This window comes from Bufo bufo, chromosome 4 (assembly GCF_905171765.1).
Source record: "Bufo bufo chromosome 4, aBufBuf1.1, whole genome shotgun sequence".
NCBI classification, from domain to species: Eukaryota; Metazoa; Chordata; class Amphibia; order Anura; family Bufonidae; genus Bufo; species Bufo bufo.
This window is the reverse complement of record NC_053392.1, coordinates 20152901-20222245: the sequence shown is the minus strand read 5'-3', so window position 1 is coordinate 20222245 and position 69345 is coordinate 20152901. Positions and strand designations below refer to the sequence as shown.

Genomic DNA, 69345 nt, shown 5'->3' with positions numbered 1-69345 from the left:
TGTTCACAAGGAACACCACGAGTTGACCATACCCAACCCCCCTAATCTCCTCGTACGGTATGTCACCTCTCTCTTGACTAGGTTCAGCCTATTCCCCCATAACAGTTGGAAGAACAGACTGTAAACCCGAGTCCAGAGAGGTTCTGGCAAGACACATACACTGGCCAAATAGATAAGCAAAGGGAGAAGGTAAGTCTTGATCAGGGTCACCCTTTCCCTGAGGGTCAAAGACCAACCCTTCCACTGGTCAACCTTCTGAGCGGCGATCGTGAGCCTGCTGTCCCAATTTTGGGTGGGATAATTTCCATGGCCGAATTGAACGCCTAGGACTTTGGCTGACGACTGGGGCTCTGGGCGGGTGTCCGGGAGACTGAAAGATGGATCACCCCCTCCCAGCCAGAGACTCTCACACTTATCCCGGTTAATCACGGACCCGGAGACTTCCGAGTAGCGTTCTACCTCCGACATCACGTATTCCGCCTCCCCTCCCGAGGACACAAAAACAGTGATGTCATCGGCATACGCCACCACCCTCAGAGTGGCTTCTGGCTCCTCCAGACTCATCCTTACTTCCGTTAACGGTCCTCGATCAATCCGCTTAATAAAAGGATCAATCGAAAACACGTATAAGAGCGGGCTCAATGGACAACCCTGGCGGACTCCAGAGCCAACCTCAAAAGGGCTGCCAGACCAACCATTCACCAGCGGGAAACTCTCTGCCCCCGCATACAAGATCTTTAACCAATCGACAAACCCTCCAGGCAGGCCATATTTCAGAAGGACTGCCCAGAGGTACTCGTGGTTAACCCGATCAAAAGCCTTTGCCTGATCTAAGGCCAGCATGTACCCTTTACAGTTACCCTACTCCGTTCCACTGCCTCTCGGACACCGAGCACAGCACTAAACGTGCTTCGGCCTGGAACTGAGCAATGTTGGGTCTCCGAAAGGAGCCGGGGCGCAAACTGCACCAACCGATTAAACAGTATCTTGGCCAGGATCTTTCTGTCCGTAATGAGAAGCGCTATGGGACGCCAATTCTCAATACGGCTCGGATCTTTACCCTTTGATATAAGGATCAGAGCTGACCTCCTCATTGACTTCGGCAGAGCACCCGAGGAAAGGCACTCATTGAATACCTTAGTCAAGAGGGGAATCAAGGAGTCCTTAAAGGTCTTATAAAACTCAGATGTTAAGCCATCCGGGCCTGGCGACTTCTTTAGGGCAAGCCCTTCGATCGCCAGGCTGACTTCCTCTTCTCTGATTTCTTCTATCAAAACGTCAAGAGAGCGGTCTACTCTTGACTCAGGGATGGTTTCAGCCAGGAAAGCCGAAATCCTGTCCCGATTCAGATCCTTCTTCCTCAAGAGGCACGAGTAGAAGGACTTGACGATTTCCAAGATCCCTGATCTGGACCTATCCAGAGATCCCGTACCATCGACCAGTCCCATCACCAACTTACTTTTCACTGACATCTTACAGTTTCTGTAAGGGTCGGGCGAGCGGTACTTCCCGAAATCCCTCTCAAAAACCAAAGATGTGTGCCTATCGTACTGTGTCTATCGTACTGGCACCTCTTAAGCAAAGATTTCACCCTGGAGATATCCTCTCGGCTACCTCCAGTCGAGACCAGTTGTTCGAGTTTCCTCCTCAGACCCTGATACAAGCGGTACCTGTCCAGGGACCTGAGGCTCGAGAGCTGGCGGAAGAATTTTGCCACCCGATCTTTGAATATCTCCCACCACTCCGTCTTAGTGTCACAAAGATCCAGCAACTCTACCTGACTCTGAAGGAAGTCCTCAAAGGATTGTCTCACCTCTGCTTCCTCCAGGAGGGCCGAATTTAGCTTCCAATAGCCTCTTCCCATTTAGGGGGATTCTGCAACATTCAAAGACAACATAATCATACAGTGATCGGAGAGTTCCACCTCTACCACCTCTAAAGGTGAAAAAGTAGTCTCCTCCTTTAAATAAAACCTGTCTATTCTAGACCTAATCTGACTACCTCTATAATAAGTGAAACCACAGTGGCCTAGGGTGTGCCTAATGTGGACATCCACCAGGCGAGTCTCGCTAGCTATGCTATTCAGGGATACACTATCATAAGCCAGCCGGTCTTGGGACCTTGTGACTGTATTAAAGTCCCCGCCAAAGACCACCTGCCGACAAAAAGGAAAGGTTTGATCCTCATAAAGAGACGCTTCCGATCCTACCTGGTTTGGGGACCATAGATGTTTATCAGGCGAAGCTCTTGACCCTTCATGAGGACATCTAAAATCAAACACCTCCCCATTTCTAACTCAATCACTCGTCGGCTTTCTACTGGTGCGGTAAAAATAACCGCCACTCCGCTATACGGCTCAGCCGCAAGAGACCAATATGATGGACCACACCTCCACTCCTTTTTTACTTATACAGCTGCCAAATCTGGCAGCCTGGTCTCTTGCAAAAATAAAATGTCAGCTTCAACCTGGCTGAGAAAATCAAAGGCTGCAAACCTAGCCGCATCCGATTTAATACTGGCGACATTAATGGTCGCCAGCGTCAACGGAGTGAGTGCCGCCATATAGAGTGATTAAGTTAGACGGCCTTCTTCCTTCCCTTCCCCTTCTTCTTCTTACCCCTCTTGGGGCTACCTCCTAAGGTGGCACGATTTCTTTTGAGAGAGACAGTGGTGTCCATCTCATTAGTCACCACCGCCTCCCCATTTGCACCACCCTTGTCATTCCCATTCCCAGTGTCTGGACCCGCCCCACCTCCCGAGAACCTTGCATCCTCACCGGAGGTAGGCGAGGGCCCTTCCAGAGGCTCCTTCTCTTGCCCGGTTCCCCACCTTCAACCTCCTCCCTGGAAGAAGAGGAGGCGGAGATCTCATCCAAGGTGAGGTACCGGTTGGAAAGATCCAGGGGAAGAGAGTCAGGATTAGAGAGGTCCAGGGGGGTGCTGGCTTTGCCTTCCACAGGCACTCTAGTCGGGCTAGATCTTTTTTTGGTCAGATGTTTCCTTCTTATTCTTTTAGACTCTGTCTCACTCCCCTCTGTTGCACTCTCGTAGCAAGAGGACAGAGTCACCTTGGAACGGTCTAGTCTCCTGAGTTCCTCATTCACCTCGATATCCCCCAGGGTCTCAGCTCTAGTAGAGGCATTCTCTTGGGAGGGCACAGGCATCACCCCAGGACAGGATTCCACCTGCCCCCTCTCCATTTGACGCCTCTCCCTCCGTCTCTGCTGGGACGTGCCGTCTTTTCTCTTCATCGACCCCACTGCACTCGCCTCGGCGGTGGGGGCCTCCCGGCTCGCCTCCGCGATTGCACGAGCCACGTTGGCGACAGCGCAAGGGCAACGACTGAACGGGTGCCCTAGATCACCACACAGGTTGCATCTAATCTGCCCACAAGATGCAGCTAGATGGCCTTCACCCCCGCACAACGCACACCTCTGCACTTGGCAGCTGGCGCTGAAGTGCGAAGGGCTGCCGCACTTGTAACACAGCTTAGGCTGCCCCCTGTAGAACACCATGATCCTATCCCGACCAAGGAAAGCAGATGATGGTATGTGGGAAACCGAACCCCCTGAATGTTTCAACTTAATCTGATGCTAAACTCATCCAGGTTCTTGCTAGGAAGACCCTGGACGTCCCCGTACCTACTCAACCAGGTCAAGATATCAACACAAGAAAGTGACTCGTTACGGGTCAGAACGGTCACTTTCTTGACCTCATTCTGGCGTGTTATCACTTGCACAAAAAACCCCTGCCAGTCCGGCTGGTCTTTTGCCAGTTCATACCCAGACCAGAAAAATTCAAGACCCTCTGGCCGAGCAAAACTGACATCAAACTCCCGGGTGCCATACGGATGTATCAGGGCAAAGATGTCACATGACCTGATGCCCATCCGAAAGAGAAGCTCTGCCACCCTCTTCCTGGTAGGGCACGCTTCATTGCCTCTCCATTTCAGACAAACAACATTCCGCCTGGTTGACCCGAGGCCGGTTGTGGGTGAGGACCAGGTGGTCTCGCCCCCGCCTTGCTCTCGGAAGGCACGCAGGCCATGCCTGTCTATCCAGAAGGATAGATCCACCTGCTGCCCCCTTACTGTAATGGAATTCTCCTCTCTCCTAAGAGCCTCTAGAAGTTGCCGCTGCAAGTTACTGTCACCAGACATTGGTAATGGGGAGGACAATGGGGACCGCCCCTCCCCCCCTGCACCGGCGACAACACCAGCATAACTTCTGCCAGGCGTAACCGATGCAGGAGGGGCAGCCGGACCGGGCCCACCCCCACCCCCCCAGACCTATCTACAGCAGTTGCCACTCCAGACCCCTCTGAAGGGGCTACATGAGGCGCACCGGCCACTTGTACAGTGGGCGGCCGACCTCCAACATTCACCCCTCCATCAGGGCCCGGGGCAACACCACTAACAAAAACTGTATTTACACTACTAGAAGTGACCACTTCTTCAGTGGCCACTACCACACTCTCCCCTCCCCCCACACACACTGCTGGGCCAGAGGGGACAGAGGTCACATTATTCGTTTTGTCCAGCATCTCCTTGCTGGACACATTTTTAACAGTCTTTCCTGATTTTTCGGGCCGGCGGGCTGTAGAACCACTGGTCCCAGCCACGCCGGCCTTATTTACTTGATGAACAGTGCAGGAGGGAGTGGCGGTACGCATCACACTCTCATCAGGACCGCCCCCTCCCTCTCTGCCTACAGACACACTGCTTTGAGCTCCCATCTGAATATCCGAAGCCCCACCCCCTCCACCCTCGACCACTCCCACTGCGCCTCCACTCCCTGCCGCCACAACAATACCAGCGGAAGGGACTGAAGCGGAGCAGACCAGGGCAGAGGAGACTGGAACCCCGGCAAGGACTTGGGCATACAAATTGGGAGGGACGGAGGCAGCCACCTCGCACCCTCCCCCTGCAAATCCGGATCGGGACAACGCTGTACCCGCAGCCCCACCCCCTCCACCCACAATCAACACCCACCCCCCCTGCCCCCCCTTCCCCCGCTGCCATGCCAAAACCGGCAGGGGGGACTGCAGGGTGCACGCGAGCAGCGAAGCAGACCGGGGCAGAGGAAGCAGACCCCAGGACAGGGATCCCGACAACGACCTCTGCAAGGGGGGCAGTGGCAGCCACACCGTCCCGCCGCATCTCCACCTGGCACTTGTCCAGTGCCCCAGCAGAGGAGGGCGGAGCCATCCGACCACCAACCATGTCCCCCTCGCCGCCCGCCCCGGGAGCCTTCCTGTCTGGCCCTTTCTGCTTCTCCTCACCGCCCCTGTTACCGCAAACAGGGACGGCGTCCTGCGCCATCTTAGCCATGTCTTTCTCCTCACTCCTACGTACCGGTTCCCAAGGCAGAGACCGGGCCAGGGAGGATGGTGAGGTTTGTGCCCTGAGCTGGCATTGCAGCTTGCCCAGGGCACGCAGGGTGGGTCACATAGTCATACCTCACCTCTGGCTTTAATGTCTTTGTCTTTCTTCTCTTTCCTATCGGCTCATCTTCAGGTAATTCATCACCAAAGCAAATGTCCTCACGAATTTTGGGGGACTCCAGGTGGCGTATTTCGACCATAAGCTGCCCCCCAACTCCACTGCTCTCACTGTATTCTATTTCCTGGTCAGAACTAGTGGGGGGCAGGCATACCTGCTCTGCGGTGATACCTGTGGCGATACCAGTTTCCGCAGGTTGCCCCCCCATGTCCGACTCTTCCTCCTCACTAGAGTAGTCATCTTCTTCCAGCTATTTCATTGAACCTTTTGTCGTTCTTTAGCTTTTCTTTAAAGCGACCACTGTTTTCCAGAATGGCCGCCCTTCTTTCTTGCAGCTCTTTAATAATTTCTTTTAAGCCTTTTATTTTATTTGCTATTTCTGGCCTTTTTTTTCTTGCCGCTTTGTCCACCTTCACCCTCTCAAGCTTTAAGTTCTCCCTAAGCTTCTTGAGGGTCCTATTCGCTTCCTCATACTCCCGGAGGTAGGCTGTGATCCGGGAGCTGTAAACGGCGGTTTGTTCCTGGGACTTCATACTGCCCCAGTCAGCCTCAACCGAGCCCGGCCCACCCCCAGGAGCACTCTGCGTACCTCTTGGAGGGCTACTGTCTGCCCTCCTGGAACTGCCGGCGATGGACACGGCTTCACCTCCAGGGGCTGCAGGGGCCGCTGCACCACGACTCCTGCTGGATCTTCTGACCCCCGAGGCGGAATATGGAACTGAGGCCGGTAGCTCACCTCCCCTACCTCCCGCCGGCCTACCCCGGGAAGTAGGATCCTGGGTCTTCAGTCGCTTCATGGCCCAGGACCCCACCACCTCCCTGGGGAGAGGCAGGGCCTGGGCTGGGAAAGGTGAAAAAATCCCTGGAAGTCTGCTTGCAATCAGCAGGAGCTCCTCCACACACAACCACACCCGTCGACTGGCTCCTGCACACTGAGGATTACACCCAGTATACAGAACAAGAGAAGTGGTGGGAGGAGCTGCTGTTCCTTCCTGTTCCTGTTTCCTGGTGTGTGTGTGTGTTTGCTCTGCTTTGCTGTGCTTCTGCAGGAGAACCAGGAGGTGAACAAGGATTGCTGTGGAGAGTGCTGCCCTTTCCCCAGGGGGTGGTGCTTTTTCCCAGCATGGACACCCGGGCGCTCTATGCCGGGCGGCCATGACGGAGCTGCGGCGATGGAGAGGAACGCTGGAGACTCGGCGCAGGAAGTGCCTGTGCTGCGGGAGGTGGAGAGGGAAGGAGAAGCCACAGAAAGACCGGGGGCGCAGAGCCTGAATGTGTGAAGAGACTGGGAACAGTGTCGCAGCCGGGAGGTAGCGGCATGATGCCCAAGTTATGCAGTCAAGTGCTCCATAGAGGGGCGGTATGGAGAAGAGTGGCTCTGAAACCCGGCTTTCAGGGAAAGTCCGGGGCAGCATGAGAAAGGGGAGCAGCCTTGACTCCTCTTTGGACCAGGCTGGCTCTCATGTGGCTAAGCCCTGTTGTATGAAGATGTCTGCCGCTGAGCAGGTGGTGGGCGCAGCTAAAAGAGGGATTGCCGCTGAACAAGTGGTGAAGAGAACAGTGGTTGGCAAAGTAGCAGGTAAACAAGCAGAGAAGGCGCCAGCAAAGTCCTCTAAGAATGTGGGATCCGAGGCAGAGATGGCCAGGGCTGGGGTGAAGGTACGTGAGTCTGGCATGTCTGTATCTCGCCCTGGTGGGTCTGGTCTGTCTCGCCCTGGTAAGTCTGGTCTGTCTCGCCCTGGAGGGTCTGGTATGTCTCGCCCTGAGGGGTGTCAGCAAAAAAATAAAGAACTAAAGGCTATCCATAACTGGGGGATACAGGGCCCCACTGAAATCCCGGCTATTCTGGCTTCCAGAGTGGTTTATTATCTAAGGGTGTATGAAGAGGTTAAAAAAGAATTGAGGAGAGTCAAATTAGAACACAAAAATATGAAAATACAGGAGAGCTTATTGCCCAAACGTAAGAAAGCCACTCTCCCCTCTAAGCTGGACAAGCTAGAAGAGGTGATAGTGACTTTGGAGGAGCAAAAGTTGGCAATAGAAAAAAATGGCGGCCCGTTTATGGAGAAGTTCCAGAATGAAAGTCGTTTTGAAAGCATGTCAGGGTCTGGGTCTAATACCCCTGGTCCGTTAGGGCCGCGGATCAGGAGCCAGAGTAAGACGCTGGTAGGTGATGATTCTGGGGATGACACCCTGCCAGCAGGGCAGGGGGAACCTTCCTGGAGCCAGGAAACAGCGTCTGGGGAGGAAGGAGGGTCTGCTGGAGGACTGATAATTGGAAAAATCAAACAACTAGAATCTCCAGTAGGAAAACTGTACTTTGGAAATGATGACATTCCTGAAGATGAAATGGTAAAAACAAGGAAGAGTAAAGACAAAAGTAAAATCACGGAGAAGGAGGTCATGGTATACAGACTCCTAGAACCCGCTGCTGGGCCCGGCCCAGCTTCTGAAGTGGAGCTGGGTCATACAGGGCGGGAGAGTTCTTTGGTGGCGGACAAGGCAAAGGGAACCCCTTCTGCGGAGAAAGGGGTGATGAGGGCTACAAAAGCGTCATTAAAATCCGGGGAGGTGATGGCGACAATAGAAAATGACAAAATTGCTGTTGGGAAAAATGACAAGGCACAGCAGGACATGGTGGAGGACATGGTGTTGGTTGAGCGTGAGGGGGGTGAGACATCCCCTGCTACTGCTGTAGGGGATGAATCTAACCTCAAATCCGATGATACTGAACATAGTGTCGCCACGTCCATTGGAAAATCAAAGAAAACCAATGTAACTGCTGTAGCCCCAAATGGGGGGGGAGCCCGACCAGTCTGGGGGGAGTAAGTAGTGGTGTCCCAGAAAAAGGGGGTAAGAGTGGTATGAATAGTGGTGTGAGTGGTATGCATGGTGGTGTGAAAAGAGGCCAGAATGGAGGTGGGAGTGCGGGAACTAATACAAATGCGGGTGCGAATGTGAGTGCGAATGGCAAGGCAAGGGGAAATGTAGTGCATGATAGTAATGTAGACATGGAAGAATATGATGACAGGGTTTTGTCTTTAGAGGAGTTGGAGTTGCTCCAAAAGGAGGAAGCAGAGGAGGAGAGAGTAAGGGAGGAAAATAAGAGGAAAAAGATACTGGCGGAAGCAAAAAAAACTTTTGCAGATGCCGTGAAAGGGGGAGCAAGGGATTCTTTGCCCGCAGGATCTGGCAAAGGTAACTTGCAACGGCGCCTTGTGGGGGCCTTGAAGGAGGGCACTGGGACCTCCATACAGGTAGAGGGTGAACCGGTCAACCTGTCTTTCTGGACGGAGAGACATGGGCTGAGAGCCTTCCGAGAGAAAAGAGGGGATGAGGCCATTTGGACTGACACCACAGCCGGGGGGGACCATAGGAATGTGGCCCGTCTGGTTTGGGAAGGTGAGGAAGCAGCACCTTCCAGAAAGGTTGTTGTGGAGCTTCTCCTGCGGATGGGCTTTGAGGCAAAAGAGATCTTTGCCCTCATCCATCCCTACGGGACCAAGTTCTTTGACGTCAGCTTTGTCCGGCCAGAGGGGCTTGAGCTATTCTGGTCCAGATATGAGCTGACAAAGAACACCCTAGAGTTGCGAGGTTTTGCCGTCCAGGCCATCACCCGCCAGACCATGGTGAAGAGAGTGACCGTGCTAACTTGTAATGAGTCTCTCTCTTGTGTTGATATAGAAACTTGGTTAGGTCGTTATGGTGAGGTGGGCTATCCAGCCAAGGTCTTGGACGAGCACAGTATTTGGTCAGGGGCCTGGACCTTTAACATGATGTTGAGGGCCCAGGGAAATTCTGTTACCCATATCCCCTCCTCGGCCTTTATAGGGAGGGATCAGATAATGGTCTTCTACCAGGGGCAGCTAAAGGTCTGCCACAGGTGCGGCGACCCCACGCATTTTAGTGCACAGTGTAAGACCCAGAAGTGCGTGAAATGCGGGGGGAATGACCATCTTGCCGCAACCTGTCGGCGGATTAGGTGTAATCTGTGTGGTGACCTGGGTCATCTGTTTAGCTGCTGCCTGCTTGCCTTTGCCAACCCGGCTCAGGGACAGACTCAGAACCAGGCAGGTATTAGCCGCGAGGCTGAGCCTGTAGTTGGGGAAGAATCTGCTGCCAGGACTGGGCAGGCTGGTGAGGGGACAAGTGCTAGGGCTTCTGGCACTGGAGGAAGCAAAAAGGATCTGGTTAGTAAGAATAAGCGAGTTACAGCAGCTAAGGCCAGGCGGCGGGAACAACGCCGTAAGATGAGGGAGCAGGAGGCAGCTGATCCCTTAACTGGTCCCCTGGCTGAGGATCTGGTCAATAGTGACTCGAGTGACAGCGGTGATGATGGGGACCCTGGAGTTCAATCTGAAGAGGCTGACCTCTCCGCTGTTTTTGCCTCCTCAGGTGGGGAGAATGTGGACGAGGAGCGTGGTGAATGGTTGGAGAGGAGGAGGAACAAGCGAGGTAATAATAAAAACAAGAAGGGAGAGGGTAGGAAGGCCTCTCTTGAGTGGGATCAGTCCATCCCACTCTCCCTAGACCAGATACCGAGGGAGGTTTTGGCCGGGGCTTCTCTTGTGGAGGTCTCCAACCGGTACTGTGTCCTGAGTGACACCTCTACGGCTAACTTGGCTGAGGAGGGTGCGAGGGGTGCAGTGCCGGGGGGCGATAGGGTTTCTTCGCTGGCTGCCGGGTCCGACCATTCAGGGGATATTCCATCTTCTGGAGGGGGGGCTAAGTCAGATCCTGCGGGCAAAGATAAGTGTGAAATGGATGTTTCACATTGCTTAACAACTTCAGCCCCCCTAGCTTAAACACCCTTAATGACCAGACCACTTTTTACACTTCTGCACTACACTACTTTCACCATTTATTGCTCGGTCATGCAACTTACCACCCAAATGAATTGTACCTCCTTTTCTTCTCACTAATAGAGATTTCATTTGGTGGTATTTCATTACTGCTGCCATTTTTACTTTTTTTGTTATTAATCGAAATTTAACGATTTTTTTTGCAAAAAAATTACATTTTTCACTTTCACTTGTAAAATTTTGCAAAAAAAAACGACATCCATATATAATTTTTTCTCTAAATTTATTGTTCTACATGTCTTTGATAAAAAAAAATGTTTGGGTAAAAAAAAAAATGGTTTGGGTAAAAGTTATAGCGTTTACAAACTATGGTACTAAAATGTGAATTTCCGCTTTTTGAAGCAGTTCTGACTTTCTGAGCACCTATCATGTTTCCTGAGGTTCTACAATGCCCAGACAGTAGAAAAACCCCACAAATGACCCCATTTCGGAAAGTAGACACCCTAAGGTATTCGCTGATGGGAATAGTGAGTTCATAGAACTTTTTATTTTTTGTCACAAGTTAGCGGAAAATGATGATTTTTTTTTCTTACAAAGTCTCATATTCCACTAACTTGTGCCAAAAAATTAAAACTTCCATGAACTCACTATGCCCATCACGAAATACCTTGGGGTGTCTTCTTTCCAAAATTGGGTCACTTGTGGGGTAGTTATACTGCCCTGGCATTTTAGGGGCCCAAATGCGTGCAAAGTAGTTTGAAATAAAAATCTGCAAAAAATGGCCGGTGAAATCCGAAAGGTGCTCTTTGGAATGTGGGCCCCTTTGCCCACCTAGGCTGCAAAAAAGTGTCACACATCTGGTATTGCCGTACTCAGGAGAAGTTGGGCAATGTGTTTTGGGGTGTCATTTTACATATACCCATGCTGGGTGAGAGAAATATCTTGGCAAAAGACAACTTTTCCCATTTTTTTATGCAAAGTTGGCATTTGACCCACATTCCAAAGAGCACCTTTAGGATTTCACAGGTCATTTTTTACACATTTTGATTTCAAACTACTTACCACACATTAGGTCCCCTGGAATGCCAGGGCAGTATAACTACCCCACAAGTGACCCCATTTTGGAAAGAAGACACCCCAATGTATTCCGTGAGGGGCATGGCGAGTTCCTAGAATTTTTTATTTTTTGTCACAAGTTAGCGGAAAATGATGATTTTTTATTTTTGGAGGGGCCTGGTTGCCAGCCTCTTGCCCCACGATTATGGGCCCTCTCATCAGCCCATGCAAAACTTAAACCCCATGGCGATTTGACTGTGTTTGTGGCATCTGAGCGCTCAGATCCAAGCCATATGGGGACATGTGGGGTTTTGAGGTGTGTGACAGAACCATCTGTCTGTGTAATTGTATTGTATGTTGTGTGATGGTACCCAGATAGCTAATTTTATTGTATTTGTGTATTCTGAGTGCTATTCACCTAATGATATGCACCCAGACTTGAGCTATCTGGGAATATGTTAAATGTCTGTGTTTGCTGTGAGGGTGTGACATTGTGTGTTTGGGTGGTGATTCCTGTCCTGTTGTTCCCACATGTGTATTGGTGATTTCCCTTTGTCCTGAGAGATAATTCAATTGCTCCTCGGGTGTCTCCAGGGCAGAGAGGAGGAAACCATGATGCATTGTGGGGATGTGTTGTGTCTGTGTATCCTGAGTGCTACGTATCTGTCCTGTGTCACAGTCTTCCTTCTGGTCCCCTAGGGGCGTGTACACCAGATGGGGACCTGCATAAATACGGGCGGGTAGCCCTCAATAAAGTGTTCCTGTTTTTACACTCAACATAGAACCTCGTCTCATGTGTGTGGGGATTGCTATACTTGTATACTCCCCTGGCTATTACTCCTAGCTCTTGTAAGAGCTGTTCCTTTTCCTGGTTCCTGTGGTGGTATTGGTGTCGAGCGGAGTGCTTGGAGTCCTCGGGAGGCACTGGGAGCATTTATCAACGGAGGTACCCGGTTGGGGTGCTAGGAGATCCGTTAAATTGGTGGCAAGCGGCGGGATAGTTCCCACAGCCAGAAGGACAGCTACAGGAGACACTATTCCCTGGAATAACAATTTGAGGGCAACGCATGTCCCAGTACAGCGACCCTGACAGCAGCAGGATGGAACCAGCAGTGGCATACGATGAGGAAGACCTGGATGGCCGGGATGCATTAAGGAAAGGCATCTGGTACCATGCCCTGGACAATGTACAATACCAGCGAAGCGAGAGTCTCCCCAGTGAAGAGCAGCGATTGCAGAAGCAAGTGGCCCTGCGGATGCCCTTCCTGGGAGACCAGCCCCTGGAGGAATGGGTGAAGGAACTAGAGCACCGGGTATGGCAGGAGCTATGGCTGGAGGATGCCTACCAGGTGCTCTGGTGGTATATGGCACAGTATATACCCTGGACAGCTGAGCATGACAAGCCGGAGGGAGAGGAGTTTGATGGTCCTGGCTTGTTATGGGAGTCCTTTGCAGAGCCTGACTTCGGGAGCCCTGCACAGTCCAGACTTCAGGACATTTTCTACGAGAGGGAGGCTAGGCAGGATTGGGATGACCCCCATGAGGTAGAGAAAGACCTGGCTCATCTAGCAACCCTGGAGTGGGAACTGGAGCAGGGCTACAAAGATCTCTTCCACTCCATTGGGAAGGCTCAGCAGGACAGCAAGAAGTCATACTCAGGTCCAGAGCCCTTCAGCTGGGAGGTTATTGTGGATGTTTACTGGGAAGAACCCCAGGTGGCCAGTGGAGATGGGACCGAGGTCTCTCCACTGCTCCTGCAGGGAATTGGGAGCACAGTCTCCATTCCCCAGCGGCAGGCTGAGTTACAGGGGGCAGAGACAGTCAGTCCTGTCCCCCAGCGGCAGAGTGTCCTACAGGGAACAGAGAGCCCAGTCTCCTTTCCCCAGCAACAGGACACTGTATTGGGAGCGGAAACAGTCGGTCTCCCTCCCCAGAGGCTGGAAGTATGTATGGGAGAGGAGCTTGTTACCCCCTCTCCCTATTGGCAGTGTGAATTGCAGGGAATTGGGAGCCCAGTCTCCATTCCCCAACGGCTGGGTGATTTACAGGGAATTGGGAGCCCAGTCTCCATTCCCCAGCGGCCGTGTGATTTATTGGGAATTGGGAGCCCAGTCTCCATTCCCCAGCGGCCATGTGATTTATTGGGAATTGGGAGCCCAGTCTCCATTCCCCAGCGGCCGTATGATTTATTGGGAATTGGGAGCCCAGTCTCCATTCCCCAGGGGCAGGCGGAGTTACAGGGGGCAGAGACAGTCGGTCCTTTCCCCCAGCGGCAGAGTGTCCAGCAGGGAATAGAGAGCCCAGTCTCCTTTCCCCAGCAGCAGGACACTGTATTGGGAGCGGAGACGGTCGGTCGCCCTCCCCAGCGGCTGGAAGTATGTATGGGAGAGGAGCTCATTACCCCCTCTCCCCAGCGGCAGCTTAACGCACCAGGGGGAGACAGTAAGCCCCACAACAGTGCAGATGGGACCGTGGTCTCTGTACTTACAGCACAGGGGGTAGGGACAGTCGGTCTCCCCCTCCAGCAGCAGAGCTGGGTATCCAAAGGGGAGACAGTCGGTCTCCCCCTCCAACAACCAGGCTCCAACCAGGCTCCAACCAGGCTTCTTCCGTGGTAGCGCTGGCACCAGGGCAGAGTACCGCTGATCCCTGCCCACAAAGCAACCTCCACTCCAAGCCAGGGAGCAACACAGGCTACCAAATTCAACAGGTCCAGTATTTGGTTGTGGGTGGGCTGCCAGACTAACTCAGGTACCGACCGGCGTGAGGTCAGGTATCTGGTTAGTCTTCCCTGGGAGGGGAAGATGTGTGGCGAAACCAACCTCGCCACTGGGTTTTGGAGGGGCCTGGTTGCCAGCCTCTTGCCCCAGGATTATGGGCCCTCTCATCAGCCCATGCAAAACTTAAACCCCATGGCGATTTGACTGTGTTTGTGGCATCTGAGCGCTCAGATCCAAGCCATATGGGGACATGTGGGGTTTTGAAGTGTGTGACAGAACCATCTGTCTGTGTAATTGTATTGTATGTTATGTGATGGTACCCAGATAGCTAATTTTATTGTATTTGTGTATTCTGAGTGCTATTCACCTAATGATATGCACTCAGACTTGAGCTATCTGGGAATATGTTAAATGTCTGTGTTTGCTGTGAGGGTGTGACATTGTGTGTTTGGGTGGTGACTCCTGTCCTGTTGTTCCCACATGTGTATTGGTGATTTCCCTTTGTTCTGAGAGATAATTGAATTGCTCCTCGGGTGTCTCCAGGGCAGAGAGGAGGAAACCATGATGCATTGTGGGGATGTGTTGTGTCTGTGTATCCTGAGTGCTAAGTATCTGTCCTGTGTCACAGTCTTCATTCTGGTCCCCTAGGGGCGTGTACACCAGATGGGGACCTGCTTAAATACGGGCGGGTAGCCCTCAATAAAGTGATCCTGTTTTTACACTCAACATAGAATCTCGTCTCATGTGTGTGGGGATTGCTATACTTGTATACTCCCCTGGCTATTACTCCTAGCTCTTGTAAGAGCTGTTCCTTTTCCTGGTTCCTGTGGTGGTATCGGTGTCGAGCGGAGTGCTTGGAGTCCTCGGGAGGCACTGGGAGCATTTATCGACGGAGGTACCCGGTCGGGGTGCTAGGAGATCCGTTACAGTCTTCTTTCCAAAATGAGGTCACTTGTTGGGTAGTTATACTGCCCTGGCATTCTAGGGGCCCTAATGTGTGGTAAGTAGTTTGAAATCAAAATGTGTAAAAAATGACCTGTGAAATCCTAAAGGTTTGGAATGTGGGCCCCTTTGCCCACCTAGGCTGCAAAAAAGTGTCACACATGTGGTATTGCCATACTCAGGAGAAGTTGGGCAATGTGTTTTGGGGTGTCATTTTACATATACCCATGCTGGGTGAGATAAATATCTTGGTCAATTGCCAACTTTGTATAAAAAAATTGGAAAAGTTGTCTTTTGCCAAGATATTTCTCTCACCCAGCATGGGTATATGTAAAATGACACCCCAAAACACATTCCCCAACTTCTCCTGAGTACGGCAATACCAGATGTGTGACACTTTTTTGCAGCCTAGTTGGGCAAAGGGGCCCACATTCCTTTTAAGGGGGCATTTTTAGACAATTGGATCCCAGACTTCTTCTCACGCTTTAGGGCCCCTAAAATGCCAGGGCAGTATAAATACCCCACATGTGACCCCATTTTGGAAAGAAGACACCCCAAGGTATTCAATGAGGGGCATGGCGAGTTCATCGAATTTATTTTTTTTGCCACAAGTTAGCGGAAATTGATTTTTTTTTGTCTCCCTTTCCGCTAACTTGGGACAAAAATTTAAATCTTTCATGGACTCAAAATGCCTCTCAGCGAATACCTTGGGGTGTCTACTTTCCGAAATGGGGTCACATGTGGGGTATTTATACTGCCCTGGCATTTTAGGGGCCCTAAAGCGTGAGAAGAATTCTGGAATATAAATGTCTAAAAAATTTTACACATATGGATTCCGTGAGGGGTATGGGGAGTTCATGTGAGATTTTATTTTTTGACACAAGTTAGTGGAATATGAGACTTTGGAAGAAAAAAAAAATAACTTGGGCCAAAAAAATGTCTGAATGGAGCCTTAAAGGGGGTTGATCAATGACAGAGGGGTGATCAGGGAGTGTATATGGGGTTATCACCCCCCCTGTCATTGATCACCCCCCTGTAAGGCTCCATTCAGACGTCCGTATGTGTTTTGCGGATCCGATCCATGTATCCGTGGATCTGTAAAAAACATACGGATGTCAGAATGGAGCCTTACAGGGGGGTGATCAATGACAGGGCAGTGATCACCCCATATAGACTCCCTGATCACCCCCCTGTCATTGATCACCCCCCTGTCATTGATCACCCCCTGTAATGCTCCATTCAGATGTCCGTATGTGTTTTGCGGATCCGATCCATGTATCCGTGGATCCGTAAAAAACATACAGACGTCTGAATAGAGCCTTACCAGGGGGGTGATCAATGACAGGGGGGTGATCAATGACAGGGGGGTGATCACCCTATATAGACTCCCTGATCACCCCCCTGTCATTGATCACCCCCTTGTCATTGATCACCCCCTATAAGGCTCCATTCAGATGTCCGTATGTGTTTTGCGGATCCGATCCATGTACCCGTGGATCCGTAAAAAACATACGGACATCTGAATGGAGCCTTACAGGGGGGTGATCAATGACAGGGGGGTGATCAATGACAGGGGGGTGATCAGGGAGTCTATATGGGGTGATCACCCCCATCATTGATCACCCCCTTGTAAGGCTCCATTCAGACATCTGTATGTGTTTTGCGGATCCGATCCATGTATCCGTGGATCCGTAAAAAACATACAGACGTCTGAATGGAGCCTTACCAAGGGGGTGATCAATGACAGGGGGGTGATCAATGACAGGGGGGTGATCAGGGAGTCTATATGGGGTGATCACCCCCGTCATTGATCTCCCCCCTGTAAGGCTCCATTCAGACGTCCGTATGTGTTTTGCGGATCCGATCCATGTATCAGTGGATCCGTAAAAAAAATACGGACATCTGAATGGAGCCTTACAAGGGGGTGATCAATGACAGGGGGGTGATCAATGACAGGGGGGTGATCAGGGAGTCTATATGGGGTAATCAGGGGTAATAAGGGGTTAAATAGGTGACAGGGGGGGGTGTAGTGTAGTGGTGTTTGGTGCTACTTATTACTGAGCTGCCTGTGTCCTCTGGTGGTCGATCCAAGCAAAAGGGACCACCAGAGGACCAGGTAGCAGGTATATTAGACGCTGTTATCAAAACAGCGTCTAATATACCTGTTAGGGGTTAAAAAAATCGCATCTCTAGCCTGCCAGCGAACGATCGCCGCTGGCAGGCTGGAGATCCACTCGCTTACCTTCCGATCCTGTGAACGCGTGCGCCTGTGTGCGCGCGTTCACAGGAAATCTCGCCTCTCGCGAGAGGACGCGTATATGCGTCCACCCAGAATAGCAGGGCCGCCGCCAGGACGCAATCCTGCGTATGGCGGTCCTGAGGCGGTTAAAAAGACAAAAGGAAAGCGAGGGGTCTGATGATGGTGATTGTGAGGGTGGTGGGAGGGGTAAGAAGAAAGCTATCTAGTTCAATCACTTATGATGGCGGAACTCACCCCATTGGCGCTAGCAAGCATTAACGTTGCTAGCATTAAGTCCGACATGGCTCGTTATGTGGCCTTTGATTTTTTTCAGCCCTCTTGATGCTGATGTTTTATTTTTGCAAGAGACCTGGTTGACTTCCACAGAGTTAATAGAGAAAGCGAGGAATGAGTAGCGCCATGGTCCATCCTTTTGGTCTCTTGCGGCCGAGCCACGTAGCGGGGTAGCGGTACTTTTTAAAACCGCTGGGAGAGTGGAATGCAGGAAAGTAATCAAACTAGAAATGGGAAGGTGCCTGATCCTGGATGTGCTCATGAGAGAACAAGAGCTAAGGCTCATTAACATCTATGGTCCACAAACCATGTGGGACCGCAAATGTCTTCTCATGAGGATTAAACCATACCTTTTTTCCAGCCGTCAGGTGATCTTCTTCAACAATGTGACAAGAGTCTGTGACAGGGGAGGCTCCAAAGTCAGGCTGGATTCTGATGGCGTAAAATAGTTGAGGAAGCTAGTCTTGTGGATGCTCATTTGAGGCATAAGCCAGACCACGTGGACTTCAGCTTTCATCAAGGTAGTAGAAGGTCTAGGATAGATAGGTTTTATTTGAAGGGGGAAGCTGTTTTTTTCGGTCTTAAAAACTGAGGAAGTGGTTTTCTCCGATCACTGTTTAATTCGTTTTTCTTTGAATGTTGCAGAGACCCCCTGTATGGGTAAGGGTTTATGGAAGCTGAATTCATCTCTCCTAGAAGATGCGGCAATAAGACAATCCTTTGAGGAGTTTTTTCAGGGCCAGGAACCATTGGTGGACCTCTGTAACAGTAAGTCAGAGTGGTGGGAGATGTTCAAAACAAGGACGGCGAGATTTTTCCGAGAGCTCTCATACTTCAGGAGCCAGGACAAAAATCATCTGTACCAGGAACTGAGGAAGAAACTTGAAAGTCTCGTCTCGACGGTAGGTAGCCGCAAGGATATCTCCAGTGTGAAGTCCTTGCTTAAGAGGTGTCAGTATGATAGGTACGCATCTTTGGTTGCTGAGAGGGATTTCGGGAAGTACCGCTCGCCCGACCCTTATGGCAACTGCAGGATGTCAGTAAGAAGTAAGTTGGTGACAGGCCTAAATGATAGTAAAGGATCCATGAACAGGTCCAAATCAGGGATCCTGGAGGTGTTCAGGTCTTTCTACTCTCACCTCTTGGGTAGGAAAGAACTAGATCGGGACAAGTTTTCAGCTTTCATGGCTGAGGCGGTTCCCAGGGCAGGAATGGACCCCTCTCTTGCCGCTTTGTCTGAACCAATCAGGGAAGAGGAAGTGAGACTGGCCATTGAAGGGCTTAGGCCAAAGAAATCGCCAGGTCCAGATGGCTTAACATCTGAGTGGTACAGGACTTTCAAGGAACAGTTAGTTCCTCTGTTGACTGAGGTCTTTAATGAGTGTCTTTCCTCGGGCACTTTACCAAAGTCAATGGGTAAGTCAGCTCTGATTATTCTGTCAAAGGGTAAAGACCCATCCCGTATTGAGAATTGGAGGCCCATATCACTTCTCAATACGGACAGAAAGATCCTGGCGAAAATACTTTTCAACAGATTGGTGAAGTTTGCACCGAAGCTTCTTTCGGGGGCTCAGCACTGCACAGTTCCTGGTCGGAGCGCCTTTAGCGCCGTTTTCAGTGTCCGAGAGGCTGTGCAACGGGGCAGGGCGGGCCTTTGGAAGGGGTTTCTTTTGTCTTTAGATCAGGCTAAAGCCTTTGACCGGGTGAATCACGAGTACCTGTGGTCCGTCCTCTTGTGGTATGGTCTGCCGGGGAGTTTTGTAAATTGGCTGAAAGTTTTGTACAAGGGGACTGAGAGTTTCCCGTTGGTCAATGGCTGGTTGGGGCAGCCTTTTGAGGTGGCTTCCGGCGTCCGTCAGGGATGTCCCTTAAGCCCCTTGCTATACGTGTTTGCGATCGATCCCTTCATTAGAAGGGTAGATCGCGGACCGTTGGCAGGGTGGGGATGGAACTGGCGGGGGCAAGGGGGCCGCCTCTGAGGGTGATATCGTACGCGGATGATGTCACTATTTTCGCCTCTTCTAGTGAGCAGGTGCGGTGGGTGATGTCGGAAGTGGACCGCTATTCAGAGGTTTCTGGGTCTCGGATCAACCGTGATAAATGTGAGACTCTATGGCTGGGAGAAGGAGATCCTGATTTTGATATCCAGGACACTCTCCCAGAGCCTCAGAAAACGGTAAAGGTTCTCGGCATCAATTTTGGCCAGAATGTGGACTATCATCAAAAAAATTGGGAAGGCAGACTGAAAGATGTCGGTCAAAAGGTGGACCGCTGGAAGGGTTGGTCTTTGACCCTCGGGGAAAGGGTTCACCTGTGTAAAACTTATCTGATCCCGGTACTATTGTACTTGGGCACTGTTTGTGTCCTGCCAGGGCCTCTCTGGGGAACGGTCTACAGCCTCTTTTTCCAGATGTTATGGGGAAACAGGCTGAACCTAGACAAGAGAGAGGTCACTTACAGACCAAGGAGACTAGGTGGGTTGGATAAGGTCAACCCAGTAGTATTCTTAACGAATACTTTTTTGAAAGTCAACATTGCAAACCTCTGGATGGAGAGGGCTCCTTGGTGGGTAAATTCCTGTAGGGAATGGTTTAGGCCCTTCTTCCAGGAATGGGAGACACGAGGGCGTGTGAAAGACCTACGCTTGTCAAGGCAGGGATATCTCCCGGCTTATGTTGCCCCGGTTCTGAGAATTATAAGGCGATGGGGGCTTGGGAGAGGGGAGATAGAGACCAGGTCGAGGTTCACCCTTGATTTTAAGGTTCTGTCTACTTTCTTTCAACCTCCGTTGGCCTTGAGGGATTGCCCAAGTCAGGATCTAGAGGGTGGGTTGACCTTATTAAATTTGGCAAGGATCCCCTTGAAAGTTTGGGATGTGGCTTGGCGTTGCTTCCATGGTAAGCTATATGTAAGGGATAATGTGAAGTGTAGAAACTCTGAGGAAAGGGGTTGTCCCCGGGAGGAGTGCAGTGCTGTGCTGGAAAGCATGGACCATTTCTTACTTCACTGTCCTTTCAATATAGAGGTCTACAAAAGGGTGGGAGCTTCCATCGGCTGGCCTAGGCTGGCTGCCCTGCCCTATGCAGAGTGGGCCTATGGTGCGTTTAAAGACTTAGGTAGTCGGGACCGTTGCACTTTATTCCTAGTCAGCGCAGTGGTCAGGTATCACACTTGGTGCGCAAGGTGTTTAGTATCGACGGGTCATAAAGTCCTCCCAGTGGAGACGGTGTATAGGAGCATCAGGGGTGACCTGGATAAGGTACTCTCTCTTGAGAATGAAAGGTTGGGTCCCCCCAAGGCCTCTCGACTGTGGAGGGGCTTTTGTTTCGGGGTACCCTGACTCAGTAGTCCTCAATCCCGGTGGTGGGCTAGTTTGACACTTTCTTAGCCTTTTGTTTTGTTTTGAGATGAAACATGATGGTTTGGTTTACAGGCACTGAACCATAGCTGTAAAGTTGATTTTGGCTTTAGGTATTGCCTATGTTTTGGCAATGAATTATAAGATAATGGTATGACATGTGTATTATATGTATATATTTATAAAAATAAAAAATATATATATATATTATAATAATAATAATAAAAAATATATATATATTATAGTATTTATATAGTATTATAAATTGTGTATAGATAGTTTGTTTTACGGTCTAGTGGTTTTGGGGGCTAGTTAGGTTGCGTGGAGGGTAAAAGGGGGGAGGAGAAAAAAAATAATAAAAAAATAAATAGAAAATTCATAAAAAAATAAATAAAAATATTTGGTATGTCTATCTATCAAGTCGATTAACCACGTCCTACTGGGGAATTGAACTTTGGGACTGAAGAAGCTCGAGGTTTCCTCTTTTGAACTTCTGTTGGGAGATCAGCTTTTTGTGCTATATGTGGGTGGGTGAAGGGTATGTAAATATGTTTATGTTTATATTTATGTTTGTTTGTTTTGCGCTTTTGTAAATATGTAAATAGTGTATGGATGAGTATGAGTGGATATTATGAGTGGAGGGGAGGGTGACTGGTCGGGCTAAATTATTTTATTGGAAATGTTTTTGTATGATTTCTGTAAGATCTCTGTTAAGTTTTCTAATAAAAAGTCCATAAATACAGAATAAGAATTATATCCAGGATACAGAGATGGAGATTGAATACCATAGAGATCCCAGACTATATCATATATAGTCCTCAGTCTTCTCCACTTACCATCATTAGTAATAAGTACAGGGTCGCTTAGTGATGGTACATTTCCTCCACAGAAAAGAAGTAGTAGAATGATCGAGGTGGCTGCTGGCGCCATGCCTGGTGTGTTCTGGAGATATGTTGCATCCAGAACTTGCTGGTTTATATATATGTAGGAGGGATGTAATATTGTGTATTTTTTGGACCAGGATGAGATAATAGTATAACTAGGTTTTTTCAGAGGTTTCCAGCTTCTGGGTCCTGCAGTTTTCTTCCTCATCATGTTCCTGCTTCTGCAGAATTCTCATATTGTGAGGACACATTGCCTGTGGCGGTGTTCTCCATCACCCGGATACATTTATCTACTTATGATCCAGCCCAAACGTATGTTCTCAGGGAAGTGACGAAGCCTCAGGCAATGTTTGATTAGCGTCCAAGGCGGATGGTAAAAATCCAGAGGATGCCAACTGCAAATATTAGCAGAGTGCCCTGGAGCAGGAGTACTATGAAGTCTTGACGTTTCCCCTATGCAAAGTTATAAACGTCTTACTTTATTTCACTTCAATCGATTAACTTTCACTGATTTATACTGTTTAATACCCTGTTACTGCATTTTATATATATGTTGTCATGGTTCATTATCATAAATGATATTTCTGTATTGCATTGTATTACTCTTCAAGTTTGTCCTTCTTGTCTCTCTTTATTTGCGCTGTATGTTTTGAGCTCCTCCCACCATACTTTTAGAAGTAGCCATTTTGGTTATGTAGCGGGCGGCTTCCCAGGGCCAATCGGGGCCGATCGGGGTCCCAGTGTGTAGGAATTGCCAAGTGGTAATGCGGCCCTACTAGTTTGTGTGTGATGGTGCTCCTACCGTATTAGGATACCATCGTTCCCCAACGACGGAAGCAGGACTAGCACACTTCTGCCCAAAAGTGGGGAGAATGGAATAGTAAGTTCGACTCTATGTAAAGATCCCTCTCTCACATTTAAACTGCGAGACTGAAACAGAAGTCGCGCTCTTCCGCTCCGGTAACAGCGTTCCCTGGCTGAGATCGGGGAACCTGTTACATTGATCTAATGGGTTGAAGCCTCAAGCAGGCTTCAGTGCCTATTAAATGACTATACCAATGCAGGCCACTAGGTGGCAGCATTGTATTGGTATAGTGCAAATCAAGTGTTCAATGGTGTTCAATGGTGTATATATAGACATCAGTGAACACAATAGGCATTCTAATGATTGACAGTTATTGTCACCCAAGGAGACTTCAAAAAAATAAAAAAGTAAAAAAAAATGTTTTTGCAAATAAAAACAAAGGTTCAAATCACCCCCCTTTCCACAAAAAAATAAAAAATAAAAATAAAAAAATAAACATTGTGGGCATCGCCACGTGCAAAAATGCCCATGCTATTAAAATATAACAATATTTGTGGCATACTGCAAATGGCGTAACGGGAAAAAAAATTAAAACAGCCAATTTGCAATTTTTTTGGCACTTCAACGACCCAATAATTGTTTTATAAAAAGTGATCAAAAAGTCGCACACACTTCAAATTTGTATTACTGAAAAGAGCAGATCGTCCTGCAAAAAATACACCCTCACACAGCCCCATACACATACAGATCTAGCAGCGTTAGCACTCAAACTCCTAACTCAAATTTCTTAAATCATCGTGTTATGCTTTTTTTCCCCAACTCTACCCCATTTGGAATATTTTTCCCGCTTCCTACTACTTGGTATGCAACCATAAATGGTGCCTTTTGAAAGTACAACTAGTCCCGCAAAAAATAAGCCCTCACAAGGCTATGTGAATTGAAAAATAAAAAAAGTTAGGACTATGGGAAGTCGGGAAGTGAAAAATGAAAATGCAAAAATTGGAAATCCCAGGGTGCTTAAGGGGTGAAATATATGTGTGTGTTGCCTTTCCCTGTTGTTTGTCATTATGCCTGAGGGAAACTCCTGTTCATCCTTCCCTTTGGAGGAACAGGTAGACTTAGTCCTGACATTAGTTTTAGGGTCCTAGAGGGTGAGATAGGATTCTAGGTAGCTGGTATATGAACTTGCCTACCTTTGGGGCCTGTTCATACTGGTAGTCTTGAACAGATTCCCAGCTCTTGTAGTCTTCAATTCATATATTCTTTATTTTATCAAAAGGATAATACAATAAAGGAACGCGTTTCGGCCTGTCAAGTTTGTATCTTGTTCTTGATCTTAAATAGTGAATCCCCATCTAAGACATAAGTATCAGTGTCTGTCAATTGGCGCATTACCTCCTTGACCAGCGACCCCCCCCCTTATCAGCTGGTTTCACAATTACGTTTTCATCCTCATATGGGTGATATCAGTTTTTGTGTATGTATATATTTGTGTTTGTATGTCTTTGAAGTATGTAGCGTAATGTTATGGTTTTAATTGAATGATACCGCCCTTCCTCTTTTGGGCGTCTGATATCACCACACGTGGTGGAGAAATTGTGATTTAAGTTAGTGAATCACATAATACTGTGAGCTGATGAAGGCTGGACGGGCCGAAACGTGTCCTTTATTGTATTATCCTTTGGATGAAATAAAGAATATGTGAATTGAAGACTACAAGCGCTCGCTGGGAATCTGTTCAATATATCGTGGATCTACTTCCTTCCGGTGTCGGCGCGCATAGGGCGTGAGTGCTGACAGTCTCCTGATTTCATACTGGTAGTCTGTCAGGACTGGAGTTAGGGTTTTCTCTAGGAGGAGTCCATCTTCCTTCCCAGGCCTTATTCCGGTATCCCATTTCCCTCCTATGCTCGGTGTTTTCCTCCCACACACGAGTGTCACAGCGCGCTTTTGTGAGTTTGACAAACAGCTCCCATTGTTTGAACACTGTTTGTGTGTGTATTAAGTTAAATGATCAGGACTGATATTCTGCTGTTTGGCCACAAGAGGCCACTGTTTCTTTAACACAGCTAATAGACTGCAGATATTTGAATATTCAAAGGAGGTGGAATTTGGTAGAAGAAGCTACATCCATCTTAGGAGCCGCTGTGTTTGAGAAGAGAAGCTAATGGTTCCAGGAGTGAGAAGACCCCTCAGTGACCACAGCTGCAGCTGAGTGAAGCTGATCGTTGTCAAAGACCCAGATCCTGTTCAGGGAAAAGAGGACTGTTTCCAGGAAGGAATACTGCTGCTAGGAGTGCTGATGAGAGCTAAGGAACAAGCTGCATACCCTGTGGGACTTCATGCTTGCTGGAGAGACTGGTTGTTTGGTTCAGAGACATCAGTGGATAAAGAGCATACCTGGGTCGGTAAGATCGTGCACGCACCTCATTGCAGAGTTGGCTCCTAGAAACTTAGACCAGGCCTGTATTTAGATAGTTAGGGTCTCTGCTTTGTGTCAGGCCTAAAGTGTTGCTACTTTACTTCAATGACTTCATTACTAAAAGGGATATTGCACATTTGAGAGCTGATAAACACCCCCATGAACTCCATCCAGTTCAGCATTGTGCTCAGGAGTAATAATCAGGCATGTGCTACCAGACTAGTTATGGGAGGGCGAATAATATAGAGCACGGTAATATTGTGAACTGTTGTGTTGCACCGCAGGCCAGCCCGTACTAAGCACCCAACAAATTGTTTGTTTCAGGTTAAAAATAGGTACGACGAAGCAGTTTTAGTTGTGCCCGCCAGTAGGTAAATTACCGAGAAATTTCCGCTGACATCCATCAGGGGGCGCTGTGCTTTGCAAAACAGGGGTCTCAGCCTTTGGGCTTGGTGTATGTAAATTTACTTTATGTTTTCAGCATTTGTGGTTGTTTTTATTATCACGTGTTAGTAAAATTCAGTTTTTGCAAAAGCTGGTGTCAGAGTTGCTTTCCTCGTTCGTGACATTGTATCCTGGGGAGCCTACCCCGACACATGGCTTGCACTTTCAGCAGTCTTAGCCTGCTGCTGCTCGCCTGTCTGCGCTGCAGTGTATCTTCTGCCTTCCTGATCACCGCCCCATATTTAACTCCACCTGACACATGCTGGAGAGACTGTGTTAGCAGCAGCAGGCAATAGTGGAGTTTCAGCTGCAGCACACACAGGTGAGTTGCTCAGAAGAATAGCATCACTTCACCACCAATAAGTGGGCCTCCATGCAGGATATTTTCACAGTGTTGCGCTGTTCTGAGTATTCCACCAACATTGCCCACGCCGATGACACTGTCCTCAATGTTATTCTCCCACTTCTATTCCCATTAAAAAACACCTTCAGGCGATGATGGAGGAGGATGTGGCAAACGAGGAAGAGGCGGAGGAACAGGGATCATCCCACGTGGCCAGTCATCCACACGTGGCTTGGAGGGTGGGTTGCCCTTATTGTTACCAGTACTCATAACTGGGTGGCCACCCTGCTGGATTCCCGCTACAAGGACAATATGCCGTCCTTACTTCCGTCACTGGAGTACAAGCACATGCTGGTAGAAGCGCTACTTATGGCGTTCCCACCTGACAGCGGGGGCTCAGTGGAAGCACGTGTCGGGAGAGGAAGTCGCCAACGCAGCTTGGGCTCCTCTAGCACCTCAGAAGAGAGGGTTAGCATGGCCAAAATGTGGAAAAGCTTTGTCTGCACACTACATTATCCAGCACCACCATCTGATACGGACCATGTTAGCAGGAGGCAGCATTTCAGAAAAATGGTGGAACAGTATGTCTCCACACATCTGTATTTACTGACTGATGGGTCTGCCCCATTTAACTTCTGGGTCTCCAAATTTGGCACATGGCCTGAGCACCTACCTTTTGTAGGTGCTGGCATGCCCTGCAGAAAGTGTATTGTCCGAACGTGTGTTTAGCACTGCAGGGGGGGTGATCAAGGACATGTGGTCAGTCTTCTACAACTGGCTCGGAGGGTGGGTTTCTGCACCAACAGCAGCCAGATACACAACATTTCAGCCAGGGCACAGTTTTGGAGAATGAGGAGGAGGAGAAACTGCGTACACAGCAGGGTGGCACGCAAATCAGCTCACGGGCATATCACTGGAGCGTGGCTGGGGGGATACAGAGAACACAGACGATACACCTCCCACTAAGGATAGCTTGTCGTTGCCTCTGGGCAGCCTGGCACACATGAGTGACTACATGCTGCAGTGTCTGCGCAACGACCACCGAGTTGACCAGTGCTGAATTACTGGGAGGCCATCCTGCTGGATCCCTGCTACAAGGACAACGTGCTGTACTTACTTCTGCAGCGGACAAAGGCGCTGCACTGGGCGTCCCTTAAAGTGAAAGTGTTTTTCGTGACACCAGTTGCATTTCAGCAATGAGGGGCAGGGTCCCCGATTTAGTAGACATGGTGGTACCCAGGATAGGAATGCCAAAGTGGTGTAAGGGTGGCCTAATGTCCCTTGGTGGTGTAGCACATGTCACAGTGCTCCTACCTAGATTCACTGTAAACCCCAAGCGTGGCCGTCCGTTGCAGGAAAAGGGTAGTTGAATAATGGGATGAAGGAATAAATGAGTCCAGACTTGATATAACGTTGAACAGTAACTTTACTAGAGTAATCTTGCATCACAAACAATCTTCAAGCTTTATCTTGGCCATCAGCAGACTTTGGCTTAACTTTTGGCAGGCAAACACTCTCAGCTCTGCTACATCTATCACTCTTTCAGCTCTGCTATGCTGACTGGATTAAGTAGGAACTTTTCCTTTCTGCTGAACTTAACTTTCTGTAGTTTGACTCTGTCTCTTTATCTTGATCTATACCTTTTGTCTTTATCTTTATTTTGCTTTCTCTTAATCTTTATCCAGGGAATCTTTCTTCCTGGCGTCTGAAGTTCTTTACTTCTTTTCTCTGGTTCCAGGAGAGTTGAAGGTACTCTGGCGGGCTATGGCAAGACCCATCCAACAGGGATGAAATCTTGCTTCTTCCCCTTACAGGGGGTAAGCTACTCTGACGTTCACTAACATTGAACTCCTTCCTGTATAGAGAGAGGGCTGAGATGGAAGAAAGGTTCCATTCCAGCTAACACAGCTTTGCCAGAGGTGCCACCATCTGCTGGTGAACCAGGCATATTGCATGATAACATAACAGTTGCATTGAAATGAATACACATTGTGCAGGATATGCAATCACAGACTTATCCTATGACAAGGGGGTTAAAGTCCAAAAGGTGCGTTATTTTTGCACTTCAGCACCATCACACACATACACTTTCGAAAATAAACACCTGCCCGTCTAGGCACTACCTAATACACGTGTTGTCTCTCTTACCTATAGAGCACCGCTCCCACACGGGATTAGATCCGGCTTCCTCAGCCATATACGGTCCAGCAGCCTCCAGGCTGTGACCACACCAGCACCCTTGGGGGGAGATGGTCCAGATGTCCTCTCGACTCTGACCATGCAACCCTCTTTCTGTAGGCTTTGCTGGGCCCCCCAAACTTCATGCTTTGAAAAGCCTTGTGGCCCCTCAGCCCCCCTGGCTGAGACCACACAGAGCATCTCAGGCTTCCCTCTGTCTCAGGCTTCCTCAGCCTTTCTTTCCCCAAGTCATACACAGAGGGTTATTTTATCCCTCCTTGATTTCAGCAGCAGGCCTCACCTGCAATCACCTCCGGAAAAAGACAATATGTGCAGTGGAACTGTGTGGACTGGCAGATCCCACTACCAAACCTATCCCCCAGTCCACATGAAATCCAGCCCAGAACAACATCTAAACAAAACTGTCTCAGCAAACTACACTTTGCTGAAACCACTGCAGCTTTCTGGATTTCAGTTATCTCACCCAGCTGAGGTATCAAGTTAGGATATACACGCCTCCCAGCACTTATACTGTACACATCACCACATGGCTCAATGGAAGCACAAGGCGGAGGAGGAGGCAGAAGTCACCAACGCAGCTTGGGCACCGCCAGCACCTCAGAAGGGAGGGTTAGCATTGCCTAAATGTGGAAAAACTTTGTTAGCATGCTACAATATCCACACCAACATCTGATAGGGAACATCTTAGCAGGAGGCAGCATTTCAGCAAGATGGTGGAAGAGTACGTGTGCACACGCCTACATGTACTGACTGATGGGTCTGCTCCATTCAAATTTTGGGTCTCCAAATTGGGCACATGGCCTGAGCTTGCCCTTTTACGACTTGGAGGTGCTGGTCTGCCCTGCGGTAAGTATATTGTCTGAATGTGTGTTTAGAATGGCAGGGGAGTGATCGCGGACAGGCACATCCGTCTGTCCACAGTCAACGTGGACAGCTCACGTTCATTAAAATGAACCAGACATGGATACCACAGGACCTGTCCATACCTTTGGCAGAGTAGAGAGGTATAGCAGCTGCACCCAGCCATTGTTATACTTCATCACAGTTTGTGCGTTCTCTTTGCCATTTCCCAATGTTTTTGGCCTCCACAAACCAAAAAAAGAAGGGGGGAAAAAAAGGAAAAAATAAAAATAAAAAAATGTTGGCTACCTCCTCCGCCTACACTGGCACGTCCACCTCCTCCACTCAGACCTCCACATTTTTGGCTCAAGATTATTATTTGTTATATTGGGTTATATTGGTAGAGTAGATAAGTATACCGTCTGCACCCCAAAAAATGGCTAAAGGTCACACACAGAATTAACAGATAAATCAAAAAAACAAAAACAAAACAATAAACAGTGTTGGCTTCCTCCTCTGCCTCTTCCATCTACACCTCCACGCCTACAGCCTCCTCAACTACCTACTCCACTTTGACATCCACCTCCTGGTTCAAGATTATTATTTTTTATTTTTATGTATTTTATGTTATTTTAAGTCATTTCCCTATCCACATTTGGTTGCAGGGCAATTGTCCAGCTCTTACCCTCATTTTGGATCCTTTTGCAGCCCTCTAGCCCCTTCCATAACTTATTTACAGCCATTTTTCAGCCCCAAAGTTCGGGTCCCCATTGACTTCAATGGGGTTCAAGGTTCGGGGTCAAGTCTGGGTCAAATTTGGGACCCAAACCTTTGGCCAAACCAGTCGAACCCAAACATTCATGGGTCCGCTTATCCCTAATTGTCACCTCTATGTATGTAGCCTACACTAGGAGCAAACGACTTTTCCTCGTACTCCTCAATGGATATCCTCCAGACCCCAACAGGAGAGCAGAGAGTTTTTTCTAGCCCCTCCCTCCTGTCATATGTGGAAAATGAAGTTCTGCCATGCAGTGTTAGAGCTGATGAGCCTGGGCAAGGGAAGTCACACAGTAGATCAGTTGCTAAAGTGCATCAAGCAGAAAATATCCTTCTGGCTGTCTGGGAAAGATTGTCAGTACCAATGGCGGGAACATTGTGGCAATGCTGCAATTTGAGGAGATAAAACATGCTCCCTGCATTTCACATGCAATAAATTTCATAGTGCAATGCTCTTTGAAAACGTACTATGGCTTGCAGAAGGTTCTGGGTATGTACAGGATACGGTCCTCATATTTCAACCATTCTTATATGGCTAAGAACACCCTACTGGACTTGCAGAATAGTCTGTCTTTGCACTGCTTAATCCACAACACATACCTTCCAACCGTTCTGGATCCGGCGGGACAGTCCCGGATTTCAGTGGCTATCCCGCTGTCCCAGTACGGGGAGGTATGTCTCATTTTCTGGCAGCTGTCCCCGCTTCCATAGGAAGCAGAGACAGTTGCCTGTAATGATGAAGCAGAGATCCGGCATCGGCTCCCTGCTCCATCATTCCTCTCCCCTGCCGGCTCTCCACACCTCTGGTCTGTGCATGGGGTGGGGTCAGCTGTCAATCAGCCTCGGCAACTCCGGTGGATGTATGATCTGTATGTAGTGAGCTCCCTCTAGCGGTGGCTGTATAATCTGTATGTAGTGAGCTTCATCTAGTGGTGGTTGTATAATGTGTATATAGTGAGTTTACTCTATTGGTAACTATATAATGTGCACGTAGTGAGCTCTCTCTAGTGGTGGCTGTATAATATGTATGTAGTGAGCTCCCTCTAGTGGTGGATATATAATATGTATGTAGTGAGCTCCCTCTAGTGGTGGATATATAATCTGTATGTAGTGAGTTTCCTCGAGTGATGACTGTATAATGTCTAAATAGTGAGTTATTTTTAGTGGTGGCTGTATAATCTGTATGTAATGAATTCACACTAGTGATGGCTGTATAATCTGTATGTAGTGAGCTCCCTCTAGTGGTGCCTGTATAATCTGTATGTAGTGAGCTCCCTCTAGTGGTGGCTGTATAATCTGTATGTAGTGAGCTCATCTTCTGGTACCTATGGAATCTGTATGTAGTTAGCTCCCTCTAGTGGTGGTTGTATAATGTGTATATAGTGAGTTTCCTCTATTGGTAACTATATAATGTGCACGTAGTGAGCTCCCTCTAGTGGTGGCTGTATAATCTGTATGCAGTGAGCTCCCTCTAGTGGTGGATATAAAATCTGTATGTAGTGAGTTTCCTTGAGTGATGACTGTATAATAGAGTTCCCTTTAGTGGTGGCTGTATAATCTGTATGTAATGAATTCACACTAGTGGTGACTGTATAATCTGTATGTAGTGAGCTGCCTCTAGTGATGGCTGTATAATCTGTATGTAGTGAGCTCCCTCTAGTGGTGCCTGTATAATCTGTATGTAGTGAGTTCCCTCTAGTGGTGTCTGTATATTCTGTATCTAGTGAGCTCACTCTAGTGGTGACTGTATAATCTATATGTAGTGAGCTCCCTCAAGTGGTGGCTGTATAATCTGTGTGTAGTCAGCTCCCTCTAGTGTTGGCTGTATATTCTGTATCTAGTGAGCTCACTCTAGTGGTGACTGTATAATCTATATGTAGTGAGCTCCCTCAAGTGGTGGATGTATAATCTGTATGTAGTGAGCTCCCTCTAGTGGTGGCTGTATAATCTGTATGTAGTGAGTTCCCTCTAGTGGTGGCTGTATAATCTGTATGTAGTGAGTTCCCTCTAGTGGTGGCTGTATATTCTGTATGTAGTGAGCTCCCTCTAGTGGTGACTGTATAATCTATATGTAGTAAGCTCCCTCTAGTGGTGGCTGCATAATATGTATGTGGTAAACTCCCTCTAGTGGTGGCTGTATAATATGTATGAAGTGAGCTCCCTTTAGTGGTGACTGTATACAGACAGTATTTTATCTTTTTACCTGTGTGAATGGATTCTGAACAGATTATACAACAACATTTCTTATTACTGCATCTCACTGATTTATTGATAGCACATGGAAAAGCTGATCTCTGATTATAGAAACTGACTCTGGAACCTCCAGATCTGATGTCAGAATAGAGTGATCAGAAACTTCTTCTGCGAGGAGGCCGTTCTCTTCTGTGGTTACTCTCCGTTATTGCTTATTATTTCAATCGGCCATTCACTTGTGTACTAGAAGAGATGAAAAAGTTATTTGTAATGTATGTAATGTAAATCATTAGGGATGAGCGAAGGTACCCCTTGGAACAGAACCCGAGTTCTGGAAATTGTTTTTTAGAGAACAAATTAATTTATGAAGTTATTACAAAAAGTCTCGCGAGTCTTCGCAAAGCAATATCTTCGGCTCATCTGAGCCAATACATTCTAATACTGTTTGGAGCTCCTGTTCCATACAGTATTAGAACGAATCTGTAACGGGGTTCCGAAGGTGCACTCGGTCCCCCATTAGCCTCAGACCTGCTGCTTAGCTTCCGGAGCGAGGATCTTTGTTTGACCTCGTTCCCAGGGCAGCTTTACTAGCTGGGTGGCTCCCTGCTCCTAAGTCTGCCTTGAGCGCCGAGCTGATCACTCGGTGCTCGACTGGTTGGTCTGTCGGTCATGTGACGCTGGCCACGTCACATGACCCTCACTCCCCACTATAAATACAGGCAGCCTGCTGGCCACAGGTTGCCTGTTAATTTAGGTTCCACCTGTGATTTAGTCTTTCCTGGCGTACTTACCTCCTGCTGAATTCCTGACGATCCTCTGCCTGCTCCTTGTGTACTTTGCTGCTCTCCTGGTATTCTGACCCCGGCCTCCTCCTGACGATCCTCTGCTGACTCCTTTGGTACTACACGACTCTCCTGGTATTTATGACCCCGGCTTCTCCTGACAATTCTCTGCTTGCTCCATTTGTACTTTGCAGCTTTCCTGGTATTGACTCGGTCCGTTCACGTCCTGTTGTTTGTTTGTCTGTCATCCCTGCACTTATTCCAAGCTAGGGATTGCCGTCCAGTTGTCCCCTGTCATTAGGACTCGCGAGGCAAGTAGGCAGGGCCAGGGGTAAGGGTGGAGCACAGTGGTCACTTCTCTCCCCCCTGTGTGTGTGTACACGACCGTTACAGAATCGATTTCAAATGTTTTATCTAAAGTCGATTCGCTCATCCCTTTAAATCATCACAGGGTAGACATTATATTTATATATACACATACATTGACGAGCAAAAGGGTAACAATGTTTTGAACTTTTAAATTCAGGCTCCATATCTCACCATCCACTACAGCTTTGAACGTGAGACTCCTATAATTTTATAGAAAATCATCTTGGCTATCTCATACATAAATTCGACTTGTAGCTCTGTAGCATATGATTAGTTATGCAGATTCTTGTCTCGTAACTGCATTGTTACTGTTTTTCTCCTAAAATTCTAAATGTTATTTTTTATTATTTTGTTAGTATTTTGTAAATCCACTTTTGGCTTTCAACACTGTCTGAATCCTTCTGGGCATGCTGTCGATAAGATTCAACCATATCTCAACCAAAATTTGTTCCCAGGTCTCTTCTACACGTTCCCAATGTTGGCGCATACTAGTTGACTCACTTGGATACTAATAAAGCTTTTTCTTCAACTCTACCCACAAGTGCTTGATTGGGTTGAGGTCTTGGGACTGTCGGGGCCAATCCAGCTCCTCTACTTCATTGTCCCATTTCTTCCCCAATCTCAACGTATGCTTCTGGTCGTTGTCATGCTGGAACACTATGTTGTCCTTTTCATACCCATAGTACTCAAGTGTACAAAGTAACTCGTCTTGTAGGATGCTGACATATAGCTCAGCAATGAGACCACCATTGTTCCTGGTCAATTATTCAACTCCTTTGGCTATGAAACATCCCATATTATCAGGCTTCCTCCACCCAACTTGACAGTTTCTTAAATTTCTCGATCTGTAAGGCTACTTTCACACTAGCGTTGTTTAAATCCGGCTTTCAATTCCGACACCGGAACTGCCCGCCGGATCCGGAAAAACGTGTGAAAACAGATTACATTTGAATCCTGATCAGGATTTTTATCACAATGAAAAAATGCATTGGAAAAAACGGATCCGCCATTTATGGACTTTAACTTTTTTTACACATTTTTTGGGTTTAACATGCAAAAGCCGAATCCGGTTTGACTGAACACACGGCGCCGGATCCGGCGTTAATGCAAGTCAATGGGAAAAAGACCGGATCCGGCGTTCAGTCAAAGTGTTAAGGATTTTTGGCCGGAGGTAAAAATACAACATGCTACGGTTTTCTGAAAAGCCTGATCAGTCAAAAAGACTGAACTGAAGACATCCTGATGCATCCTGAATGGATTACTCTCCATTCAGAATGCATTAGGATAAAACTGATCAGTTCTTTTCCGGATTTGAGCCCCTAGGACGGAACTCAGCACCGGAAAAGAAAAACGCTAGTGTGAAAGTACCCTTAGCCCCTTTTCCCTTGTTTCTTCGAGACCCATTTGCACCCATCAAAGCCCAGTCTATTGACTTTCGTCTCATCGCTCCAAATCACCCATTTCCAATCTTCTACTGTCCATGTTCGTAATTTTTTGCAAACTCAAGCCGACACTTCATATGATAATATTGAAGTCGAGGCTTCTTCATCTTTTTCGGGCCATCATCCCAGACTAGTGTAATATGTATCGCACAGTGCTTGCATGGACGTCTGTGATCTCACTATTATGAATCATACCAGCCACCTACACTGCATTGTTTGTCATGCCAGAACTAATAGACCTTCAGATGAACCGACTTGTTGACCTCAATATTTTGCCTGGACTTCCACTTCTTGGCTTTGGAATGGATGGACGGCCTTCATTTTGTATTCTTCTAGCTATCATGGCGCTCACATGATGTAGTTTGGCAATTTTCTTGGTCGAGATACAGAGATCAATGAGCAGGATGATGCTGTTCCTCTTTTCTTGGGAAATCTTCATGGCTGTTTCTGGATTCGAAACAGTGACCTTTCGCTTGGGAATCAACCTAATAACACACTGAGCTTTTAGGGAATGTGAGAACAGGTTATACCTTGTAATATACAAGAAGAATAACATTGTAACATGACAAAAATCTGCATAACTAATCATGCGCTAAATAGTTGCAAGTCCAATTTATGTATGAGATAGCCAAAATGATTATCTATAAAATGATGGGAGTTTCATGTGCAAAGCTGTTGTGGATTTTAAGATATGGAGCCTGAAAGTCAAAAGTTCAAAACGTTGTTACTCTTTTGCTCATATATATATATATATATATATATAATAAAGAAAAATGGACAGCACTCCAAAGGCTATAAAAATATGAAAAATGTATTTACCAATGTGGAACAGTTCAGTAGCAATGTTTCGGCTCATCCATAGAGCCTTTCTTAAGTCTTTCTCTATGGATGAGCCGAAACGTTGCTACTTAACTGTTCCACATTGGTAAATACATTTTTCATATTTTTATAGCCTTTGGAGTGCTGTCCATTTTTCTTTATTATTTATTTTCTTGGGTTATTAGCCTATACCCTGGGACATAGCACCCATCCTTTTTACTTATAGTTGGTGCTGCCAATTTTTCTATATATATATATATATATATATATATATATATATTGTGGGGGTCAGCTCAATAGTGGTAGGCACAGCACTCAGAGACAGTGACACAATGGCACAGTTCACACAGGGATTTGCCTGTTTTCTATATTCTCATCCACAAGCAAAATATAAGGCCTTTACATTCAGGCAAAGATACAAAATAAATTCCTGCTCGGCTGAGCACTAACTAAACATAAAATTACCCTTTCTATACGGGCGGCCTAAAATAAACTCAGTGTCCTTTTTGTTGTTTGCACAGACTTCAGCAGCAATAGTGAAAGCCAGTCAGTTCGACCAGTCCCCACCCAGACATGCTCATAGTGCAAACCTTTATAGCCCAGAAATGAGCTGAGCTCCATCACCTGATGGAGAGCTCTATATGAAGCCTGTTCTGGACAGGAAGGGAATGAGGAGCCCCGCTACCAACCTGCATCCTCATTCCATTAAAATCCAGGCCCGACAACACCATTTACCAAAGTCCTCAGCAAACTATGTTTTGCTAAGGCAGACCATCTTTCCCTGGATTTCTGATATCTCACCCAGGATTCCTAGTTGAGATATCCACCTCCTGTAGTGTAGTACATGGTATATGAAAGAAACCTAGGCAAAATATATTGATTCTCTACTACTTTTCCAGTCACTGTCTCACAATATATATATATAGAGAGAGAGAGAGAGAGAGAAATATACAGTTCAGCTGATAACTAGTATTAAAGATCTACTGGGAGAGAGGGAAAGGGAGCTTATTCTTCTTTTACAGCCTGAACTCATAGCTGCTCACAAGACTACACGATGTCAAATGTCTTCTAGTTCTCATGGTCTATTGATTCCCACCCATGATCCCTTACCAGAAGCATGATGAGGTCCACAGTTTTCTGATTAGGAGACACAGTGACAGACAATATTTGTATGTTTTTAGAGAGGGGCAGGTTATATAGTTGGAAGCCTTTTATTAATATAATTAGTACTTACAGGATCGACGCACTCATTTTTGCAGGAGTAAAAACAGCACTTCTGTATACCAAGACACCACTGGTCATTATAGCAGTCCGGAGGAGGCAAAGGAAAAGTGCATCCTCTGCGTCTATATGGTGGACAAAGCCCCGGTTTCACTTTAGCTAGAAGTAGAGGTGACATATCATAAGCAGAAGATTTCATTGATCACAATCAGAATCATTGAATCAGACATCCAGATGATTATACAATATTAGGGTTAATTCAGACGGCCTAATGCTGTCCTGCAAAATATGCAGATCCGTTTTTTTGCGGACAGTTCGGCATGTCCACAAAAAAAAAATTGGCTAGCATTCGGTATTTTTGCGGACCCATAGACTTCAGTGGGGCCATATCCTGATTTTCACTGACAAGTATAGGACATGTTTCATTTGTTTTGCGGAGCCGTGGAACGGAAGAAAAGGGCCCTATAGAAGTGAATGGGTCAGCATGTAATCCGCAAAAAATGGATCTGCATTTTTGCAGACAGCATACGGCCATCTGAATGAGCCCTTATGATGATGAGAAGATGAGTAATGAATCTTACTACATCTTCCGTCTGTCCTATCAATCCCTCTCAAGCTGAATCTACAGTGATGACACCCTGCGTCTCCCAATGTACTTGTGGGCTTTGTTTATGGATTACTTCTGACACTTACCTCATCTCACTATCAGTAACCTGACACATTCCTACTATAGCACCCCGTAATGTGTACTAGAGTCTGCCTCTCGTTCCTCACTCCACCTCCACCCCCTATCACCTTGGTGCTCAAACATGGTAGTCAGAGACACTACCAATGATCTCATCTGATTGTCTATTCTACACGAGGAGGATTTGGTGAGTCCAATGGTCTCTAGAGGCCTTCTTCCCATAATGTAACGTTGACATATACTAGCATTGTGTGGCCATTGTAGGAATAATTATAATATAAGAATTAATTAGACATAGAGTGTGTGATCTTTGGTGGTATATGTGTACTGTGGAGCTAGATGAACTATTGATGACCCTACACCTTTTTTTATATCTCCATTGTAGCCCACAATGGTGTAAATAGATAATAAATCACTTCAGTCCTCTCCATGGTAAGGATTACAAATAAAGATTAGTGAATTTTTTCCAAATTTGTGTTCGATCAATTTTGCCATCAGATTCGATCAGGTCTGAATAAATTTGACCGCACTCCAGAGTCCCAATTTCTCTGAAATGTCACACTGTATATGACACCCTCGAGTCTCATAGGACTTTATCCAAACTCTATTTTTTTTATGTCAAGACAGCATTTGTAATGACTGATAGTGACATATATGGCAAACTGCGATTCCCAGCTTTTTAAGAACTAAAAATATTCCAAAAACTATCGCTTTTGAGGGCAGATGCCTACTACTAGTGTTTCACACACATGGTGGTATTGGAGGAAGAAATGGTTATTTTTAACAAGCGGTCCACACATCTTCCTTTTTTTTTGGGAGTGGCAAGAAGTTTGGAATTATTTTAAAGAAAATATATATCATTCTGGAAAGTGAAGAATCAATGGGTTTTAAAAAAGCAAAAAAGTATCAATTTTTAGGGAGTAGTTTCAGGTTTTCATACTGTGCAGGGTAGGAATACCAGCAGCATCAGCACAGTATAGAACATGATAGACAAGGCAGGAGATGTGTCACTGAGTAGGGGTAGTAGTAGAGGCAACAGTACAATATGGAACATGATGGACAAGGCAGGAGATGTGTGGCTGTGTAAGTGTAGTAGTAGAGGTAGCGGTACAATATGGAACATAATAGACAGGGCTGTGTAGAGTTGTAGAGAGAGCAGTACAGTATAGACCATGATAGACAAGGCCAGAGATGCATGACTGTTGAAGGGTAGAGGTAGCAGGACAGTATGGAATGTAATGCGTAAGGCAGGAGATTTGTGACTGTTTAGGAATAGTTGTAGAGGCAGCAATATGGAACATAATAGTCAAGTTGGATGACGAGTGACTGTGTAAGGGTAGTAGAAGAGGTACAGTACAATAGTTGTAGAGAGAGCAGTACAGTATAGAACATGATGGACAAGGCAGGAGATGTATGACTGTTTAGGGGTAGAAGTAGAGGCAGCAGTACAATATGGGACATAACACATAAGTCAGGAGATGTGTGACTGTATAGGGGTACAAGTACTGGCAGTAGCAGTACAGTATGAAACATGATAGACAAGGCAGGAGATTGTGTACTATGTACAGTAACTGCAACTATATTGATACACCATGTTTGATATGCATTGGAAAATTGTAAATAATAAAAAACACACATTATTGTATCCTATGCTGCTTGCATTGCACTGCGTATTACAATATAACAAAATAATAGCAAAGACAGGTGCACTCTGCGGTCTTACTAAACCCTCAAACTGATTTTAAAATTGAGAGATTAACCAACATATCCTACTGTGGAGGACATGTCTGAGCCCGAGCACCGCGCCAAGGTTTCTCAAGTAGCCCAGGACCTAACACTCTCCTAACTGAGCCGTATGGGCAATGCCAGGAGCCAGTGGGCAAATTACAGGAGCGTGAGGTCCGACTCACAGACAACTCACCAGTTACCTCTAGCATGTGACCATGCTTGCAATAAGAGGGGGGAGGAGTCTGCGAGTCCCACTCAAGACTGGCTGATAAGGCCTAGGCCTCACAGGTGCACCTAAATGTGACCTGTAGATGGAAAACAGGCACATTTAAATTGGAGTTTATACACCTCCAGGCATCTCTATATATACAAACTGAAAAGAATGGTGTGGTATTAAACAAGCAGGAGGTGCTCAAACCCACATGCAGTCATGCATATATATAGGGGAGCAAATCCTGCACTTGTGGCCTGTTGCTAATGACGATCCCCAGCAAAAATGCATGCGGTGGAGGATGCCCGCAGCGAACCACAAGTACCACAATAGACATCCTACACAAGGTAGCAATTATGTGGATGTAATAATCAATATAACAATATAACAAAATAATAGCAAAGACAGGTGAGTTGTTTGTGAGTCGGCCTCATGCTCCTGTAATTTGCCCACACAGGCCCAGGTAGGTGAGTGTTAGGTCTCGAGCTACTTGAGAAACCTTGGCGCGGTGCTCGGGCTCAGACATGTCCTACACCGTAGGACATGTTGGCTAATCTCTCAATTTTAAAATCAGTTTGAGGGTTTAGTAAGACCGCAGAGTGCACCTGTCTTTGCTATTATTTTGTTATATTGCTATATTGATTATCACATCCACATAATTGCTATCTTATGTAGGATGTCTATTGTGGTACTTGTGGTTCGCTGCGGTCATCCTCCACTGTATGCATTTTTGCTGGGGATCGTCATTAGCAACGGGCCACAAGTGCAGGATTTGCTCCCCTGTATGTACAGTACAGACCAAAAGTTTGGACACACCTTCTCATTCAAAGAGTTTTCTTTATTTTCATGACTATGAAGGCATCAAAACTATGAATTAACACATGTGGAATTATATACATAACAAACAAGTGTGAAACAACTGAAAATATGTCATATTCTAGGTTATTCAAATTAGCCACCTTTTGCTTTGATTACTGCTTTGCACACTCTTGGCATTCTCTTGATGAGCTTCAAGAGGTAGTCCCCTGAAATGGTCTTCCAACAGTCTTGAAGGAGTTCCCAGAGATGCTTAGCACTTGTTGGCCCTTTTGCCTTCACTCTGCGGTCCAGCTCACCCCAAACCATCTCGATTGGGTTCAGGTCCGGTGACTGTGGAGGCCAGGTCATCTGGCGCAGCACCCCATCACTCTCCTTCAAGGTCAAACAGCCCTTACTTTCAAAGTTTTCCCAATTTTTCGGCTGACTGACTGACCTTCATTTCTTAAAGTAATGATGGCCACACGTTTTGCTTTACTTAGCTGCTTTATTCTTGCCATAATACAAATTCTAACAGTCTATTCAGTAGGACTATCATCTGTGTATCTACCTGACTTCTCAACGCCACTGATGGTCCCGACCCCATTTATAAGGCAAGACATCCCACTTATTAAACCTGACAGGGCACACCTGTGAAGTGAAAACCATTTCAGGGGACTACCTCTTGAAGCTCATCAAGAGAATGCCAAGAGTGTGCAAAGCAGTAATCAAAGCAAAAGGTGGCTACTTTGAAGAACCTAGAATATGACATATTTTCAGTTGTTTCACACTTGTTTGTTATGTATATAATTCCACATGTGTTAATTCATAGTTTTGATGCCTTCAGTGTGAATCTACCATTTTCATAGTCATGAAAATAAAAAAAACTCTTTGAATGAGAAGGTGTCTCCAAACTTTTGGTCTGTACTGTATATGCACAACTGCATGTGGGTTTGAGCACCTCCTGCTTGTTTAATACCACACCATTCTTTTCACATTGCACTGCGTATTGCTGCAGGCATATTGATGGCAGTGGCAGAGTTAACTCCCTGGAAAATATGGTTGAGTGCATTCATACGATCAGGATGAGGACAGAAAAAAACTCAAATTTGTGTGTCTGAGGTCCTAGACACATCAGACGACTGACAGCACACTGAAAACATCAGCTAAGAGAATCTGTCATTCCTGCATGTAGCTAGCTACAAGTAGAGGTGCCTGACTTTAGCAATAAGGTTGACAATCCGTATACAGATACAGGACAAAAGAAGTGGTGCTGTGGACTGTTCCTGACTGAAACAGCGAGTGTCCCTGATGGTCGGATTGAATTGTGTTTTGTATCTCGTATTTAGGCTGTAGCTACACATATAGGGGGCATAAGAAACATAGGCTGCTGTGCAGATTACAGTCCACAATCCTTTACTCGCTAAAACTGAAACATGAATCTACTCCTGGCTACATGGCAGGGAGAATTCACTCTGCAATTCTAGTGCGGAGTACCGTATTCAGACCCTTCAGATAAATCAGTGGACATAAGGAGCATGTGGCAGATTTTGGGGGGTCAGTGAATACACAAAAAACATAGCAAACATATTGTGTAGAAGCCCGGAGGAGAGGCTCCTCTGATGGACGCTCCACCATGTCTGTGGTAGAGAACTGTGGAAGAAAGGTATGAAGCTCGTGGCTGGAGCTGCAGGTTCAGTAAATGCTGCAGATCAGAGGGGATCAGTACTTATCTGTCACTTACCTATAGGATTGGTGCATTTCACTTCGCCACATGAATTTTTACAGCATTTCTGGCCATCAGGACACTGGTCATCTGCAGAGCATCGGGGGAAAGGCAGCACTTTGGTGCAAAGCTCTGTTAAAGTCAATTCAGGACACTTCCCCGGCTTCACTCCTGGTAACAGCAAATCCAAAATAACAAAAGAGACTTTACATTAGACTGCAAAGTACAAGGGAAGTAGTTCTGTACTGTATATATCTATACACAATGCAAATACACTGTGACTATATGAGTGAGTGCACACCTGTTCCTGACTTAATGAGTTAGTTTAAACCTGTCCCTGACTATATGAGCGAGTGTACACCTATCCCTGACTATATGAGCGAGTATACACCTATCCCTGACTTTAGGAGTGTGAGTTCACCCGTCACTGACTATATGAGTGAGTGTACACCTGTCCCTGACAATATGAGTGCGTGTTAACCTGTCCCTGACTATATGAGCGAGTGTACACCTATCCCTAACTATAGGAGTGAGTGTTCCCCTGTTCCTGACAATATGAGTGCGTGTTCACCTGTTCCTGACAATATGAGTGCGTGTTCACCTGTCCCTGACTATAGGAGTGAGTGTACACCTGTCCCTGACAATATGAGTGCGTGTTAACCTGTCCCTGACTATATGAGCGAGTGTACACCTATCCCTGACTATATGAGTGAGTGTACACCTATCCCTAACTATAGGAGTGCAAGTTCACCTGTCCCTGACTATATGAGTGAGTGTTCACATATACCTGACTATATGAGTGAGTGTACACCTATCCCTGACTATAGGAGTGCGTGTTCACCTGTTCCTGACAATATGAGTGCGTGTTCACCTGTCCCTGACTATAGGAGTAAGTGTTCACATGTTCCTGACTTAATGAGTTAGTTTAAACCTGTCCCTGACTATATGAGTGTACACCTATCCCTGACAATATGAGTGCGTGTTCACCTGTCCCTGACTATATGAGCGAGTGTACACCTATCCCTGACTATAGGAGTGAGTGTTCACCTATCCCTGACTATATGAGCGAGTGTACACCTATCCCTGTCTACAGGAGCGCGTGTTCACCTGTCCCTGACTATATGAGTGAGTGTTCACCTATCCCTGACTATAAGAGTGAGTGTTCACCTGTCCCTGACAATATGAGTGAGTGTACACCTATCCCTGACTATATGAGTGAGTGCTCACCTATCCCTGACTTTATGAGTGAGTGTTCACCTGTCCCTGACTATATGACCGAGTGTACACCTATCCCTGACTATAGGAGTGCGTGTTCACCTGTCCTGACTATATCAGTGAGTGTTCACCTGTCCCTGACTATATAAGTGAGTGTTCACCTGTCCCTTACTATATGAGTGAGTGTTCACCTATCAATGACTATATGAGTGAGTGTTCACCTGTCCCTGACTATATGAGTGAGTGTTCACCTGTCCCTGACTATATGAGTGAGTGTTCACCTGTCCATGACCATATGAGTGAGTGTTCACCTATCACTGACTATATGAGCGAGTGTTCACCTATGCCTGACTATATGAGTGAGTGTTCACCTGTCCCTGACTATATAAGTAGGTGTTCACCTGTCCCTGACTATATGAGTAAGTGTTCACCTGTCCCTGACTATATAAGTAGGTGTTCACCTATCAATGACTATATGAGTGAGTGTTCAGCTGTCCCTGACTATATGAGTGAGTGTTCACCTGTCCATGACCATATGAGTGAGTGTTCACCTATCCCTGACAATATATGAGCGAGTGTTCACCTACCCCTGACTATATGAGTGAGTGTTCACCTATCCCTGACTATATGAGTGAGTGTACACCTATCCCTAACTATAGGAGTGCAAGTTCACCTGTCCCTGACTATATGAGTGCGTGTTCACCTGTTCCTGACAATATGAGTGCGTGTTCACCTGTCCTAGACTTTATGAGTGAGTGTTCACCTATACCTGACTATATGAGCGAGTGTACACCTATTCCTGACTATAGGAGTGCGTGTTCACCTGTCCCTGACTATATGAGTGAGTGTACACCTCTCCCTGACTATAGGAGTAAGTGTTCACCTGTTCCTGACTTAATGAGTTAGTTTAAACCTGTCCCTGACTATATGAGTGTACACTTATCCCTGACAATATGAGTGCGTGTTCACCTGTCCCTGACTATATGAGTGAGTGTACACCTATCCCTGACTATAGGAGTGAGTGTACACCTGTCCTTGACTATAGGAGTGAGTGTACACCTATCCCTGACTATATGAGCGAGTGTACACCTACCCCTGTCTACAGGAGTGCGTGTTCACCTGTCCCTGACTATATGAGTGAGTGTTCACCTATCCCTGACTATAAGAGTGAGTGTTCACCTGTCCCTGACAATATGAGTGAGTGTACACCTATCCCTGACTATATGAGTGAGTGCTCACCTATCCCTGACTATATGAGTGAGTGTTCACCTGTCCCTGACTATATGACCGAGTGTACACCTATCCCTGACTATAGGAGTGCATATTCACCTATCCCTGACTATAGGAGTGCGGGTTCACCTGTCCTGACTATATCAGTGAGTGTTCACCTGTCCCTTACTATATCAGTGAGTGTTCACCTATCAATGACTATATGAGTGAGTGTTCACCTGTCCCTGACTATATGAGTGAGTGTTCACCTGTCCATGACCATATGAGTGAGTGTTCACCTATCCCTGACTATATGAGTGAGTGTACACCTGTCCCTGACAAAATGACTGAGTGTTCACCTATCCCTGACTATATGAGCGAGTGTGCACCTATCCCTGACTATATGAGTGAGTGTTCACCTGTCCCTGACTATATGAGTGAGTGTACACCTGTCCCTGACTATAAGAGTGCGTGTTCACCTGTCCCTGACTATATGAGTGAGTGTTCACCTGTCCTTGACTATAGAAGTGAGTGTTCACCTGTCCCTGACAATATGAGTGAGTGTACACCTGTCCCTGACTATATGAGTGAGTGTACACTTGCCCCTGACTATATGAATGAGTGTTCACCTATCCCTGACTGCAGATTACAGGGGATCAGTACTTATCTGTCACTTACCTATAGGATTGGTGCATTTCACTTCGCCACATGAATTTTTACAGCATTTCTGGCCATCAGGACACTGGTCATCTGCAGAGCATCCGGGGAAAGGCCGCACTTTGGTGCAAATCTCTGTTAAAGTCAATTCAGGACACTTCCCCGGCTTCACTCCTGGTAACAGCAAATACAAAATAACAAAAGAGACTTTACATTAGACTGCAAAGTACAAGGGAAGTAGTTCTGTACTGTATATATCTATACACAATGCAATTACACTGTGACTATATGAGTGAGTGCGCACCTGTTCCTGACTTAATGAGTAAGTTTAAACCTATCCCTGACTATATGAGTGAGTGTACACCTATCCCTCACTATATGAGCGAGTGTACACCTATCCCTGACTTTAGGAGTGTGAGTTCACCTATCCCTGACTATATGAGTGCGTGTTCACCTGTCCCTGACAATATGAGTGCGTGTACACCTATCCCTGACTATATGAGTGAGTGTACACCTATCCCTAACTATAGGAGTGCGAGTTCACCTGTCCCTGACTATATGAGTGAGTGTTCACCTATCCCTGACTATATGAGTGAGTGTTCACCTATCCCTGACTATATGAGTGAGTGTTCACCTGTCCCTGACTATATGAGTGAGTGTTCACCTGTCCCTGACTATATGAGCGAGTGTACACTTGTCTCTGACTATATGAGTGAGTGTACACCTGTCCCTGACTATATGAGTGAGTGTTCACCTGTCCCTGACTATATGAGTGAGTGTACACCTGTCCCTGACTATAGGAGTGAGTGTACACCTGTCCCTGACTATAGGAGTGAGTGTACACCTGTCCCTGACTATATGAGTGAGTGTTCACCTATCCCTGACTATATGAATGAGTGTTCACCTATCCCTGACTGCAGATTACAGGGGATCAGTACTTATCTGTCACTTACCTATAGGATTGGTGCATTTCACTTCGCCACATGAATTTTTACAGCATTTCTGGCCATCAGGACACTGGTCATCTGCAGAGCATCGGGGGAAAGGCCGCACTATGGTGCAAATCTCTGTTAACGTCAATTCAGGACACTTCCCCGGCTTCACTCCTGGTAACAGCAAATCCAAAATAACAGAAGAGACTTTACATTAGACTGCAAAGTACAAGGGAAGTAGTTCTGTACTGTATATATCTATACACAATGCAATTACACTGTGACTATATGAGTGAGTGCACACCTGTTCCTGACTTAATGAGTTAGTTTAAACCTGTCCCTGACTATATGAGTGGGTGTACACCTGTCCCTGACAAAATGAGTGAGTGTACACCTGTCCCTGACAATATGAGTGCATGTTCACCTATCCCTGACTATATGAGCGAGTGTACACCTATCCCTGACTATAGGAGTGAGTGTTCACCTGTCCTGACTATATGAGTGAGTGTTCACCTGTCCCTGACTATATAAGTGAGTGTTCACCTGTCCTTGACTATGAGTGAGTGTTCACCTATCCCTGACTATATGAGTGAGTGTTCACCTGTCCTGACTATATGAGTGAGTGTTCACCTGTCCCTGACTATATAAGTGAGTGTTCACCTGTCCCTGACTATATGAGTGAGTGTTCACCTATCCCTGTCTATATGAGTGAGTGTTCACCTATCCCTGACTATATGAGTGAGTGTTCACCTGTCCCTGACTATATGAGTGAGTGTTCACCTGTCCATGACTATATGAGTGAGTGTTCACCTATCACTGACTATATGAGCGAGTGTTCACCTATGCCTGACTATATGAGTGAGTGTTCACCTATCCCTGACTATATGAGTGAGTATTCACCTATCCCTGACAATATGAGTGCGTGTTCACCTTTCCCTGACTATATGAGCGAGTGTTTACCTGTCCCTGACTATATGAGTGAGTGTTCACCTGTCCTGACAATATGAGTGCGTGTTCACAGAATCCCTGCCTATATGAGCGAGTGTACACCTATCCCTGACTATATGAGTGAGTGTTCACCTGTCCCTGACTATATGAGTGAGTGTACACCTGTCCCTGACTATAGGAGTGTGTGTTCACCTGTCCCTGACTATATGAGTGAGTGTTCACCTGTCCCTGACTATATAAGTAGGTGTTCACCTGTCCCTGACTATATAAGTGAGTGTACACCTGTCCCTGACTATATGAGTGAGTGTTCACCTGTCCCTGACTATATAAGTGAGTGTTCACCTGTCCCTGACAATATGAGTGAGTGTTCACCTCTCCCTGACTATATGAATGAGTGTTCACCTGTCCCTGACAATATGAGTGAGTGTTCACCTATCCCTGATTATATGAATGAGTTTTCACCTATCCCTGACTGCAGATCACAGGGGATCAGTACTTATCTGTCACTTACCTATAGGATTGGTGCATTTCACTTCGCCACATGAATTTTTACAGCATTTCTGGCCATCAGGACACTGGTCATCTGCAGAGCATCCGGGGAAAGGCCGCACTATGGTGCAAATCTCTTTTAAAGTCAATTCAGGACACTTCCCCGGCTTCACTCCTGGTAACAGCAAATACAAAATAACAAAAGAGACTTTACATTAGACTGCAAAGTACAAGGGAAGTAGTACTGTACTGTATATATCTGTACAGAATGCAATTACACTGTGACTATATGAGTGAGTGCGCACCTGTTCCTGACTATATAAGTGAGTGTTCACCTATCCCTGACTATATGAGTGAGTGTTCACCTATCCCTGACTATATGAGTGAGTGTTCACCTGTCCCTGACTATATGAGCGAGTGTACACCTATCACTGACTATAGGAGTACGTGTTCACCTGTCCTGACTATATGAGTGAGTGTTCACCTGTCCCTGACTATATAAGTAGGTGTTCACCTGTCCCTGACTATATAAGTGAGTGTACACCTGTCCCTGACTATATGAGTGAGTGTTCACCTGTCCCTGACTATATAAGTGAGTGTTCACCTGTCCCTGACTATATGAGTGAGTGTTCACCTATCCCTGACTATATGAGTGAGTGTTCACCTATCCCTGACTATATGAGCGAGTGTTCACCTATGCCTGACTATATGAGTGAGTGTTCACCTATCCCTGACTATATGAGTGAGTGTTCACCTATCCCTGACTATATGAGTGAGTGTTCACCTGTCCCTGACTATATGAGCGAGTGTACACCTATCACTGACTATAGGAGTGCGTGTTCACCTGTCCTGACTATATGAGTGAGTGTTCAACTGTCCCTGACTATATAAGTAGGTGTTCACCTGTCCCTGACTATATGAGTGAGTGTTCACCTGTCCCTGACTATATAAGTGAGTGTTCACCTGTCCCTGACTATATGAGTGAGTGTTCACCTATCCCTGACTATATGAGTGAGTGTTCACCTATCCCTGACTATATGAGCGAGTGTTCACCTATGCCTGACTATATGAGTGAGTGTTCACCTATCCCTGACTCAATGAGTGAGTATTCACCTATCCCTGACAATATGAGTGCGTGTTCACCTGTCCCTGACTATATTAGCGAGTGTACACCTATCCCTGACTATAAGAGTGCGTGTTCACCTGTCCCTGACTATATGAGTGAGTGTTCACCTGTCCCTGACTATATAAGTAGGTGTTCACCTGTCCCTGACTATATGAGCGAGTGTTCACCTATCCCTGACTATATGAGTGAGTGTTCACCTGTCCCTGACTATATGAGTGAGTGTACACTTGCCCCTGACTATACAAGTGGGTGTACACCTATCCCTGTCTATATGAGCGAGTGTACACCTATCCCTGACTATATGAGTGAGTGTTCACCTGTCCCTGACTATATGAGTGAGTGTACACCTGTCCCTGACTATAGGAGTGAGTGTACACCTGTCCCTGACTATAGGAGTGAGTGTACACCTGTCCCTGACTATAGGAGTGAGTGTACACCTGTCCCTGACTATATGAGTGAGTGTACACCTGTCCCTGACTATAGGAGTGAGTGTACACCTGTCCCTGACTATAGGAGTGAGTGTACACCTGTCCCTGACTATATGAGTGAGTGTTCACCTATCCCTGACTGCAGATCACAGGGGATCAGTACTTATCTGTCACTTACCTATAGGATTGGTGCATTTCACTTCGCCACATGAATTTTTACAGCATTTCTGGCCATCAGGACACTGGTCATCTGCAGAGCATCCGGGGAAAGGCCGCACTTTGGGGCAAATCTCTTTTAAATTCAATTCAGGACACTTCCCCGGCTTCACTCCTGGTAACAGCAAATACAAAATAACAAAAGAGACTTTACATTAGACTGCAAAGTACAAGGGAAGTAGTACTGTACTGTATATATCTATACACAATGCAAATACACTGTGACTATATGAGTGAGTGCACACCTGTTCCTGACTTAATGAGTTAGTTTAAACCTATCCCTGACTATATGAGTGAGTGTTCACCTGTCCCTGACTATATAAGTGAGTGTTCACCTATCCCTGACTATATGAGTGAGTGTTCACCTGTCCCTGACTATATGAGCGAGTGTACACCTATCACTGACTATAGGAGTGCGTGTTCACCTGTCCTGACTATATGAGTGAGTGTTCACCTGTCCCTGACTATATAAGTATGTGTACACCTGTCCCTGACTATATGAGTGAGTGTTCACCTGTCCCTGACTATATAAGTGAGTGTTCACCTGTCCCTGACTATATGAGTGAGTGTTCACCTATCCCTGACTATATGAGTGAGTGTTCACCTATCACTGACTATATGAGCGAGTGTTCACCTATGCCTGACTATATGAGTGAGTGTTCACCTATCCCTGACTCAATGAGTGAGTATTCACCTATCCCTGACAATATGAGTGCGTGTTCACCTGTCCCTGACTATATTAGCGAGTGTACACCTATCCCTGACTATAAGAGTGCGTGTTCACCTGTCCCTGACTATATGAGTGAGTGTTCACCTGTCCCTGACTATATAAGTAGGTGTTCACCTGTCCCTGACTATATGAGCGAGTGTTCACCTATCCCTGACTATATGAGTGAGTGTTCACCTGTCCCTTACTATACAAGTGGGTGTACACCTGTCCCTGACAAAATGAGTGCGTGTTCACCTATCCCTGTCTATATGAGCGAGTGTACACCTATCCCTGACTATATGAGTGAGTGTTCACCTGTCCCTGACTATATGAGTGAGTGTACACCTGTCCCTGACTATAGGAGTGAGTGTTCACCTGTCCCTGACTATATGAGTGAGTGTACACCTCTCCCTGACTATATGAGTGAGTGTACACCTGTCCCTGACTATATGAGTGAGTGTACACCTGTCCCTGACTATATGAGTGAGTGTTCACCTGTCCCTGACTATATGAGTGAGTGTACACCTGTCCCTGACTATAGGAGTGAGTGTACACCTGTCCCTGACTATAGGAGTGAGTGTACACCTGTCCCTGACTATATGAGTGAGTGTTCACCTATCCCTGACTATATGAATGAGTGTTCACCTATCCCTGACTGCAGATTACAGGGGATCAGTACTTATCTGTCACTTACCTATAGGATTGGTGCATTTCACTTCGCCACATGAATTTTTACAGCATTTCTGGCCATCAGGACACTGGTCATCTGCAGAGCATCCGGGGAAAGGCCGCACTTTGGGGCAAATCTCTTTTAAATTCAATTCAGGACACTTCCCCGGCTTCACTCCTGGTAACAGCAAATACAAAATAACAAAAGAGACTTTACATTAGACTGCAAAGTACAAGGGAAGTAGTTCTGTACTGTATATATCTATACACAATGCAATTACACTGTGACTATATGAGTGAGTGTACACCTGTCCCTGACTATATAAGTGAGTGTTCACCTATCCCTGACTATATGAGCGAGTGTACACCTATCACTGACTATAGGAGTGCGTGTTCACCTGTCCTGACTATATGAGTGAGTGTTCACCTGTCCCTGACTATATAAGTAGGTGTTCACCTGTCCCTGACTATATAAGTGAGTGTACACCTGTCCCTGACTATATGAGTGAGTGTTCACCTGTCCCTGACTATATAAGTGAGTGTTCACCTGTCCCTGACTATATGAGTGAGTGTTCACCTATTCCTGACTATATGAGTGAGTGTTCACCTATCGCTGACTATATGAGCGAGTGTTCACCTATGCCTGACTATATGAGTGAGTGTTCACCTATCCCTGACTCAATGAGTGAGTATTCACCTATCCCTGACAATATGAGTGCGTGTTCACCTGTCCCTGACTATATTAGCGAGTGTACACCTATCCCTGACTATAAGAGTGCGTGTTCACCTGTCCCTGACTATATGAGTGAGTGTTCACCTGTCCCTGACTATATGAGCGAGTGTTCACCTGTCCCTGACTATATGAGCGAGTGTACACCTATCCCTGACTATATGAGTGTACACCTATCCCTGACTATATGAGTGAGTGTACACCTGTCCCTGACTATATGAGTGACTGTTCACCTGTCCCTGACTATACAAGTGGGTGTACACCCAGGGCCGTCCTATGGGGTGTGCGAGCTGTGCGGCCGCACAGGGCGCCATGGCAACAGGGGCGCCCGGCGGCCGACACAGCTCGCAGTCGGTCTCTTACAGCAGGCCGGCCCGAGATTGTGTGAGGCAAGCCTGGTGAGCTGAGCCGCTGCCAGGTCAGGTTCCGGAGCGTGGAGGAGGAGTTTAGGGGCGCAGGCTCAGCCTCCAAGTGCTGCACCTTCACCGAGAGCCGCGGAAGGATCCGCTCAATCTGTGATGGCGGCGGCTGGTGCTCCGCAGACAGGGAGGGAGCAGAAGACTTCAGATAGTGAGTACCTGTTCTTGTTTTTGTTTTGTTTTTACCAAATATCTTTTATTAAATGGGGGCAGGGGACTGTATTAGGGTGACACTGGGTATGATTAAGGGGGCAGGGGACTGGCTTTGGTTGACACTGGGTATGATGAAGGGGGCAGGGTCTAATTGAGGGGGCAGGGGACTGGGTGAGGGTGACACTGGGTATGATTAAGAAGGGCAGGGGACTGGGTAAGGGTGACAGGGTATGATTAAGGGGCAGGGGACTGGCTCTGGGTGACACTGGGTACGATTGGGGGGGGAGGGGACTGGGTATGGGTGACAGGGTATGATTAAGGGGAGCAGGGGTCTGATGAGGGGGTGCAGCCCGGGGATTGATGAAGGGGTTGATCTATACCTGCAGTACAGGGTTTTATGTATTATTCAGTTGATCGCTAGGTGGTATCTAGTGCAGCCCTATGTAATTTGATATTTGTTTATCTATGCTTTAGTTGGCGCAAATGTTGGCGTACTACAGTTAGGAAATTCATATTATCTGTACACTGCTGCTGCGAATCTTGCATTTCTTTTGTATCTATACTTAAAAAGGCCTCTCTTTTAAATATATATATTTTTTATTGTATCTTGTAGCAGCATTATGGGTCCCAATGGGGGGGGGGGGGGGGTGCCACAAGATTAGCTCGCACAGGGCGCCTGAACACCTAAGTCTAGCCCTGTGCACACCTGTTCCTGACTATATGAGTGAGTATACACCTGTTCCTGACTATATGAGTGAGTGTACACCTGTCCCTGACTATATGAGTGAGTGTACACCTGTTCCTGACTATATGAGTGAGTGTACACCTGTTCCTGACTATATGAGTGAGTGTACACCTGTTCCTGACTAAATGAGTGAGTGTACACCTGTTCCTGACTATATGAGTGAGTGTTCACCTATCCCTGACTATATGAGTGAGTGAACACCTGTTCCTGACTATATGAGTGAGTGTACACCTGTTCCTGACTACACTATATGAGTGTACACCTGTTCCTGACTATATGAGTGAGTGTACACCTATCCCTGACTATATGAGTTAGTGTACACCTGTTCCTTACTATATGAGTGAGTGTACACCTGTCCCTGACTATATGAGTGAATGTACACCTGTCCCTGACTATATGAGTGAGTGTACACCAGTTCCTGACTATATGAGTGAGTGTACACCTGTCCCTGACTATATGAGTGAGTGTACACCTGTCCCTGACTATTTGAGTGAGTGTACACCTGTTTCTGACTATATGAGTGAGTGTACACCTGTTCCTGACTATATGAGTGAGTGTACACCTGTTCCTGACTATATGAGTGAGTGTACACCTGTTCCTGACTATATGAGTGAGTGTACACCTGTTCCTGACTATATGAGTGAGTGTACACCTGTCCCTGACTATATGAGTGAATGTACACCTGTCCCTGACTATATGAGTGAGTGTACACCTGTCCCTGACTATATGAGTGAGTGTACACCTGTTCCTGACTATATGAGTGAGTTTACACCTGTTCCTGACTATATGAGTGAGTGTACAACTGTTCCTGACTACACTATATGAGTGTACACCTGTTCCTGACTATATGAGTGAGTGTACACCTGTTCCTGACTATATGAGTGAGTGTACACCTGTTCCTGACTATATGAGTGAGTGTACACCTGTCCCTGACTATATGAGTGAATGTACACCTATCCCTGACCATATGAGTGAGTGTATACCTGTCCCTGACTATATGAGTGAGTGTACACATGTTCCTGACTATATGAGTGAATGTACACCTGTCCCTGACTATATGGGTGAGTGTACACCTGTCCCTGACTATATGAGTGAGTGTACACCAGTTCCTGATTATATGAGTGAGTGTACACCTGTTCCTGACTATATGAGTGAGTGTATACCTGTTCCTGACTATATGAGTGAGTGCACAACTGTTCCTGACTATATGAGTGAGTGTTCACCTATCCCTGACTATATGAGTGAGTGAACACCTGTTCCTGACTATATGAGTGAGTGTACACCTGTTCCTGACTACACTATATGAGTGTACACCTGTTCCTGACTATATGAGTGAGTGTACACCTATCCCTGACTATATGAGTTAGTGTACACCTGTTCCTTACTATATGAGTGAGTGTACACCTGTCCCTGACTATATGAGTGAATGTACACCTGTTCCTGACTATATGAGTGAGTGTACACCAGTTCCTGACTATATGAGTGAGTGTACACCTGTCCCTGACTATTTGAGTGAGTGTACACCTGTTTCTGACTATATGAGTGAGTGTACACCTGTTCCTGACTATATGAGTGAGTGTACACCTGTTCCTGACTATATGAGTGAGTGTACACCTGTTCCTGACTATATGAGTGAGTGTACACCTGTTCCTGACTATATAAGTGAGTGTACACCTGTCCCTGACTATATGAGTGAATGTACACCTGTCCCTGACTATATGAGTGAGTGTACACCTGTCCCTGACTATATGAGTGAGTGTACACCTGTTCCTGACTATATGAGTGAGTTTACACCTGTTCCTGACTATATGAGTGAGTGTACACCTGTTCCTGACTACACTATATGAGTGTACACCTGTTCCTGACTATATGAGTGAGTGTACACCTGTTCCTGACTATATGAGTGAGTGTACACCTGTCCCTGACTATATGAGTGAATGTACACCTGTCCCTGACTATATGAGTGAGTGTATACCTGTTCCTGACTATATGAGTGAGTGCACAACTGTTCCTGACTATATGAGTGAGTGTTCACCTATCCCTGACTATATGAGTGAGTGAACACCTGTTCCTGACTATATGAGTGAGTGTACACCTGTTCCTGACTACACTATATGAGTGTACACCTGTTCCTGACTATATGAGTGAGTGTACACCTATCCCTGACTATATGAGTTAGTGTACACCTGTTCCTTACTATATGAGTGAGTGTACACCTGTCCCTGACTATATGAGTGAATGTACACCTGTCCCTGACTATATGAGTGAGTGTACACCAGTTCCTGACTATATGAGTGAGTGTACACCTGTCCCTGACTATATGAGTGAGTGTACACCTGTCCCTGACTATTTGAGTGAGTGTACACCTGTTTCTGACTATATGAGTGAGTGTACACCTGTTCCTGACTATATGAGTGAGTGTACACCTGTTCCTGACTATATGAGTGAGTGTACACCTGTTCCTGACTATATGAGTGAGTGTACACCTGTTCCTGACTATATAAGTGAGTGTACACCTGTCCCTGACTATATGAGTGAATTTACACCTGTCCCTGACTATATGAGTGAGTGTACACCTGTCCCTGACTATATGAGTGAGTGTACACCTGTTCCTGACTATATGAGTGAGTTTACACCTGTTCCTGACTATATGAGTGAGTGTACACCTGTTCCTGACTACACTATATGAGTGTACACCTGTTCCTGACTATATGAGTGAGTGTACACCTGTTCCTGACTATATGAGTGAGTGTACACCTGTTCCTGACTATATGAGTGAGTGTACACCTGTCCCTGACTATATGAGTGAATGTACACCTATCCCTGACCATATGAGTGAGTGTACACCTGTTCCTGACTATATGAGTGAGTGTACACCTGTTCCTGACTATATGAGTGAGTGTTCACCTATCCCTGACTATATGAGTGAGTGAACACCTGTTCCTGACTATATGAGTGAGTGTACACCTGTTCCTGACTACACTATATGAGTGTACACCTGTTCCTGACTATATGAGTGAGTGTACACCTATCCCTGACTATATGAGTTAGTGTACACCTGTTCCTTACTATATGAGTGAGTGTACACCTGTCCCTGACTATATGAGTGAATGTACACCTGTCCCTGACTATATGAGTGAGTGTACACCAGTTCCTGACTATATGAGTGAGTGTACACCTGTCCCTGACTATATGAGTGAGTGTACACCTGTCCCTGACTATTTGAGTGAGTGTACACCTGTTTCTGACTATATGAGTGAGTGTACACCTGTTCCTGACTATATGAGTGAGTGTACACCTGTTCCTGACTATATGAGTGAGTGTACACCTGTTCCTGACTATATGAGTGAGTGTACACCTGTTCCTGACTATATGAGTGAGTGTACACCTGTCCCTGACTATATGAGTGAATGTACACCTGTCCCTGACTATATGAGTGAGTGTACACCTGTCCCTGACTATATGAGTGAGTGTACACCTGTTCCTGACTATATGAGTGAGTTTACACCTGTTCCTGACTATATGAGTGAGTGTACACCTGTTCCTGACTACACTATATGAGTGTACACCTGTTCCTGACTATATGAGTGAGTGTACACCTGTTCCTGACTATATGAGTGAGTGTACACCTGTTCCTGACTATATGAGTGAGTGTACACCTGTCCCTGACTATATGAGTGAATGTACACCTATCCCTGACCATATGAGTGAGTGTATACCTGTCCCTGACTATATGAGTGAGTGTACACATGTTCCTGACTATATGAGTGAATGTACACCTGTCCCTGACTATATGGGTGAGTGTACACCTGTCCCTGACTATATGAGTGAGTGTACACCAGTTCCTGATTATATGAGTGAGTGTACACCTGTTCCTGACTATATGAGTGAGTGTATACCTGTTCCTGACTATATGAGTGAGTGCACAACTGTTCCTGACTATATGAGTGAGTGTTCACCTATCCCTGGCTATATGAGTGAGTGAACACCTGTTCCTGACTATATGAGTGAGTGTACACCTGTTCCTGACTACACTATATGAGTGTACACCTGTTCCTGACTATATGAGTGAGTGTACACCTATCCCTGACTATATGAGTTAGTGTACACCTGTTCCTTACTATATGAGTGAGTGTACACCTGTCCCTGACTATATGAGTGAATGTACACCTGTCCCTGACTATATGAGTGAGTGTACACCAGTTCCTGACTATATGAGTGAGTGTACACCTGTCCCTGACTATATGAGTGAGTGTACACCTGTCCCTGACTATTTGAGTGAGTGTACACCTGTTTCTGACTATATGAGTGAGTGTACACCTGTTCCTGACTATATGAGTGAGTGTACACCTGTTCCTGACTATATGAGTGAGTGTACACCTGTTCCTGACTATATGAGTGAGTGTACACCTGTTCCTGACTATATAAGTGAGTGTACACCTGTCCCTGACTATATGAGTGAATGTACACCTGTCCCTGACTATATGAGTGAGTGTACACCTGTCCCTGACTATATGAGTGAGTGTACACCTGTTCCTGACTATATGAGTGAGTTTACACCTGTTCCTGACTATATGAGTGAGTGTACACCTGTTCCTGACTACACTATATGAGTGTACACCTGTTCCTGACTATATGAGTGAGTGTACACCTGTTCCTGACTATATGAGTGAGTGTACACCTGTTCCTGACTATATGAGTGAGTGTACACCTGTCCCTGACTATATGAGTGAATGTACACCTATCCCTGACCATATGAGTGAGTGTATACCTGTCCCTGACTATATGAGTGAGTGTACACATGTTCCTGACTATATGAGTTAATGTACACCTGTCCCTGACTATATGGGTGAGTGTACACCTGTCCCTGACTATATGAGTGAGTGTACACCAGTTCCTGATTATATGAGTGAGTGTACACCTGTTCCTGACTATATGAGTGAGTGTATACCTGTTCCTGACTATATGAGTGAGTGCACAACTGTTCCTGACTATATGAGTGAGTGTACACCTATTCCTGATTATATGAGTGAGTGTACACCTGTTCCTGACTATATGAGTGAGTGTACACCTGTCCCTGACTATATGAGTGAATGTACACCTGTCCCTGACTATATGAGTGAATGTACACCTGTCCCTGACTATATGAGTGAGTGCACACCTGTTCCTGACTATTTGAGTGAGTGTACACCTGTTCCTGACTATATGAGTGAGTGTACACCTGTTCCTGACTATATGAGTGAGTGTACACCTGTTCCTGACTATATGAGTGAGTGTACACCTGTTCCTGACTACACTATATGAGTGTACACCTGTTCCTGACTATATGAGTGAGTGTACACCTGTTCCTGACTTTATGAGTGAGTGTACACCTGTTCCTGACTATATGAGTGAGTGTACACCTGTTCCTGACTATATGAGTGAGTGTACACCTGTCCCTGACTATATGAGTGAATGTACACCTGTCACTGACTATATGAGTGAGTGTACACCTGTCCCTGACTATATGATTGAGTGTACACCTGTTCCTGACTATATGAGTGAGTGTACACCTTTTCCTGACTATATGAGTGAGTGTACACCTGTTCCTGACTACACTATATGAGTGTACACCTGTTCCTGACTATATGAGTGAGTGTACACCTGTTCCTGACTATATGAGTGAGTGTACACCTGTTCCTGACTATATGAGTGAGTGTACACCTGTTCCTGACTACACTATATGAGTGTACACCTGTTCCTGACTATATGAGTGAGTGTACACCTGTTCCTGACTATATGAGTGAGTGTACACCTATCCCTGACTCTATGAGTGAGTGTACACCTGTTCCTGACTATATGAGTGAGTGTACACCTGTTCCTGACTATATGAGTGAGTGTACACCTGTTCCTGACTATATGAGTGAGTGTACACCTGTCCCTGACTATATGAGTGAATGTACACCTGTCCCTGACTATATGAGTGAGTGTACACCAGTTCCTGACTATATGAGTGAGTGTACACCTGTCCCTGACTATTTGAGTGAGTGTACACCTGTTCCTGACTATTTGAGTGAGTGTACACCTGTTCCTGACTATATGAGTGAGTGTACACCTGTTCCTGACTATATGAGTGAGTGTACACCTGTTCCTGACTATATGAGTGAGTGTACACCTGTTCCTGACTACACTATATGAGTGTACACCTGTTCCTGACTATATGAGTGAGTGTACACCTGTTCCTGACTATATGAGTGAGTGTACACCTGTTCCTGACTATATGAGTGAGTGTACACCTGTTCCTGACTATATGAGTGAGTGTACACCTGTTCCTGACTATATGAGTGAGTGTACACCTGTTCCTGACTATATGAGTGAGTGTGCACCTGTCCCTGACTAAATGAGTGAATGTAAACCTGTCCCTGACTACATGAGTGAGTGTACACCTGTCCCTGACTATATGAGTGAGTGTACACCTGTTCCTGACTATATGAGTGAGTGTACACCTGTTCCTGACTATATGAGTGAGTGTACACCTGTTCCTGACTACACTATATGAGTGTACACCTGTTCCTGACTATATGAGTGAGTGTACACCTGTTCCTGACTATATGAGTGAGTGTACACCTGTTCCTGAGAATATGAGTGAGTGTACACTTGTTCTTGACTATATGAGTGAGTGTACACCTGTCCCTGACTATATGAGTGAATGTACACCTGTCCCTGACTATATGAGTGAGTGTATACCTGTCCCTGACTATATGAGTGAGTGTACACCTGTTCCTGACTATATGAGTGAATGTACACCTGTCCCTGACTATATGGGTGAGTGTACACCTGTCCCTGACTATATGAGTGAGTGTACACCAGTTCCTGATTATATGAGTGAGTGTACACCTGTTCCTGACTATATGAGTGAGTGTTCACCTGTTCCTGACTATATGAGTGAGTGCACACCTGTTCCTGACTATATGAGTGAGTGTACACCTATTCCTGATTATATGAGTGAGTGTACACCAGTTCCTGATTATATGAGTGAGTGTACACCTGTTCCTGACTATATGAGTGAATGTACACCTGTCCCTGACTATATGAGTGAGTGTACACCTGTCCCTGACTATATGAGTGAATCTACACCTGTCCCTGACTATATGAGTGAGTGTACACCTGTCCCTGACTATATGAGTGAGTGTACACCTGTCCCTGACTATATGAGTAAATGTACACCTGTCCCTGACTATATGAGTGAATGTACACCTGTCTCTGACTATATGAGTGAGTGTACACCTGTCCCTGACTATATGAGTGAGTGTACACCTGTCCCTGACTATATGAGTGAATGTACACCTGTCCCTGACTATATGAGTGAGTGTACACCTGTCCCTGACTATATGAGTGAGTGTACACCTGTTCCTGACTATATGAGTGAGTGTACACCTGTCCCTGACTATATGAGTAAATGTACACCTGTCCCTGACTATATGAGTGAATGTACACCTGTCCCTGGCTATATGAGTGAGTGTACACCTGTCCCTGACTATATGAGTGAATGTACACCTGTCCCTGACTATATGAGTGAGTGTACACCTGTCCCTGACTATATGAGTGAGTGTACCCCTGTTTCTGACTATATGAGTGAGTGTACACCTGTCCCTGACTATATGAGTGAATGTACACCTGTCCCTGACTATATGAGTGAGTGTACACCTGTCCCTGACTATATGAGTGAGTGTACACCTGTTCCTGACTATATGAGTGAGTGTACACCTGTTCCTGACTACACTATATGAGTGTACACCTGTTTCTGACTATATGAGTGAGTGTACACCTGTCCCTGACTATTTGAGTGAGTGTACACCTGTTCCTGACTATTTGAGTGAGTGTACACCTGTTCCTGACTATATGAGTGAGTGTACACCTGTTCCTGACTATATGAGTGAGTGTACACCTGTTCCTGACTATATGAGTGAGTGTACACCTGTTCCTGACTACACTATATGAGTGTACACCTGTTCCTGACTATATGAGTGAGTGTACACCTGTTCCTGACTATATGAGTGAGTGTGAACCTGTTCCTGACTATATGAGTGAGTGTACACCTGTTCCTGACTACGCTATATGAGTGTACACCTGTTTCTGACTATATGAGTGAGTGTACACCTGTTTCTGACTATATGAGTGAGTGTACACCTGTCCCTGACTATAGTAGTGTTGAATGAATCGAAGTAATTTCAGGGAAAATTTGATTACATTTTCCCTGAATGGCAGTACCAATTTTTTTTTTAAATCATACTTACCACCTACGTTTGATCGCAAAGAGTCAGCCACCGCCACCTTAAATAAAGATCTTGCACAAAATCATGTGGGCCGACATGATGACTTCATCTCGGGCAGCACAAGATTACATTCTAGATCTTTAATCAAGATGGCTCTTTGAGATCAAACGAATTAGATAAGTATAATTTATATTTTTTATTTTACACTGTATTATTACTGTCGCAATCAGCTATAAACGTGGGATCTGAGATGCACAATAACAGGAGGCGGCGCACTACTACTACAGGCGGCGGCACCACTACTACAGGAGGCGGCGGCGGCACCACTACTACAGGAGGCGGTGGCACCACTACTACAGGAGGCGGCGGCACCACTACTACAGGAGGCGGTGGCACCACTACTACAGGAGGCGATGGCACCACTACTACAGGAGGCGGCGGCACCTCTACTACAGGAGGCGGCGGCACCACTACTACAGGAGGCGGCGGCACCACTACTACAGGAGGCGGAGGCACCACTACTACAGGAGGCGGTGGCACCACTACTACAGGAGGCGGCGGCACCACTACTCACAAAGAAATGCGCTTCATGACTAAGTAATTCGTTACAAAGCAAATTTTTTTGCAAAACTCGGCGAATCAACCAAATCAATTTTTTTTTTATACTTTTGTATATGAGTGAGTGTATACTTTTCCCTGACTATTTAAGAATGTACACCTGTCGCTCTCTGTAGTTGTGGGTGTATGTGCGGCAAGATCCTGAGGAGCTGGAGCAGATGATGGGAGTAGTAGTGGCCCTAATGAGATGTTTTGTCATAATGTCCCTCCCTCAGTCTGTTGTGATTAGTGCAGAGGAAAGGTAGTTTGCAAAATCAGGTTAGACGTAAATGATAAAAGGCTGTCTTTGCGTAGTGCTGAAGATAACTTGTGGTATATCCAGCAACATTAAGTACAAAGTTCAGTTTGTGTCACCAGATGAGTAGGCATGGTGGCTGGTTGTGTGGCAATTTAATGGCACTTGCAGGCAGTTGTTGATATAGGTGTCCAATGTGAAATGTAGGCTTGGTGTCTAGCCAGGTTGTTAGCAAGTTGATGGATGTCTGAGCCATAGACCCTCATCTTGTAGCAGTGTGTGTAAGACTACTTTCACACTCGCGTTTGGTGCGGATCCGTCATGGATCTGCACAGACAAATCCATTCAGATAATACAACCGCCTGCATCCGTTCAGATCTGTTTGTATTATCTGTAACATAGCCAAGACACATCCGTATTGAACACCATTGAAAGTCAATGGAGGACGGATCCGTTTTCTATTGTGTCATATTGTGTCATATTGACTTACATTGTGTGTCAGAACGGATTTGTTTGGCTCAGTTTGGTCAGACGGACACCAAAACACTGCAGGCAGCCTCCAAAGCGGAATGGAGACGGAACAGAGGCAAACTGATGCATTCTGAGCGGACCCTTTTCCATTCAGAAAGCATTAGGGCAAAACTGATCTGTTTTGGGCCGCTTGTGAGAGCCCTGAAAGGATCTCATAAACGGAAAGCCCAAACGCCAGCGTGAAAGTAGCCTAAAACTGTAATTTAACTGATCAGTCTGCTGTCTTCTTACACCGATGCTTTCTGGAAGCAGCATTCTGGATGCTGATGATTTCTCTGGAGTCAAGGTCTCACAGGAGAATAACATCTGGTTCTGAGGAGCAGGAGCTCAGACATCTGCTTTCTTTCCCTATGCTGCCTGAACAGGAACTCTGCCACCTGGCAGGAAGCAGGACCAGCCCACTCCTACCAAGAGGTGAGGAACAGGATGGTTAGCCCAGCTCCTGCCAACCATACCTCCCCTGCTGGAACATGTGGCCAAAACATGCAAATACATAACACGCCAGTACACAAGACTTAACTATATGTAACACCCCAGAGTTGTGTTACTACACTCCTCTACCCTGCTACTGTCTTCTAAGAGCTTTTACATTGTCATCTCATATGATTCTGCTCATGTCTTCACAAATGTACTTCTAAAACCATGTTAAATACAATTGTTTTCCTGTAATTTTCCAGGTTGACCAGCAGGTAGCAGCAATGCATTGGTAGGGTACAAGTCCCAGTTTAGTGAATCTAGGCTGGAATGGATTATTCCAGCTTAGCCCCCCTCTGTGGAGGTGTAGACTGTTCCCACATCCTGCAGCATGGTAGGAGAAGGAAGTTAGAGTCAGTGTGCCAGTCACCCCTGTTGGGGAAGGCTGTGTGATACAGTTCAAGAGATCCCCTGCATAGGGAATAAAGCCAGGATCTTGTCTCGGCTGAGACAATGATCACATCCCCAGCCTGAGAACCTTCAGACTCAGCTGGATGAGAAGAAAGCAGACAACCTCCAGAATTCCAGGAAGACAGAATCCCCTGGGAAACTATCTGTGAGTAAAGTCCAGAGACCTAGGAGAAGCCATATCCTCCTCAGCTAGTCTGTCCCCACAAAGCAGAGTTACAGTTAAAGCAGAAGATTAATTCCTGCCACAGTTACAGAGCTACCAAGCAGACGTCCTATCCTACAAGCTCCCCACATATCAAGCAGAAGCATTTATTCCCGCCAATGATTGCTAAAACCTGCTGGGACCAGAGACCAAAGCTGTATACTGCTTTGATACAAGTTATCTTCAGTAAAGAAATGATTGAACCTCATCTAAAGGTCTGGACATCATTCCTGCTACAAAAATCCTCTATTACTCCTACTATCACTACACTCAAATTTATTGCAAGTGAGCCAGGAGTCCAGCTGTACCCAGGTATGAGACACTGTTGACACAATTCTCACCACCTATAGAGACATTATAAGCCATTACACCACTCTGGCATTCCTAATCTGGGACGTGCGTTATAACACCTTGGAAGGGCTCGGGGGTAGTGCCCTGCGCATGCTGCAATTGGCGTCACGAACAAATTACAAACTATTAAATACCCATATCCTGGCCCACTGCATAAGAGGCGTCAGTGTACCCGTTCCTTGTCACTGCATATATACAAAAAACATGTGTAGATACCTCCACGTCTAGGGTAATACATATGCCTGTCCCTAAGTGTAAGAGCCAGAGTAAATCTGTTCTCTGACTGTGAGAGCGAGTGTATGCCTGTTCCTGACTGTAAGAGTGACTGTCAGAAATCAGTGCTGATCAGAGGTTTGTGCTTTTGTTGGCTGATGAATGCACAAACAAAACGTACTAAACACATTGTGCAGAAGACCAGAGACGTAGCTCCTCTTCTGGACACTTTACCTTGTCTGTGATACTATGGGCTGAAGATGTGATGCTCATGGGCAGACGTAAACTAGAGCTCTGGGATCAGTAATTGCTGCAGATGAGAGAAATCAATACTTATTTGTCACTTACGTGAAATTGGGATGGAGCACATGACTCTGCCACAGGACTGTTTACAGCATTTCTGGTCACCAGGACAGTCCTTGTCTCCAAAACATAATGGTTTATATATCTTTTCATCACACAAATCCAGATTATTAAAAACAGGACACGTCCCCGGCTTCACTCCTGGTAACATCAAATTAAAATAGAATAACATAGAGTAAATGCTGTATCACAAACACAGCAACATGAAAGAGGTACTCTGCTACATATGTATACTGAGAATTACATCCAGAAACATTGAGAAGTGGTACTGTGCAGTGTCCATACATACAGAATAAGAGCAGATACTGAGGATTACACCCAGTATACAGGACAGGAGAAGTGGTACTATGCAGTGTCCATATATACAGAATATGAGCAGATACTGAGGATTACACCCAGTATACCGGACAGGAGAAATGGTACTGTGCAGTGTATATATATATATACAGAATAAGAGCAGATACTGAGGATTACACTCAGTGTACAGGACAGGAGAAGTGGTACTGTGCAGTGTCCATATATACAGAATAAGAGCAGATACTGAGGATTACACCCAGTATACCGGACAGGAGAAGTGGTACTGTGCAGTGTCCATATATACAGAATAAGAGCTGATACTGAAGATTACACCCGGTATACAGGACAGAATAAGTGGTACTGTGCAGTGTCCGTTTCAAAGGTAAAGAAAGCTTTTCACACACTTGGAAATGATATAAGGGAGGTTGCATCAACTGTTTTATTCTCTGCAGTTTTGCCTGTGCATAACCTTCAGCATGACAGGAAGATGCACATTAAGGAATTCAATGTATGGCTTGGTGAATGGTGTCTGAACCAAGGGTTTGGCTTTGTGTCTCATGTTAGCTTTCGTTGGAATGGAAAAGAACTGTACAAGAAAGATGGTTTGCATCTTTCTCTCAAGGGAACAAATGTCCTCAGTGAACAGTTCAAAGTATTTGCTAAGGAGCATTTAAACTAGGAAAGGGGGCCAAAAGAGTGATAATCCAGCAGTCTGACTGCCCCCCGGAACAATGCCAGAAGATGCCAGGAGCACATAGGTTAAGAAGTGACAAGCTCAGAGTCTTGTCTACAAATGCTCGCATTTTAGGGAATAAGATCAATGACCTTGAGTCTATAATGGCATCTGAGAGTATAGATTTAGTGGCTGTTACTGAGACATGGTTCAATGGGAGTAATGCCTGGGATATAACAATACCAGGGTTCTCTCTATAGAGGAAAGACAAAGAAGGCAAGAAAGGGGTTGGAATGGCCCTGTATGTGAAAGATAGCATAAAATCTCATTTAATACAATTTAGCGAGACCAATTTAGAGTCAGTTTGGGTTACCTTGCAGCTTGATAATCATAAGGTAACTCGTGTGGGTGTGATATATAGACCACGTAGCCAAGTCAAAGAATTAGATGGTCTACTAGTTGAGGAAATAGCTACAATGACATTGAAAGGGGAAGTTATCATTATGGGAGACTTAAAGGGGTTCTGCACTTTCATTTAACTGATGATCTAGCTTCTGATCGGCGGGGTCCGACACCCAGGACCCCTGCCAATCAGCTGTTTGAGAAGGCAGCTGCGCTCCAGCTGCGCTCCAGCAGCGCCGCGGCCTTCTCACTGTTTACCGCCGGCCTACTGACGTCACGACTAGTATAAACTAGCGTGGGCGGGGCTTAGCTCTGTTCACTTGAATGGAGCTTAGCCGTGACCACACTAGTTGATACTAGTTGTGACGTCAGTGGGCCGGCGGTAAACAGTGAGAAGGCCGCGGCGCTGCTGGAGTGCCGCTGCCTTCTCAAACAGCTGATCGACGGGGGCCCGGGTGTATGACCCCCACCGATCAGAAGCTGATGATCTATCCAGAGGATAGATCATCAGTAAAATGAAATTGCAGAACCCCTTTAAATCTTCCTGATGTAAACTGGAAAACCAAAATAGCTAGTTCTGCCAGGAGTACAGATATTCTAAATTCCCTACTGGGATTATCTCTACAGCAAGTAGTTGAGAAGCCAACCCGGAAGGAGGCCATTTTAGATTTAGTATTCACAAGTGGGAATTTGGTATCTGATATTACTGTAGGGGAAAGCTTGGTATCTAGTGATCACCAGTCAGTGTGGTGTACTATAAGTACAGTGACTAAGTCAAACCACACAAAAACTAAAGTTTTAGATTTGAGAAAAACTGACTTTTCTAAAATTAGACTAGTGGTATACGAGTCCCTATCAGATTGGAACAGTTTCAATGGAGTCCAGGAGAAATGGGACTACTTAAAAGTGGCACTAATGAAGGCAACAGAAGATTGCATTAGGCTTGTCAGTAAAAGCAAAAAAAGGAAGAGACCACTGTGGTACTCAGCAGAAGTGGCCAAAATCATTAAAAACAAAAAGATAGCATTTAGTAATTATAAAACAAAACAAAACAAAACGAGGATGACAGCCAAATTTATAAGATTAGGCAGAGAGAGGCCAAACAAGTTATAAGAGCTTCTAAAGCACAGGCAGAAGAGAAATTAGCTCAGTCAGTGAAAACAGGCAATAAGGCATTCTTCAGATACATAAATGAAAAAAGGAAACTAAAACAAGGAATTACCAAATTAAGGAGAAGTGGTACTGTGCAGTGTCCATATATACAGAATAAGAGCAGATACTGAGGATTACACCCAGTATACAGGACAGGAGAAGTGGTACTGTGCAGTGTCCATATATACAGAATAAGAGCAGATACTGAGGATTACACCCAGTATACAGGACATGAGAAGTGGTACTGTGCAGTGTTCATATATACAGAATAAGAGCAGATACTGAGGATTACACCCGGTATACAGGACAGGAGAAGTGGTACTGTGCAGTGTCCATATATACAGAATATGAGCAGATACTGAGGATTACACCCAGTATACAGGACATGAGAAGTGGTACTGTGCAGTGTCCATATATACAGAATAAGAGCAGATACTGAGGATTACACCCAGTATACAGGACAGGAGAAGTGGTACTGTGCAGTGTATATATATACAGAATAAGAGCAGATACTGAGGATTACACCCAGTATACAGGATAGGAGAAGTGGTACTGTGCAGTGTCCATATATATATAGGATAAGAATTATACTAGGATTTAGCGATAAACATTGAGTACTATAGAGATCCCTTGCAATATAGATTGTCCTCAGTCTTCTCCACTTACCATCATCAGTAATGGGTACAAGGTCACTTTGTGATGAGACATTTCCTCCGCAGAACAGAAAGAGCAGAATGATTGAGTTGGTCGCTGGGGTCATGTCTGATGTTTACTGGAGATATGATGCATCTAGAGCTTGTTGGTTTATATACATGTAGGAGGGAGCTGATACTGCGTGGTTCTTGGACCATGAGCCACTAATATTATAATTAGGGACTTTCAGATGTGTCCAACTTCTGGATCCTGGTGTTCTGTTCCTCATCATGTTCCTTCTTCTGCAGAATGCTCCTATTGTGAGTACACTTAGCCTGTGGCCATATTCTCCATCATCCGGATATATTTATCTACTTATGATGTCATCTCAAGGAAGTGACAAAAGCTTCAGGCAACGATGGAAGTCCAATGTGGATTATAAAAATCCTGATGAAGCTGCAGATCATGCCAACTCAAATATTTGGATACAAAGTGAACTTTGAAAAAATTAACTCAGTCAATTGAAATGATCTCAGTCAAAACCACACATGTCATCACCCACAGTTCAGGATACTTCAGGGTAGAATGTAAACGTCTTAATCTTTTTGTGTTCTTGAATAAAGGTTATGGGACATATTTATGAACAGTTTTGCATAAGACAAGTGGCCTACAATTGTTGGAGCAGTAACGCTATACTTTAAAATGTTCTTGCTAGTTTTCAAAAGGAGAATAGAAAAGTGAGAGAGTCTTACCTTCCAGTGGAGTGTCGTTCCATGGCCGGTCAGATTAACTATGGTCTACTCCAGAAACTTGCGTAAATTTGCTCCCAGATCTAAACGAGCTTATACTGTAAGCTGGTGTAGATTTCAATTTCTGCCATAAGGACTGCCAGGAATTGTGCATATTTCTTTAAGACTGGAGATTGGACCCTTTTAAAGTATAGCTTTTATTTAGTTTTATTTAAAAAAGCAAAAACATATAGACACCCTCTGGTAACCGGGTATCCAAAATATATAACAGGACGAGATGTTGCCCAGCTACCACCGTGAAATTGGTGAAAAAAATAATAATAATAAATACGATAGGTGTAAATTCCAGGGGCGTTGATGACAATAGTCGGAGGTTGGGGAATTGGATAGAGGATAGGGCACCTTACTGTGGGTACTGGGGATGATTCTCTCCATGTACCCGCCCTAAGATAATCCTCTGCCCAGGGATGAACCCTGATGGTGGGATCACCCTGTCCCCGTGCCTATCCTGTCTTGCCCTGTACAGCCCTGTACATTTGGAATTTATTACACAGTTCTTGATGTCAAATTTTTACCCCGACGCGTTTCCCCACTATGGTTCCTCAGGGGGTCAGTTACTGGATGATAATTGTTGAGAGTAACAACATGGATCAAAAAAACAGGATAATAAAATAGATAATGTTTGGTATAGTTACTATGTCCTGGTAGATCCCATGGGGCAGGCCATTTAGGGGAGGAGAGAAAAAGACTCACACAGATTCTCCTGATGAGAAGAGATGAAACAAGAGAAAAAATATAGTAAATAAAACCATTATTGGTATTTTACTTACAGAGGTACCTAGCTCTTTGTATCCCAGGGTGAGGAGAACTTACAGGTGAGGTGCCCCCTGGTGTCTGGACTGCCGCCTGCCGAGCTTGATGGGGCAGTGAGGCATCCCTGTGTTCATTTAATTTAAATAAGCGTGCGGGCGCGCCTTTCCACCACCGGGAGCAGAATATCCGGTGTGTGGAACGCACGCTGTCCGCAACTTCCGGTTTCCTGGAACGCAGGCATCGCTTCCGGTCTGCTGAACCGCAGACGTCATTTCCGGTTTCGCGATGCTCAAACGTTCAGGCTTCTCTCTGGATGATACAGATGTGGGTAAGGTGCATGAAGGTTTGGCACCAAGTTACCCTCATAGAAGTTAATTTATTGAGACGCTCTATGACACAGGGGTAATGAAAATAGGAGTTGGGGATAATTTGGTCTAATATATTTGAATTATGACAAATTAAGGTGTATTTCACAATAAGTCGCTACATAACACTACTCTCAATATGTAATGTAACCGGAGTTGCTTAGTTATATACATCATCCCCACATATGCCCAAATTAGATGGAGCCCTACTTTAATATAGCACAGCAAACAATTGGCAGGACATGATTGCTTAAAGGTTGTAGCTTCTCTGTTCAGGGGATACGTAGTTTGAGGTTGACGTTATCCCCCGAGCAGAGCAATGAAAATTATTAAGATAAATTAAAATATTTAGACTGGGTAGAGCATGG

At 46.0% G+C, this 69345-nt stretch overlaps 1 protein-coding gene across 1 annotated transcript; it reads right to left on the bottom strand.

Moving 5' to 3' along the window:
* Nucleotides 1-31879: 31879 nt before the first annotated feature.
* On the bottom strand, nucleotides 31880-67222 carry LOC120999890 (keratin-associated protein 10-7-like). The gene is made up of 10 exons (XM_040430941.1): nucleotides 67084-67222; nucleotides 63879-64034; nucleotides 50219-50371; nucleotides 48778-48930; nucleotides 47068-47220; nucleotides 45630-45782; nucleotides 44698-44850; nucleotides 41614-41766; nucleotides 36464-36609; nucleotides 31880-32060 (listed from the first exon to the last, which is right to left on the bottom strand). Exons 1-10 carry the CDS (start codon nucleotides 67175-67177, stop codon nucleotides 32013-32015), a joined length of 1362 nt encoding a protein of 453 aa, XP_040286875.1. The 5' UTR covers nucleotides 67178-67222; the 3' UTR covers nucleotides 31880-32012.
* Between the last annotated feature and the right edge of the window lie 2123 nt (nucleotides 67223-69345).

Excerpts from the sequence above, each read along its gene's own strand:
- LOC120999890 (XM_040430941.1), bottom strand. The coding sequence starts at position 67,177 with ATGACCCCAGCGACCAACTCAATCATTCTGCTCTTTCTGTTCTGCGGA. Across the intron at positions 47,221-48,777 it reads GAAATGCACCAATCCTATAG|GAGTGAAGCCGGGGAAGTGT; the intron begins GTAAGTGACAGA and ends TGCTGTTACCAG. Across the intron at positions 32,061-36,463 it reads AAAATGAGTGCGTCGATCCT|TACACAAGTGAATGGCCGAT; the intron begins GTAAGTACTAAT and ends CATCTCTTCTAG.